The following is a 70,677-nucleotide window of genomic DNA, read 5'->3' as shown; positions in this document are numbered from 1 at the left end:
AGCCATTGAAATCGATTACCTGCTGGTCAAACAATACATACGAGTTTGATCAGTCCGGATTGAGACTGGATAGAAAATGACACGCCAATGCTTGTCGTTATCGACCGAACAACCTTTAAAATGTGAGGGCATGGAATGAGACAAGCGCGAGAGTGAAGGGTTAAGCACCAAAGTGTAAGTGTAGCTATAAACAAAGCGCAGTGTAGTAAAACAGTTCATTTTATTTTACGATTTCTTTAATGTTCATGGTGAAAAAAGTTAGGCTAACGATCCTTTAAGGGGGGGGTAGGGTCACAAAATCGAAATTTTGTTTCTTCACTCATCTTATAGTAAATCATTTCAAGAATGTTGTGTCAAAATTTTAAGTGGATCGGAGCAGAACTCTCAAAGTTATAGCCTTTGTAGGCACTCTACCTCGAATGCGGAGCATAGATAATTTTTCAGAGTCATTTTTTCAAACGCGTTTTTCCCGAAACGACTTCTTAAAAGTCGGTGCCAATCACAACTCCGAAACTATTCAACCGATTCTTTTCAAATTTGGCACACGTTTTCTAAATCAAAAATACCTCCCCCCCCCACACTGTTTTTTTTTTTTATTTTTTTTTTTATTTTTTTTCTTTAAGGTTGTTTTTCACTTACAAATATGGCGAAATTTTTCGCCAAAAATGCTCGTTTTACGTTTTTTTGCCACCAAAACTACAAAAATGAAAAAAAAAAAATTATTAATGGGGGGGGGGGGGGGGGGGGGGGGGAGCATTACGTCATACTTTAACTGAAAAATTCGACTTTTTTGGTTTCAGATGATTCTACGACGAATGCCGATTGGCACCGCAGAGCACCTCTCGAAAAACATATATCCAAAAAAACTCTGTCATGGGCTTATTTGTCAATATTTTATTATTAATATTTTTTAAAAACTTATTGAAATGATGTACAATAACATGCAACTGATTTTATTAAAGTATCTTAAGCCATATTTCTGTAAAAAATTAAAAAAAAGTGTTTTTTTTTTAGCGCTAAACCCTACCACCCCCTTAAGCGCAGTATTTATAGTATAAATTTTACATTTTCTAAAAGTGTTAATGACAGTCTACGACAAACTTCCGGAAAATGTGGCACTTTTAAAATGAGGCAAACTGGAAATTCTTTCACACTTCTTCAGCTTCTTCAGCAGGCCTAACATAAAAAAGTATTTGCTCCACTTCTACTCCAGAAGCTAATTGATCGGTGCTGGGCTGGCGTTCAGTGCTTAATCTATGGCTGAGATCTACGGACCCAGTTAGTGTGTTGATGAATTCGCGCTCTGTCTGCCTGTCTGTCTATGTTATTAGAGATAGTTAATAAAAAGTGGCCACGGTAGTCTAGCGTAATTGCACACTAGCCTGCCATCCCAGAGGTTGTGGGTTCGAATCCCACGTAAAGCACGATCCTCGCAAATTTCCAAATTTACCTACTTTCCTTGTTTTTACAAAACTGAAAACAAAATCTCTTTCCTCAACCCCAACATCTTATCCTTTCCATCCTTACTCCCGCACATTAGTCAGTGCATTATTTGCATTGTGGCTGCTAAAACAAGCCAAAACAAATAAAAACACACAGTTACACATTGCATGAGTAGCGCCAGCAAGAGGAAGCGGGCAACCGCGGTAATAGCACAGACACACCAAATTTAGCGAAGTCCTCGACCATCTGTGCGATCCTTCTGCCAGAAAAATTTGAAACACAGGTGGCGCTCTAAGTAGTAAGAAGGCGTTGTTCCTAAGCAACGACAGATGGGCATTTCCACCACTTAGGACTGGTAGCGGCCTAATCACCTAACCTGTCAGAAATCAAAATAGATTAACGAAACCAACGCAAGACTGAGTCTTGTTGAGGCTCTATGCTCCCGAGAGGATTGAACTCGGAAAAAAATTAAAAAAATAAAGTGTATAATTTCTCTGATTTTCCGTCTATTAACAGGAATTCCCCACTACAGGTGTAAACTATCGGAAAGAGTTGGTTATGCAAATGGCTAGCTTCAAATGACAAAACCTAGGAGGTGACGTTTCATTGAAGCACTCTCTCTCTCTCTATTTAAGGGGGGGGTAAGGGATAAACGCTAAAAAAAAATACATTTTGCAGTAGTCAGCATATCTCAGCGTAGAATCATCTGAAATCAAAAAAATTGAATAATTTAGTTAAAGTATGAGTTAAACTTCCCCCCAACGTTTATTTTGACGATTTATTTTCATTTTCAGCCATTTGGTAGTCGTTTGAAGTAAAAAGTGATTTTTGACGAAAAAATGCCGCCATTTTGTAGGTGTAAAACCACCTTAATATAAAAAAAATGGCGAAAAAAAACGTTGGGGGGAGGTTTTTTATATGTAAAATATGTGTGCAAAATTTCAAAAGGATCGGTTGAGTAGTTTTCAAATGCCAATGACTACGCACTTTAAAAAAAAAAGTTCGAGAAAACCGCGTTTAAAGTTTGTAACGGACTACGCGCGCAACTGCTGCGTCTTGGCAGATGTTTGAGGCGGCTCGGCTTTATGCTCTATAACTTAAAAAGTTTTGCTCGGATTGACTTAAAATTTTAACACGGTATTTTTGAAATGTTTTACTACAATAACATGCAAAAAAAATCGATTTTTATCGATTTTTTTAGAGGGTCTTAGCTAATAAATGCTGAGTTGAGAAGCCTAGGAGCAAACTAAACTCATGCGCTTTTTGTGGATTCTCTTTCGTAGGTATGACTTAAAACGTTTGAGTAGAGCCACTTTATGGTTGTCCATAGGTTACCTTTCCGGATTGTGTTCGCAGCAGCACTAACCGTTTCTGTTCATCTAAATATGGTACTTAATTTTGTGAATCTTTTTTAGCCAAGTGTAAGAGTGGTTAGGCACGAGACCTTCAAGTTCAGCACGCCGCCATTTTTCAAAGAGTCCGGTTATTATTTTGGCTATGGCGTCTTTCTTAACTCACGAGATAATGCTGAAGCAATGTAGAATTCTTTGGATTACTCGGTAGGCTTTATTTAGTTTCCAGGTCACCGAAATATCTCCGAAAATGAAGTCGTCGATCAGTCAACAGAGGCAGTGCCTTAATTACTTGAAGCGCGATTTGTATTCCAGCCAAATATGTTAGCGAGATCTGTCGTTGCGAGTCTCATTAATGTTCTTTAATGGTCTACTTGCACCCACGCCTGAAGGCTGTATGTTCATACAAGTTGGTTGAGGTTATACAATTTTTTGTCCACAAAAACTATCAAGTACTCTCACAGTACACCGCGACATGCCAACAAATCTGTTGCAACAACATTCAATGCCGTTTCTCGATCACCCCGCTTATCGTTCGCCAAGATCTCTTAACTTTCGCAGAAGACGACGAACTGCTCACGCACAGCATCGCGCAACACGACCAAGTAATAGCAACAGCTGCTGGCAACATGGTCATGTTGCTACAATTATTATAGCGTTCGTCGGCGTTGTTCGTTGTTACTGTTGTTGTCGGCATATTTGCTGCAGTTAACGCTCCATTTGCGTCATGTGCGCCAGGCGTGTTGCCAATAAGCCAAGAGCTGTTGCAAGGAGCTGACACAAAACAACAAAGTAAAAAAAAAATATTGAAAAAATACAAAACCAAAAAACGGCAACGCAACCATTCCATAAGTGCCAAGTGGCAGAACGCGTTGATTGCGCTTATCTTTGCAACGCGATCGTGATCTGAACGCATGCAAGGCGGACCGACCGCGCAGCAGCCGCCAAGGCATGGACAGACAAACACAAGTGCAAAGTGAATGAAATGTGCGACAAACAGTATAAAATTGTGTTACACTATTTTAAGTTCTTCATTTGATTGGTTGGCTGTGTGGCATGCCGTAGACGACACCAACGTCATGTGGCGGTTGCAATTGCAACCGTCCGGTATGCGCGTGGCATGTTGATAAAGAGCGTTTCAATGCATCTTAGCTGCTGCAATTGTCTACTGTTGTGCATCGTGCCGTTCGAGTGTTGCACGTGTGCACTGCAACTTTCAAGTGCGTGCTTTTCGTGCTGGCTTGCTGTTGCGTGCGACGGTATCGGGAGTGTGGCACACCGGGCAGATGACACACCGGGCGAACTATTGGTCAGTGCCGATCAAAATACTCACTTTGCAAAGTATAGTTCGAGTAAAAGAGATTTGAATTGAATAACTTCATCATCATCATCAGGTAGCGATTACAGCTCAGTGTGAGCTTTAGCTTCATCTACAATCCTCTTCCAATCTGCACGGTTTATAGCAACAGATCCCCAGCTCCTAACTCGTAGCTTTTTCAGGTCAGCTATGGCTTGGTCAAGCCAGGTTAACCTAGGACGTCCTCGGGCTCGGGTCATTAGACAATTCGTTGATAAAAAGATTTTTGGGGGCGGCTGTCTATTGAATAACTTACATACACATACAATGCTGGTCTTAGGTTAGACGCACGTTTAGTTGCATACAACTTTGCTTCATATTTATTTATTAAAGGACGATAGAAAAGAAGTTGATATGCAAAAACATTTCTTATTTAATGATACTTTAAATATAATATTCAAATGATTATACATATTTAACAAAATTGTGTTTTTCAAACATTTTCTTAAAGCTACTCAAAATAAGGTGAATTTTTCTTGGTCATTAGAATAGACGCTCTTTGGCTTTTTAATTTGTATAAGAAAAGTATTTGGATTTTAACTTAAATTACTATTTCAATAGTGAGTACTGCCTCCTTTGTTAGTAATAAATTCATAAATCCGGTCCTTCATAGAATGATACAAGGAATCTATGTAGTTCAAGAAAATCTCGCTCCAAGCCCGTTTAATATCTGCAGTTAATGTTTCCTTATCTTCGTATTGCTTTCCTCCTTCGTATACCTTCCGTGTTAGCCAGCCCCAAACATTTTCAATTACGTTAAGTTCTGGAGAATATGGTGGCCAGGTCATGATATTAACGTTTTGACTCGAAATGAAAGATTTTACTACTCGAGAGTTATGAATAGGAGCATTGTCTTGTTAAAAAATCCAAGGAATTGGTCCAAAGAGATCTTTTAATTTTGGAAATACGGACTCCAACAATGTTTTGAAGCGATCGCCGTTCATCTTTTGATCGATAAAAATCAAGTCAATTGTTCCATAAAACGTGATAGCACCCCACACCATTATTCCCCCTTCTCGGCTATGGTGGCGACTTAAATATAGCTCATATTTCCGCAAATCGTGATAATAATATTAAAATCCATCAGTGCCAACGCCAATCATTTAGTCGAGTGTCAGATTGGACAGTCCACGTCATGTATTCTTTCGCGAATTGAAGCCGGTTTTCTTTGCGCATTGCATTCAAAGGGGGTTTTTTCCTGATTTTTAGACGCTTCAGGTGTTCTGCATTTCTGATCGTACGCTGAACAGTTGATAGGCTTGCTTTAACTCCGGCCAACTCCTTGATCTTAGCAGCAGATTTAGTCGAATTCGAAGCAATTCTAACAATTTGGCGTACTGCTTGTTTTGATAGTGCCTTTTTCCCCTTTGAAGTTATTTCCATATGCCTCTGGATCCTTCAAATATCTGTCAACAGTTCTGGAGCTGCGATTTATTTGTTTGGCAATGTTCCGATTGGACAGTCCTTGCGAGTAAAGAAATTCTACTTTTGGACGTTCCAATAAGCTCATAACCGCAGTTTTTCCCATTTTTTTCTTCAAATGAAGCTCGAAAACACTTTCTTTGTTTATTTTTCATATTTTTTCAATACGAAAGTTTACACTTGTCCACGCAATACGAAGAAATTTAAGCTGCGTCTAATTCAATGACCAACCGAAAACACGTGTGATTGCCATAGAAATTTCTATAATCTCCGAATGTACAGTTATTTTTTCGCAAATCAACCAGCTGTCAGCATTTTTTTTTTTCGAACAAGATTCGCACTTTGATAAAAAAAGCATTTTGGACAATTAGAACAAGCATGATAATAAATAATTGATTTTGTTTAAAAAAAACGATGGTGTGTCTAACCTCAGACCAACAGTGTACATTAATATTTGTAGATGTAATAGTTGACAAAGCCTCTCCCCTCAACTTATAGTATGTAGACAGAAACCTCCGGAATGAGCGAATTGCCATTCTGTGTGACAGTCAAGCAGCACTTAAGGGGGGAAACCAGTTAGACTTATCAAGAAACCGACTTCTTTTATTGCATAAATTGTTAGTATAACTACTCAAGAATATGTGGTAAAAATTTGAAAGCGAAATTCGCATTATTCCCGATTCTATGAGCACTTAAGTGACTGCCCGTCGATTCCCGTCGTAGCGCGCGTTATTTAGAACGACGTTTTTCTCGAAACTACTTTTTTTCAACTGGTGGGCACTCTAGCTCAAAAAGTTATCGACCAATCGTTATAAATTTTTTTCGGAGTATTCTTTATTCAATCCTAATTATAGGAATATAGGAACCTAATTCTGGGATTATATTATCATTAAAAATATTTTTTTAAGCAAAATAGATGCAAAAATATGGTATGAAAAAATTACATTGTGTTCAAGCGCCTCAAAGATATGCAATTTTCAATATTTTTTTATCAAAATTAGGTTAATATTCTTGTTGTTAACGAAAAAAAAAAATTTTTGTTGTTGCTTACGGAGAAAAATTGCAACTTCAGGAATGCTCACCAGCAAGATACTCGAATGGCGATCGTCCATGGACAACACGCTCTAACGCAACTATTTCCGGCGGAAATGGCTTGAAAGAATTTTGAAGTGTACTTAAAAATATGAGTAAAATACCCTCCAAGTTTCTGATTATTCCTTCCTTGTTCAAAAAATTCACGAAGAACACCAAAATTGCACCCTCCTAAACCAGTTTCCTCTCATAAGGCTCTGGCAACCTTTGAGGCTAAGTCCTCCTCGTGCATTGAGATGCTAAATTTGGTGGGAATGCACAATCGCATCCAGCGCATATGGGCCCTAAAACACAGAGATATAACTGGGAGCGAAGTAGCGGACGAATTGGCTAGATCTCGTTGTTAATAGAATGTGAAATTATGGAACAACACACCATCAAGGAAAAGCTTAGAAGTAAAGAGACGTGAACTGGCACCAAACAATGAGGGTGAAGTCCTCACTCGGAGAGATATATTCAAAAGAGGTTTAGGCAATTCATAACGCGCCCTAATGACAAACTGAGAATGCTCACGGGCATTCTCACAGGTCACTGCAGATTGCGTAGTCATCTGCAAGGTATTGTAATACGATTTATTGACTGATGTCATTTCTGCGACCGGTCCGCGGAGATTTCAGCAGACTTCAGCAGACCTTATTATCGAATGTGACGTTATAGCGCGAAAAATGTTGAGACTTCTCGGTCGAATGCGAATGTTGAACTTAAAAACAAAACTATTGGATATTTACTCAAAAATGATTTTATTTGCACTTAACTTTGTATAATGTGAGTACACATATCATAGTTGAAAATTTTTCAATGTAACCTCCATCTCGTGCAATTACCTGCTCCAGCCGGGACCTGAAGTGCCCACATGCGCGAGCTACCTCCTCTTTGTCCATTGTGGTCATCACTTTCTCGATGGTTGTCTTCAGAGCGTCCTTAGTGTTATGAGGCTTTGCGTTAACTTTTGCTTCAACTGTGCCCCACACGTAATAATCAAGAGAATTGCAGTCTGGGCTTGAAGGTGGCCAAAAATCTGGTGACCAGTGGTAGGGTAGGTTGTTCTGGAGCCAAGCCTGAGTCTTCTTTGCCTTGTGAGCAGGTGCGGAGTCCTGCTGAAACACGTATTCTCTTCCAGCAGCCACGCGGTCCATCCAGGGAATTATCTCTTTAGGGCTTTTTCCGGCGCGAAGTGACTCTAGTATTGCAGCTCTTCTGTCCTGTTCTCGACTCATCGTTTCACTAGCACATACTCCGGCACTCCAATGCCAATCAGGAAACAATACACTAAAAATATGTCCCTTTATCAGCGGTTTTAGACTTAACGCCACTGCTCCAGAGCTTTCGAAATGTTTTCCGGATTTACCTCGACGGCCCTATACAATTGGTTAGTAAAAAATAAGGCGACTGTGAGAATGCCCGCTTTTCGGACTCCACTGAGAGTTCATCCGGTCTTTGCCCATGTGCAAAACAAAAATCTCGGCCATACAAAATGGCCTACAAGTGACCTCTTTGTACATACTATAGATTACTGAAAGCTAAGTAAAATTCGGTAACACTATACAAAAATTCTTAGATCTATACAGATCCTCATTGACATACATGTTTTCGTGACAATTTTTGGCAGTTTAATAGCCAAAAAAAAAATTCTTGCAAAACTTCAATTGAAAAGACCCTAGATAGATAAGCAAATCGATACCTACCACCATCTCGTCGACTTCAAGATTTGGTAACTCTGCAAAAATGAAAATTAACTGAATTGCGCAATCATAATATTCACAGATAAGTCCTTCTCTTGGGCGACAATTTAAAAAACTGTTTAGGGCGGAGTTAGTAAACTGACAGAAATTGTGTTTATTTAAAAAAAAAATCCATCGTTTTAACGTTAGAAAAATTCAACGAAGCAAAGCCGGACATACCAGTTAAGAACCTTTCAAAATTTATTTCATCAAAAAAAAGTTAGCTGCTGCTCCCGTCGATGTTGTAGGTTGTGAAATAGATGTACAGTGTGATACAGTTTCAAAAAATTGTAAATTTCCTACTCTACTATATTCACAGGAAAAGTGCATGGAGGCTTGCGAAGTAAGTTTCCAAGAACTGTCAAGGGAAGCGTTAGCGGGTAGGAACAAAATATAGCAGATGACTCTTAGCTTTGGCCGTGATGGCCGGAGGATGTGGGCACGTGAGAGGGGCTGAAACTTAAGAACAGACTTTAACCTCCATTTGTTCACTGGGCCCTGCCAGTTCGGTATAGTCACTGATCGTCATCGCCTAGCTCATCTAAAGGTAGACCTAGGCCCAACTTGATGTTTCGATAGCTTTGGTCCTGAAGGTTGGGTTTAAGAGGGCATGTGAATAGCGGTTAGTATTGTGCCGAGTGCATTCACATGCCGGATATACATAGGTATGTCGAGAATATGGTTGTCGATTCTAGGTAGGTAGAAATTAACCTGCTACAATACAATATCCAGACCGCAATTGAGCCAAATTGACCATCACGTCACAGTTTTGGAAAAATTGAGATAAAAACCATAAAAAAATGATTTCTGGGCTTTTTACTTCTAGATATAATAACAATAATAATAATAACAATTAGCGCTTACACCCTTTGCCGGGTATTTGGCCGAGTTTTTCCAAAAATGTAGAAACTTAGAGTTTCTGCCGCCTCCGAATGGCAGATGGTTTTTTATGAGGAGCCTTTTCAGCCGAAAGGCGGCCACAATTAGAAACAAATTTTTCTATCACTGGTGTTTCATTCCTGGCGATTCGAACCCGGGCACTTCCAATTGGTAGTCACACACCAACACATTTCACTTCGGCGGCTTTTCGCTTCTACTTTTCTCAAATTCAAGCTAGAATCCTACACTTCAATAACCACATTTGGAAATTAGAAAAATCCCAAAAATAAAAAACCGAGAAATCGCACTTCGAGCGATCCGGTCGCTCGTATACAAGTACCTGCTCGACGCTTGCTCACGATTTCTTCTGTAACTCTGAAAATACTTTGAATTTGCTTCTGAAATTTTGAGGACACATTCTTGGATAGTTTAGGAAGACATTTATGCAAAAAAAGCAAAAATCGATTTTTTGAAGCCTCTAACCCTTTCAATACGGATTTTTTTAAGGGGAAAAAATATTTAACCATGAAAAGTTATTACTAGTGATCTAAATAGTATGTCCCCTTGTATAAATAAAGAAATTATTTCTAGGAATTGAGAAAATGTCCTGGGGAAAACATGGTCCCACCCGTAATGAACACTCAGTAGATCTATAATTGTCGTTTTCCCCCTTACTGACCTAGCACGTGCTACGATTTAACTACGACTGCAAAACATGTGTAGAGAAAAATACAAAGTATAACGGGCCATACGGAGCATAATTGATGGTATATCTCTTAAAAAACTGATGGGAAGAAAATACACAGCGATGCAAAGAAATATTTGGCATTTAGTAAAACGAAAACACTCATTGGGACGTATGTGTCCCGTTAATATTGAAAGGGCTAAAGCAGGTTCCCCTCTTAACACGTTGGCTGCCAAAGCCTTTTTAGAATTTTGATCGTTCAGTAGCAGTGTCATTTAACAATTTTGGTCACCTGAGGCCAACAACTTATTTATGTTCTGTTTTGTTTCTTAGTGCCTAAAAATAAGTTTTGACTACTCGCGACTTTATTTTGGTCGCGAATTTTGCAGTTATAATGGTTTTTTTGTGTCGCACATTTTCGTGCGACATGGCCTAGGAGATCATAAAACATGTTGTGGGGCCACGTTGCACGAAAATGTGCGACAGTAATTTTTTGTAGTTTTTGAGTTTCATTTGATATTTTTGGTTTATTTTACTTAGTTTTCCACCAGGAAGCGAAGGCAACGAGCTTTTGAAAAACATCTTGCTGTTATTGATTACAACAAAGCCAAATTAGGTGTTGATATATCCGATCAAATGACCGCCTACACCACCACTCTCAGAAGAGGTGTTAAGTGGTACCGCAAAGTGGCTTTTGAACTGCTACTAGGAATGTCTGTCGTAAATGCCTTTATAATATATAAAAAGGCTACAAACAAACAAATTTCAATAACCAAGTTTCGGCAGGAGACTTCAAATGCTTTGTTGGACTTCATGTCTCCAGAACCCATAACAAAAGGAAAACATTTTATAGAAAAAAGAAAGGACGACAACGGAAAAACAATAAGGCGTGCTTGTGTATTGTGTTATGCCATGTCAAAAAAATCAGCCAGAAAGAGCTTGAAAAGGACCACCACCTACTGCCCAATAAACCGCAACTATGTGTAGAATGTTTTCCTAAATATTCCCACCAGAAAAATTAATTTTTGCCCTGATCTCCATTAAAATATTGAATTTTTAATTTTAAGTTTATTGTTTTTTTACTGATTTCCATTTGAATTTACATACATATATATTTTTATATTAATTTATTTTTTAATTAATTTTTAAAAGAATTAATAAAAAGACAAATTTTAATTTACAACTTTTTTATTATACAAAAAAATACCATTAAAAATACACAACGGCCATGGGAAATACACCAAAATGTTCACCACAGGCCATATAATAGTTCTTCAGCCATCTAGCAGCTTCCAAAATGTCGATTTGATGTTGCCTACGTAGCATTCTATATTCAAAACAATAAAACCCGAGAAGTCGATTGCTTGCAGCTGCTGCTAGCTATTTGATCTCGAACGCTCCAGAGCGCCTTAGCGCCCTTTGTTAATTGTTGAATAACTCGAAAAGTATTTGTCGGATTCACTTCAAATGTTCACAAAATATTTTTAAGATATTATATTTTAAGATAATTCAAAAAAAAATCAATTGTTTGAAAATTCTGACTACCCCTTGAAAACTATAGCCTCCGGATTGTACCGTTTTGAATTTTAAGATGGTGAAACACGCCTCTATCCACCTCTACCTCTTTTTTTTCAAAGCGTGTTATATACTAAAGATTTCCCAAATTTTGGTGCCCGGCTGCCAAAAATTAGAAAATTACCATAAAAATTTTGAGGTAAAACCACTTTCTATAATGGTCGTCAGCGCACAAGCGGATCAATGCAATTCACATCAATTAGAAGTGAGTGCCTTCAGTTTAAGGTACAAGCAAACAATCAGATAATAATTTTTACATATTTTAATTATAACTTTAATCTGGTATCACTGATTAATAATTACAAAATGTATACGGTCCGGTATCACTAATAAACAGCTGACTCTGCAATGTAAATAAGAGTTCAGCTGTTCTCCAAAGATAAACTATTGGGACCTGGAGTTTCGTTCAACGAACTCTAAAAGAAACAAGAAAGCGTGTTGATATAAAACTGGTAAAATAGGCAAATGGAGTTTTGGGCAAATATCCGTGAATTTTTGCCAAGATATGATGAAATTAAAAAAATATTACGAAATGAACCAGAAGCGGATAGTATTTTGCGCATGGCCATTGCGGACGTTGAGGACACAAATACAACGCCTGGGTTTAACGAGGAAGTGTCCTACCTTGTCAGCAGCCTAGCGGACAAATATTGGGAGCGCATACACACAGGTCACTTTAGTGCTGTACCACTTGAAGTGCGTAAAATCTATGCTTTATCCAATTATTTCAAAGTAAGTTAAGATACATCAGTATTTAAAATCTACTATTGCAAATCCTGAAAAGATTTTTTACCTACTTAGCGAAAGTGTTTCCCAAGCGCAACTAATGCGATGCTCTGAAGTACTTGATGAGGCTATACTTATTGGATGCACTCACGGGTTATATGGGAGTAGTGATGATTTTCAAGCCCAACTGACAAGCCATATTAGCAAATACTTAGGTAAGCAACAATTACGTAAATGCTAAATTTAAAAAATATAATTTTTCCTTTCAGGCGATTATCCAAGCAGTGATCTTCCCATTATAGAAGAGCTAAAACGTGAACAATGCAAGTGTGATATACCAGTTTTAGATTGCCCTTCCGTTGAAGATTTTCGCACAAAATGCTTTATGACGGAACAGCCCGCATTGCTGCTCAACACAATCGCCCATTGGCCAGCTATGCAGAAATGGCGCAATCTCAACTATCTACATAAATTAGCCGGCAACCGAACAGTTCCTATTGAAATTGGTGCCATTTACACGGCAGATGAGTGGTCTCAGCAGCTAGTAAAAATACAAGATTTTCTACGCCGCCAGTTCAGTCAAAATAGTAGTAAAGAAATAGAATATTTGGCACAGCATGAGCTCTTCGACCAAATACCCGCACTTAAAGCAGATATTCGTGTACCAGATTATTGTACTTTGCGTTCCAATAAGAATTGTACAAACGTAGAGAATGTGTCAATTAAAGCTTGGTTGGGCCCTAAAAATACCATATCACCGCTGCATTATGATCCTGAACACAATTTACTATGTCAAGTTTTTGGCAGAAAGCAAATTATTTTGGCAGCACCGACTGATACTCCAAAATTGTATGCACATGATTCGGAGATGCTTTGTAATACCTCGCAATTAGATGCAGCTCGTCTAGACTTTGATCGCTTTCCGCTTGCAGCACAAGTATCCTTTTATAATGTTACTTTGCAAGCAGGCGATTGCCTCTACATACCACCGAAATGGTGGCATTACGTACGTGCTGAGAGCGAGAGCTTTTCTGTTAGTTTCTGGTGGTCATAATTGTGTACACACAAGCATAGAAATAAAATATGTTTATTGTGGGAAACTTACATTTGGATCTGATTACAGCAACAAATATAAAATAATGCATATTTGTTCCTTAGATATCTGCTACAAATTATTCGCTAATGATTCGAAATTTTGTGATAGTATTTTAGCGTTATCAATACACAAAATATTTCGGTTGCAAACAAAGAAATTAATTCAATTTTGCCAACGAAAATGTGGAGATTCAAAATACTGAAGCACTTAAGGAGTTATATACAGTTAGAATTGTCAAAAAATAGTTTTTTTTTTTATTTTTTTTTTTTCTCTTAATGTACGGGTTGGCCATATTAAACTGACCCATGTGATTATTAAAAAAATATGGAAAAAGAAACATTTTTTTGTGTTTCATTGTGAAAAACATTTAATTTAGTTCAAGGAGATTCGTTTACATCACTTTTTGAATATGATATCGCGCAAGTGGTCGCCCTTAGCACGTATTTGGATATGTACAGGGTTAGCCATCTTAAACTGACCCATGTGATTATTAAAAAAATATGGAAAAAGAAACATTTTTTTGTGTTTCATTGTGAAAAACATTTAATTTAGTTCAAGGAGATTCGTTTACATCACTTTTTGAATATGATATCGCGCAAGTGGTCGCCCTTAGCTCGTATAGCGTAATGTGCCCGTTTTTCGGCGTTTTCCATAGTTTTGGCCAGCGTCTCGGCCGATATGGCGGCTATTTCCCGTCGGATATTGGCCTTAAGTGCGCCTAGTGTCTTTGGCTTGTTGACGTAAACCTTAGATTTCAAATTACAGTAAAAAGTTATAGGGTTACTCAATGGGTCAGTTTAATATGGCCAACCCTGTACATATATTTAAGAATACACACAGAAAATTTAATATCGTTCCGGTGAATATTTTCGAAGTTACATGCAAATTTAAAAAGGTGTTTCAGTGCAAGGCAAACTTTAAACGCGTTTTTCTCAGCGATTTTCAGCCGATTAGTCTCAAATTTTAACACGAGCATCCTAAATATATATTTTAGTAATTAATCAAAGATTTTTTCTCACCGATAAAAATATATTTTTTTATAAACAATTTAAGGCCTAAATTTTGGTCAAAATTCCATTTTTTTTTTTTTTTTTTTTTGAGAAAGCGCTTTTTTGTCAAAAAAAAAATGTATGTTGATTATTACTTCAATTAATTACTAGATTTAACATTACTTTCACGAAATCTGTTTGGTTTTTTAATTTCAGAGAATCCAGTTCAGAGATATAGTGGTCACCGCAAAACGTCTTTTTTGCGACGAAATCACAGAGATCAGCTCTAGCTCCTTTCCAAATAAATATTTTTACCAAATCTTAGTATTAAAATACAGTTAAAAGATAACATATTAGGTGCACAAATTTTTAAATCAATAAATTTAAAAGTTTTCTCAGAAAAAATTGTGGAAAATTCGCTATTGCTCGGCCTTCTAACTGTATATAACCCCTTAAAATATATAAAATGTAAAGTTATGCATAGGCATGAAAAAACGTATTTGTTCTTCAGTAGACATTACTTAACTGTTTCATGCATACATATATAATGTCTTTAAAAATTGGCTGATGTGTACTAAACAGTGAATCATCACCGCACAAAATGTTTTATCTGGCAGCAAAATAAAGGCAGCTGGTTTTATATGCATAAGTGCAAGGGTTGATTACTAGTGTATGTTACTCATCAAAAATTGTGGCAAACTTTTAAGTTATAATATATATATTATGATCAAATTGTGGCGTTCTATTTGCCATGAAGAATGAAGTGTATTCGGAATTACTCGAAGACAAAACACATTTGAATATTATGAAATGTTGGTACACCAATTGAAACATATACACATAATTGTATTTATAATTCAAAATTTATTTATATAAAAAGAAAGTATAAGTTATTATGTAAGAAAGTGTTAACCAACACGCTAAAGATAAACTCTTAACACAACTACAAAACAATTGGAAACAATTTTGATCTTTTAGAATACGCTTTTTTTTAATATATATAAAAATATATGTGCAGATTATATAGTTATAAGTTAGTACCACAAATTATTCGCTTTCCGTCTCGTAAAATTTTTAATTCAAGTCCATTTATAATGTTTTTATCCAAGTCTCCTTTTTTTCCAAATGTTAAACGGCATATGACAAAGAGCTTCGTTGCAGCTGCTACTATAATTGGGTAAGTGGTGTTGCATGAAGTGAAGATTTATATTACGTTTTATTAGTTTTTTCTTAAATGGATTAATATGTTGGCGCTATTTGCTTTTCTAATCATCTTTCTCGCCTCCTTTGCCGCCACTAATGTCGCTGATGGTGATCTTTTTCTGCAATTTGCTGTACTCATCAGTCAATCTGTCGTATTCCTTGTTCAAACTTTCAGCTTGTGACTTCACAGCTTCCTTATCTTTCTTTTCACGATTCAAGTCGGCGGTGAGTTCTTGCACCTTTTTGCGCAACTCATTAAGCTGAAAGTGATATAAATTTTATAGCGATTCTTTTTTATTTTTTATTTGAAGATATAACCGACATTTTGAATGCCTGTGTTATGGAATTTCTAAAGTTCCTTTAAATATACTGTTACATGTAGTTCAAGAAATCAACCTTGATCTTTAGCTGAGGCTGGCACAGAGTCCTTGTACACGTCTCCGCAATTTTAATATCTGTGCAAGATACCCCGAAGGAGTAAACGAAGAAAGGAGTAGACGAAATAATTAGATTCGGAAGGTAGAACTATGTTTGCGAGGGCAATTTTACAGGCGCCAGAAGCATTAAGAAACCTTATTGTATTACATATCCGAAAATCCGTTTAGACGATCCAATTTCTTAAATCTTTTAACAAAAAGTTGTATATACGGGTATGTGCTGCAAGTCACGCGCCTACATTCCGAAACGGAATTTGCAAATCTCACTTTGAAGCCTGCGAATACACTGTACCAAAACGATAACGTTTGGAAAAACGGAATATGAAGCGCGCCAGTGTACTCGTAATTTACATTTTTAAAACAATTTCAGGATACCTGAAGTGATAGGCTGCATTGACGAGACCCACATAAAATGAGCGAAACAGCGCGACATTTACATATATTTAAATGGGAAACGGTGTTGTAGCGTCAATGCAATAATGGTAAGCAGGACAAGATTCTGTTTAAAATGTATTCACTATAAAACGAAGCGGGGTCTGTTATAATTATGCATTACAATCATTTATCGCGAGTAATTTGATGGAATATCGCCATATACATTTAATTTTTCGAATGAAGAATAATTAGAGTGTTCATAAATTGTCAAAAATGCTCCCACACTTTTTTCTACTTTGTATACCCCTAAAGAGCCGTTAAAACTACTGACGTATGCTAAGCAGTTGTTGTTGGCAAACCTGCTGAAAATAAAAGCATTTTCCCAACTGCAGTGACGAATATCTGGAACGATTCAATTTCCAGTGTTTTTTGTAATTTTTCACTAATTTTGCGTAACCACTGCTTCGCAATTTCAAAATGGAGAGAATGAGCTATTTCAATTTCTGGCCCATGCCAAATCATTGCAATTTAATGTCGGCTCGTTCTCGGTGACAACTTCATGCGAAATCGAATTACAGCACATGCCCGACATATATATACTTTACAGCATAAACTTATTCTTATATTCAGGGGGCAGGTATTGGTTAATGTATTTGAGCAAGCGATTTCCAAAATATATGTAAAGCATCATTGAGTACATGTACATAGTATGTATGTAAAAAATTCAAAAAGTACATTACTCGCCAAAAATTTTCGTAAACAATGTGAATCCACAACTTTCGGTACAAGAACTCATATTTATACAGCCACAAGTCAAAACAGAAAACAAAATAATGTAACCAAAAGCTAGAACATTGTAGTATTCCACTCACCTCAGTCAATGTGCTGTCCTCAGTGGCTTCCTTCGCCTTCTCAGTGCTCTTTTCAGCCATTAAGGTACGAGCTGCTGCTGTGGCACTTTGCGCTTGCTTCATTGAAGCCTCACTCTGTGCCAACAAGTTCGCCTGCGCTGAAATCAACGTCACCAGACGACGTATGACCAATACAAGGAATATAGCAAAACCAGAAATGTAGAAGTTGCGTTGTGCACGGAAAAGTCGCATACTGTGCTGCATTTCGACATTCAAATGTTCGTGTCCGCCGGCCTCATGGGTCGAGTACTTCCGCATTTCACGAATGGCATCCAATAGGAATAAAATTAAAACACCCATGATAAGGAAGAAATAAAGATGCGCCTGTTGGGCCAGCATTGCAAGGAACTTGGATTTGAATAGGCGGTTCCATTTGTGAGGACTTGCTATGGGCAAAACCAACAGCAAAACTACCACAATTTCTGCATACAGAAAAGTGGCAATCAAAGTCCAGACGAGACTCATTTTTGCTGGTGATTGGTTATTTTATAGGCTTCTGGAACACTTTCTCTTTCAGTTGCTGAGCTGTAAAACAGGTGCTGACAAAAATAAAACAGTTTTTTTATAAATTCCCTGTACGGTGTGCAGGCACGAATTACTTTTCTTTAGTACTATTTTTAGCTTATTGCCCTAGTAATGTAAATTTCTTACTTTTTATAGATTAATATTTGTGAAAATTTAGAACTGCGCTGCTTCTTTTTTCGCTGCTTCGATTGAAGTTCAGTCGATGATGTGTATTTTCTTCAGGCAAATTCAACATATAAATAACTGCCTCGCTTTCTCAGCAAATTAAAAAGACCGTACAATTAGTCTGAGTGAGACAAGTATATGTTTGCCGGCAAATATTTGCATTTCATCTTTGTATTGGTCAGGGTTGTATGTAGGTGAAGCAATAGTAACCCGTTTTTGTAACTATTCTCGAAAAAATATCGATTGAAATAGTCGATTTCACCCAAACAAGAATAAGCCGAATTGATCGATAACCGTAGAACACAACTGACGTGTTCGATTACAGTAAAAAATTCGTGATAGGTCTGTAACCATATGATGTAATATATAATCGATCTTTATTCTCACTTGGTTTGAAGATTCTGACATCATACATTCGTTTCTTATATATTATATGTGATTACTTCAAAACAAGTGCTAACAAAAAGTTGTATAAAACCATTTGCCCAATATCACCTTGATTGAAAATCCTGCGGTTTTTATTTCCGTGAGTTAGTGCTCCTATATTAGCTATAATAAAGCTGATTTGCTCTGCTTGGCGGAATTCACGAAAGACACTTTCGCCGCTCTTACTATTCCTACTGATGTACGTGTAGGTGGCTCACTTCATTCCTGCTGAATGGCTCTGGAATATACATTCTAATGTCCTGCAACTTCACCTCTTGTAGCCCTAGTCCTCGTAAGGTCCTTGTCGTTCCCAACCAAGCATAATTACAAGGCAATTTATTTTGAATCCTTCAGTCGACAGTTCCAGGCAGATTATCTCGCCCGTCTTTCTCGCTTTTTCATTGAGAGGAAAATCCTCGGCGACCTATTTACCATGAGAAGTGGTGACCTACAATATTTACGAAGGAGTTCAAACTGCAGCTAAAGGTTAAAGTCAACGTCACATATAAATTTCTTTCATATAAATCCGGATCGTTCCGGCAACATAGTACCGGCTGTTGTCGGTAGATCAAAATCTTTTCACAATGACATTATACTAAACAGAGGAATTGTAGAGACGATTTCTTTGGAGAAAATCCTAACCATACTTTGCCTAAAATTGTTCACGCTTAACTTATAAAAACAATCGTAGACATATGGCAACATTCAAAAATATCAACAAAACATGCGCCGATAAAAACGTCCATCGATCAAATAATTTTAAAATATCAAATTGCTGGGAAGTCGTCAAGGTAATCGAATATATTTTGCCCACATTTTAAAGGGGTTTATTGCACAAGCCCTTAGAAGCTGACATGCATAGAGTTCAACATGTCCTACGAAACTTGGCTTAACTACTTACGAAGCGCTGAAAAGCATTCTATGATTAGCGGTCGCTGTCGGAAGGTTTTCTATAAATTCCCTGATGGCCAGCAAATGTCTGAGGAATACAGCATGGATACAGGCATTGTGCAGCGAAGAGCATGGCGAAAGTGTAAACAACTGATGGGAGAACCAGAATGGGAAATTGAATTGGGAGAAACGCCCCGCACAATTAACCAATGCATAGGTGACGGCGATGTAAACTCGGCTAATGACTTTACGCTTTCAGAAAGTAACTGCTCACCGATTTTAACAAAACGCATCACAAAGAAAAACATAGAGTGGCGAATACGTAATTTACCATATCCCATTGAAGTGTACCAAGTTAGTGCAGATCCGGAAAAAGGCTCAATCGTTGTGCGGACCACTAATAAAAAGTACTACAAAGTGATCCCTGTGCCTGAGCTGGGCCGATGTAAACTGCTTCCATCTCAAGCAAATATTTCCACTCACCATCAGTACAATACACTAATTATAACATATAGCAAACCGCCGTTATTAAATGAAATGGAGGCGCAGGTTTTGCTATTATTAAAGGACGTCAAAACAGAAACGGATATGGAGGATTTACTGCAGGGGCTTTTAGCGAAATAAAAATACTTCAGTTTTTTTAATACTTATATGATATTTATGTATGTACTATTTATAATGTATTTGAAACATCTATTGCAGGTAATAAATTTTCTGCTGACGTTAGAGATCTAATTGTTATACCGAAAGGGCAAATTTATTTTTTATGTAAATTCGCGGTTAAATCGGTTAATGCTGGTGTGGAAGCAGTAAAGGATTGGTATTCGAAAGAAGGTAGCTCAAGCGGTGTTAAAGATGGTATCTCATCGTTGTCGTTGAAATAAAAAGCTGGTTTGTCCCCCGCACTCCTAGCCCGTATATTTTGTGGCTGCGCAATTGGCGTAGTCGTAACATTCATATGTGCCTTGGCGGAAGCTGCTCTTTCAATACTAGCATTCGAATTTGGTCTTAAATCGTTAGCTTCTTTACTGTTCGTGTGCTTCATTGGTGATAGGTTAAGTTTAACATCAAATTCTCGTACTGTTCTGTCAATGGATTTGCCTACTGACTGTGCGTTAAGATTGCTATCAGTTCTCAATAACATAACTGGCGGAGCAGCCAGTGGTACAATTTCCCTGTGCTTCAAACGCTCGTGTTGTTGTTTGTGCATTTGTATTTGGCATAATTTTCGCTGATATTCCCATTTTTGCGTATTTAGCAACTCCACAGATTTTGGCATTAATGCCGATTTAAATGCATCTTGCAGATATATTAAAGAAGTTTCTACAGCCTTGTAAGCGTCGTCATATCGATGTCGCCGGAGAAAGCGATTAGCCCGCCGTTCATGAAAATGCGCCTGGAAGCCACTTTTATGTTAAAAATATGCAGGTATATGGAAACAATTTCTTTATTCTCACCAAATTTAAAGGAGCGTAGTCCATAGCTTCTGCTTTTAAATAAATTGTCTAAGAATTCTGTTTATTAATTAAACGAATGTGATAACTACAACTATTTACGCAGTGTAAAAAATTTGTATAAATATCTGAATCCTGCCAGGGTTGTATTGGGATTTACGCAAGTATGTACAAACACGGTTGCAACATTTGGGCCAAAACTGTTCCCGTAATTTTTCGTTGGCCTCCCGGACTGGATCTTATTAAATATCTAATGTATTCAATTTATTTTTGCAGAGTTCTTAATTAAATTTACATTGTATTCATAGTTTTTGAGGTGTAAGAGTATTATTTGTACATACATATACTTATATAATATGTACAGAAAGGTAAAGAAGTATTATTTTTATATGTATTTTATTTTAAATAAAATATTTATTTTTCAGCCATAACTAGTGAAAAGGTAGCAAGATCTAAGTTGATAAGGAAATTTATTTGTTATAGAGAAAAATTGGCATTTTGAATCAGCTAAATACTGGTAAGAAATCAACATAAATGTTAAATGAATACTCCTACAACGCGGAACCAATCGCCAGTGTTATGGGGGATTACTATATTTATTTGTTCATGTTGGGCTTTAGGTGCTCAGACTGGCCAAACTCAAGATTCATAGAAAACAAGATTGCGCTTTTCGATTTTGTTATGACATCATCTCTTCAAATAAACAAACAAAAGAAAGATGAAGAGTAAGGGAAGCATGAAAGATGTTGTTTTCGGAGGGCGCCACCTTCAATATTCTGTACACCGAGACATAACAATTCATTTAGATTTAAAAAAATAAGTTTCAAAAGTAATTACCATGCAATTTTTATAAATATTCCCACCTACCTTAGGGTACCCATCTCTTTTTCTGAAAATTACAATTTTTATATGAGTTTCTGTATATTTGTTGGCCGACTAAAGTCTGCAGTGTGCACAGATAGAGGAGCGCATCGCTGATCGAGCAGTCGTTCGGTAGTTGCCAGACTTTTCAGTTTGATATCAGTTGACGTAGTGTGCGCACCTTCCAAGGCGGATTTATTATAGGTGACAGCATTCACCCAGCTGAATTTTTCGCCGTAGGTATGGTTTACGTCAAAATGATATGCTTTGTTTGTATGTATTGGTATGTTTACATTCGTATGTTTACATTTGATTACTGATTTTGACGTGATGCTTGGACCAAACGCAACAACAAATACATGTAGGGTTTTACTTATATGCGGTTGCTGTCACCTATAATAAATCCTTCTTGGCACCTTCATATCTTTTCAAAAGAGATCCACTAAATAGTCGGCTGAAAAATTTTGCACTGCGTATGTGAATTTCGTTTTTAATGCAACACTAAATGTGCATTTATCCATACAGAATTCTATACCTAAATGCAACTAAATGCTAAGTATTTTTGCATCACGATTTATTCATTTTATTAATTTGAACAATTCACGGATTAACTTCGCAAATAGAACTTTTTATTATACCAATTTAGTATGTAAAAAAACAAGCCTCCTGTTCCGCACCACATGTCACCGAACTTTTAAGTAATTACATGCTTTTCAAATTATCCCGCCTGAAATTATGCATTAGAAAATTATAATACAGCCTTAGTGTTTGTTTTACACGATATATTATATGTGGACTTCACTATGAATATTTTCCCTGCCACAAATTAGGAACTTCAAAGACAATTTTAATAAAAAATTACGCTATTAATTTAATAACTTTTAGTAGAATTTTTGCTCAAAATGATTTCATCCGAGCTTTTTTACTAGTTATTTATAAAGCGTACAACAGCTAGCGTATGCCGGCTATGTCTAATCGAAAATAATGCCAGCCTTGAAAGTAGAGCAAGATGTCCTTTAAGTTGCAAATATCAATTGTAGAAGGATTTGGATTCACTTGGGCCCGTTAACATGAGGAAGAAACGACTTCATTCCCATCACAACCGGTTTTATGCACCGAAATGATAAGGGGTTTTCTCGACCAAGGACTGCTGCCCCAGTTAACAGCGAAGATGAGGTGAATTTTACTCCTCGTTTTCGCTACTGAAGAAATTACAGTGAGTCACTGTCAAAGTGAGCCACCAATTCCTTGAAGATATTTGTTTAAACAACTTTTGTAAATACTTTCAAACACCCATTATTTTTTGTCAACTTTATCAAGTGAGCATGCTTGTGTAATCTTACTGTATTTTTTCTGTTTGTTTGCTGCCGAAGTAAGAGTAATAATGAAGAGCAAAAACAAACGCACATACTAACGTCACACTCAAAGCAAGGTGGATTTAATAAGGTGACAGCATTCACCCAGCTGAATTTTTCGCCGTAGGTATGGCTTACGTCAAAATGATATGCTTTGTTTGAATGTATTGGTATGTTTACATTCGTATGTTTACATTTGCTTGCTGATTTTGACGTGATGCTTGCACCAAACGCAACAACAAATACATGTAGGGTTTTACTTATATGTGTTTGCTGTCACCTGTAATAAATTCACCTTGACTCAAAGTGAGCCACCTAACATTGTTTCTTTTAAAATAACGGGATATGTATTTTTGGATATTAATTTTCGCTTGCATCTTATTCTTAGTGTTTTAGTTGTTTATTATCAAGCGGCTTATAAAGATGGGTCGACAAACAAGTGTTGAAATTAGACAGTTAGTAATTGGTCTTTTTAAAAAAGGAAAATCCCAACGAAAAATTGCAGAATATGTGAATAAAAGTCGAGGAACTGTCCAGCACATCATACATCGCTTTACTAGAGGAGGAAGAGTAGGAAACAAGCAGAAAGAAAGCAAAAAAAAGGCGTTTTCAGAAAGGGACGAGGCATTTATTTTGCGGGAAGTGAAGAAAAATCCTCATCTTAGTGCTCCAAAATTGACGAAGATGGTTGAGGAGCAGCTAAATATCCACGTTAACCCCGAAACTGTAAGAAGAGTTCTCAGAAAGCATGGTTATAATGGTCGTACGGCCAGAAACAAGCCATTTATTAGCAGCAAAAATCGAAAAAAAGGTTGGAGTTTGCGCTGAAATATGTCTACAAGGATATGAGTTTCTGGCAAAAGGTTCATAACGGTATAATGCACCGTAGAGGCTATAATAATATTTTTGTGGGTTCTCTTTACAGACGAAAGTAAATTTAACTTATTTGGCTCTGACGGTAAGAAGATGGTATGGCGACAAAAAAACACTGACTTTCAGCCGAAAAACCTAACTCCCAGTATGAAGTACGGCGGTGGCTCCGTCATGGTTTAGGGCTGCATGGCAGGTGGTGGAACTGGAAATCTTCAACATATTCCAGGCATAATGGATAAATACGTTTATATAGACGTTTTGAAGCAAAATCTTAAGCCAAGTGTCGAAAAACTAGGGATCGAAGGCGACTTCTATTTTTACTAGGACAATGATCCTAAGCACAAGTCGTTTGTTGCGCGGGAATATCTATTATATAACTGCCACCACGTATTGGAAGTACCACCGCAGTCTCCAGATATAAATATAATTGAAAACTTATGGTTCCGTCTTGACCAAAACCTGCGGAAACATAGCATTTCTTCAAAACAAAGTCTTTTAGATGCCTTACAACACGAGTGGCGTGCAATTCTTTCCACATATACCTGTAAGTTATTAGAATCAATGCCCCGACGTCTAAAAGCCGTTATTTCCGCCAAAGATGGTCCAACAAAGTATTAATTTGTTATTTAAGTTCATTTCAGCTAAGGTGGCTCACTTTCACTGTGAGAGAGATTTGTGAATTATTTTAGTTTTTGTTCATTTTTTTATAATAAACAAAGAAAGTTCTTCATGTAAGCGATAAATTATTGAAGCTAATATTCAAACAATAAAAACACATAAATCTTTTTTCCAATCTGTGGTATTTTTAAACAAATTTCTACTAAATCTGATGACTAGGAAGTGTGGCTCACTTTGACTGTGACTCACTGTATATGTAGCTAGGTTACTCCAAACATTTCTGATCAGTGCTGGCATCGAGACTAACCCTGGACCTGAAGTATATTTCTCTTGCGTTTGCCAAAGAAAGTTTCACTCGAACTCAAAATTGGTTAAATGAAATCAGAGCAACGTGTGGTGTCCTATTAAGACTTGTTCAGGCTATTAAGATTCATAGGAAGTGGACCAATCGGTTTGTAAGCATATGTTGTGGTAGCTATAAAGCGCCCACAGCCTTCTCTAAGTACCTCATTTGAAATCTCCACGGTTCCCCGAAGCTCACCACTGCAGCATAAATCCACCTCTCGATACATGTATAACTCCCCACCTTATCTTTTCTATTTAGATAGATTTATTATTGAGATCGTATAAAACCACGCTCACTTTTTATATGTTTGTAATAAATTCCCGTCCGTTAATCTGATGTTTCAAGCTACAACATGAGAAAAGTTTAAATATTTTTCAAATTTCGCCAAGGCACCTGCTGCTTACTGTAAAATGAAGTAAAATTGCTAAATGATGAACCCAATAACTGAAATACGGCGATAAAAAATTGATTCACATTTCACGGTGGTAATAGTTTACTAGATATTCGGCGAAGTCATAATAATGTTGGCGAGCATTTCACATCAAACACTTTCTAGTAAATTGTTGTTAAATCTCCAAATTGCATCGGCACAGTATTAGCATTGATATAACCCACAAAGAAAGGTTTCATGTTCAATTGCTGTATCATCTCTTTGAATTCTCTACCGGCTAACTCTTCTGTATCACAAGTGTTAGATAGAAGAGATTGACGATTGGCGAGATTGAATGTTATTCTGCTGAGTTCAGATGAGTGATTTCGACTTAATTCCTACATTAGTGCGTCGTCAGAAGGTGTTGCGTTGATTAACGGATCTTTACTTTGAATCGTGGCTGACTGTATACTCGTTGCCTCGCTTTGAATATCATCATCGTCTTGATTACAGAAATTTGAGCTTGTTGTTTTTCTTGTTTCATCATACAATACATAACTTGTAAATCTCTTTTAGCGGAACACTTCTGCGAATATTGTGTTCATCTTACTAATGCTATGTTCACAAAAAAAAAAAAAAAAAAAAAAATTACAGCATCAGATTCCGAAAGTTTATTTTCCCTTCTAAATGCAGATTGAATTTAATTATTTTAGAAAGGTAGATCGCCACACATACATGGGGATCTATTTGATAATTCAAGGGGCATTCTCGCCTTTCTGCTATACATATAGACTGCAATTTCTACGTCGGTCGGTTCTACATTACCGGAACGAAACGGATTTATATCCGACCAAGGACTTATATGTATGAAAATTAAACACATTCTTCTCACTTTTACTTTTTGTTTATATTAATTTAATAAATAAGTTAATTTTATGTTTTGTTCAGTCGATTCTAACCTATTACATTTTTAGAAAATACTAAATATTGTAATAATAAATGCTCAACTAATTATAGCGAGCGAGGCTTATCATCTAAGAACTATTATTTAGACTAAGATTATTTATCTTGAGATGGGCAGTTATGAGTGGTTGTTTTTTCAATAAAAATTTACAAAATTCTTTTGAGATCTGCAAAGAGTTCAAGAAAATTAAAAATCATTAGTTGATTCAAAAAAATTAAAATTTGTTTTCTTCAAATACAATTATCAGAGAAAAATTGTAATCAAATAAATTCATAAGTCTAACATATTTCGGAAATCATCATAATATTTAAACAAAATAATTAGAGTTCACGAATATTACTATTTGTTGTATTTGCTCTATTTTGATAATGTATTAGGAGAGTAAAGCCAACAATAAAATAGAACAAATACGGCAACAAATAGCACATGTGGGCTCCATAAAAATATTTAAAAAATTATTACCTTTTGATGATCTCAGCCGATTCCTTAGATGTACTTTACATTAAAGCCGATTAAGAAACTGCAAGAAAATGAAAATTTCATTGTTAAAATTATAAATATTTCAATTAAAGTATACATCATATCAAATACAGAATCAGTTAAAAAGTTTACACTAATCAAATATTTTCATAGGTGTCCCAAGGTAAATCGTTGCTCATCATAGATTTAAACCGATTCAAATGAGATGTGTATGCACGTATGTGTTTATACTAACCTAATAAACGCCAATCGAAGTATGCATGGATGATGAATTCTGCGAAGGGTAGTAACTTAACTGCAAAAAAAAATAATAATAATAATTTAAATAAATGCCGAGTTTATCCAGTATTTTATCAAAATATTACTATATATTACACTAATCAGTAAAAAATATTTACACTAATCACAGACTTCATAGGTGTCCCAAGGTAAAACTCTAATCATCACTAAAAATTAAATTTGACATCACAGAGAAGTACTTTTTTCCAGTATGCCCAGTTTAATTGAAGATTCAAAGAACAAACAAAATTAATTATATCATTGACTTACGTCTATCTGAATTTATAAATGTCTTTCTGGATCTGCACGTTGAGTCATCAAACCAACCAGTATTTGAAATGCCTGCAAAATAAGAAAAGTGTTTATGAGTACTTTGAAAGAAGTAAACTACATGCATGCGCACAACCGATTGGTACTTAAATGAAAAATCAGTTATAAGTTCGGATTTGCTGTAATCATTAGATTTCAGGTTCTAACATATGTGTCTAAGAACTATGGTCATCACGTCAATAATAAAGAATTTGTAAGCCGTAGCGGAAATTAATTATTTTTCTATAAACCCACCTTAAAAAGCGTAGCGCGTGCGTATATCCTCCAGTTTTTTGCATATCTGATTCGGAGTTCGGAACATATCGCTGGCAATGCTCTTCTGTTTGGCCGGGTCAATAGACAAATACTGTTCGCATAAATCGCCATCTAGCACATTTTTCACGGTATAGTATGAACTTCTGTAACTCAAATGATCGCGACCACATAGTGGCGGATTTTCATTGCGCATATGCATCTCCAAATGTTGGAAGAAGTCGAAGTCCTCGCGACTGGTAAATGGTACAAAAGCACCGACGGTACCGCTAAGTGTCGCATATATTAATGCTTCGGAGCCACCAGGTATTAAAGTAGCTTTCTGCAAGGACATTATGATTTCACCCACATGAAAAGAGGAAATATTCTCCGATTTTTGTGACGCTCCAGATAGCAATCCGCGGTCCCACAGCGATTTAGTGCCTGTTGGATCCTCATCAACATCATCCGTTACAGAGTGTGGCAATCGCTGCACACTCATATTGCCGAATTTATCAGCGATGGCAATTGTATCGTAGTCCAATAAGGTGGTAGCAGTTACCCAACGTGGATGTGTGTCATCTGCGAAAATAATGAGTTGATTTTCTGCTCTCTTATATCGTACAAAGAAAACTGATTCTTGTACATCCGACACATAGACGCGGTGTCCCATTGCCTGTATATTGACAATTTGATATGGAATGTGTTTATTTTCACACTTGCGAAGCAACTTCTTTTTTCCCAAGTCATAAATTCGTAATATCCGACCACAACCTGCCAATAATCGTCCCTGGAAACTGGCCAATGCACCCGGTACTTCATCGATTTCGGTGCGATGCATAAATTCTACATTCGAGCAGGTGGGATCAATTTTGTAAATGTCAATACAACCACCATTCGTTATGCGCGGGTTTAGCTGCAATTCTTTAGCCACACCAAGTGCCAAGTAATATCGACCATCGGCAGCAATGTTGAACTTGAGAATGCACATGGACATGATTGCTTCATTTTGCACCAATGGTATTTTAAAAAATGTATGCCCATGTATAGGGTCCAGTCCACGTATTTGCGAAGCCCACAAACCCAAACCAGCTTTAGGTGACGAGAAAGTTTCCTCAGGTAAAACTTCGCTAATAAATGCATTCGCCATTTCATTGGCCAACTCGCGTTCCTCATCGCCTGCAGCCATTCGCATTTCTTCTGCCATTTGCTGTTTACGTGCGTTTTTTGTCTCATCTGTGTATGCATTGTGATCAGTTTCCGCAATAATCATACGACCCGTATCTGGATGAATAGCAAAGGCGCGTGGTGTGTATTCAAGAGGAAAAGAAACCTGGTTAAACACTGCGCCCAATTTTTCCAAAGCCAAAATGCGCAGCGTATTGGTCGAGATGGCAACTACACCTTCGCTACACTGTTCACTAGAGAATCCCGAAGCATATTCAAGGGTTTCATAAGATAATGGTGTTAGGTGGAATCGATTTTGATGATAGTATGAGAGCCAAGTGCGACTAGACATAGCAAGTACAGCTTCCGAGCCTTGCATCCGTATTCGAAAGAGCTTTACTGGTCGAGAGCCAAGATAACGAGTACGCGTGTCAGCCAAGTCGCCAGATACCGGGTCTAATACAGTACGCAATAGCACACCATTACTCAGACCAATATTGAGATAAATTGTGCCCTTTGTAGAAGTGTTGGTAGTACGTTCACCGGGTTCATCATTTGCACCACTTGTAGTACTTTCTGTATGCCCCATTTCGACTATGCAAAGCGACTCGGCAGGTGATGGCAAAGCTTGCATAGAGCAGGGTGAAAGACAATCATTTGGATCTAAAGAGATGATGCGTACAGTGTTGTCGGCCAAACCAACAGCTAAAAACCACGAGCGTTGTTCGCCCTCCGGTACTTGACCGAGAGCCATACACATGATTTCATTAGGCATTTCCGAACGCTCAGTATATTCGTTCAGTTCGCCAGTCTGTAAAAAAGGAAATTTACATGAAAGGATTTTTTCGGGAAAAGCAAATGCAAATTTTATTATTGGTTGGGTGTATTCAGCACTGCAGGACACAAAGTGTCTCAACATGATTGTTCTTTATCGTGTTTTTGTCATCATTATGAATGTTTTATGTTTTTCATCAGTATAAATTTAGAATATATATTTACTTACGGCATCCATTTCGAAGTAAACTAGCTCTCTTCCTGACAGCGTGATAACCACTTGACGCTGATTTACGGCACATTTTGTAATTGATTTCTTTCCAGGAGCTTTCCATTCATTCACGCGCTTATCAGAACGTATATGACGTATACCATCGGGATACACTTGAACCAGAGCATCATCACCCAAAGAAGAACAACTCAAAGTGGGAGTGGTTCCTAGGAAACCACTGTCTGTTACTTCTTCAACGGTCTCACCAATGCTTAAAACCAGCGTAGCATTCACAAATGACACTATTATATAAGCGTCGAACTCGTCTGCAAAACATAAATTAAAATAATAGGAATGTATCGAGTAATACGAGAATTTACTGTTAAATTATATATCTGTCGACAATGAATAGTCAGATAACCTTAGTTTAATCAAATAAAATCAGTTGAAACACGGATATGTAACATCATATATATTCATTGCCAACAATTTCTAATCGCTTTGTTTAGTATTTGTATTTTTACGATATCAGCTTAAATCCTACACTGATAAAAATCAGTGATTTTAAATAATGTTGCCTTACCTATAATTGTGGTGCTATTTAATACAATTTAACTTATCGTACACATGCACAGTTCTATATCAGATGTGTATGTGTATATAATTAAATCATTTCAGTTTAATTTTATGCAAAACTCGACAGTCACGTCGACCGGCACAAAACAATGCATGAGTTAACCGCCTGAAATAAAAAAGAACTGGTGTTTGATTTTTACGTTTTTCTAACTTGATTCCTTTGCATTTAGGATTAAAATTTTGTGTTCTTGAAATGATATAATGGAGCAGGATGGGTGAATAGGGTGAGGAGATGGTACTTTTTATACATAAGCATCAAATACACCAGCTTACATTAAAAATAATGACAACTATAGGCTTAATACAAACAATCCACACAACGCAAAGGCATTCAAACAATGTCTTTTACGGTGAGCACGATATATAATGAAGATAAAAAAGATGTCAATGTAAACTAATTAGTATTTAGTTGAAGCATTAAGTTAAATATATACTAATAAAAAACTTCGATTTTAGGTGATGGCCTAAAATTTTTATTAAATAAAAGCCTTCGATTAGGTACTAAAAAAATTGTGCTCAAATTTGAATGTTTAGCTTAGCACTATACACGAAATCATGCTCACCGATTTTAAATGTAGTTTTGAAAGACTAATTCAATATTTCAAAATTACTTTATACATACTCCGATATGTGGTCAAACTTTTGAGCACATTCGTCGGATTGAGAGGAAATTTTCTTTGCATATATTTTACACTTACATAAACATACGCACATAAATTTAAAAATGACCTATCTTGCATTTTCGTTTTGAATTTCTTATACCAGGGGCATTATAATATAAAAACGAATTCATACTAACCATCAATTCGCTTCTTAACCGTCCATACAGCGTTTGGATTTCCGGGTAGTTCTGATACAGCCATTTCACTAACTTCTAAGCCATGTCGCAGGACACGCATTGAAGAACGAGGTCCTCTGCCGCACAACACATAAAGTTGAGGGGTGTCTTCGTTGGCCAAATCAGCAACTTGTGACGAGACTATAGGTGCAAAAGAAGGCATTTCGTCAACCATAACGAGATTTTTTAATGGTCGCGGCGCAAAAAAGAACGTCTCGCCTTCTTCGAGTGGCATAGCTGAGCTGAATTCAGGTTCATCGTCGTCGTCTCCAAGATGAGCAATTTGATAGAGATAACTACAATTAAATGTCATTTAATATTGACTTCTTAATGTTCTATATATGTTTTTTTTATTCCTTACTGGTTGCAAAATTCACAAGCTACAAACAGGAAACCAGTCTTCAATACACACATGGCAATAGCTGGCGGTACAGTATCGAAATATTTGAGTTTGATCTCAGATACAACATCATCATCTGTTTCAAGAGTTACTTTGAATATATCACCCTGTTCGGTCTGCACCAAAAAGAAGTACATGCTCTTTGTACGATGCGTAGCCGAACAAATGAATATCATCCCACGATCGGGATCATCCAAATCATTTCGCCGACGTGGTATAGGACAGCGAATATCATGCTGATCCCCCAAATTTTTATATGTAAGATAATTTTCTGAACAAATCAGTACTCCGGATGGGCCATCATTGCCACCCGGTACAGATATTAAGAAGTTTGCGTGTTCCTCAAGTGGTTCAGAGTACTTGCGTACAACATGATTAAGACCCAGATCCAATTCATAGAACGTCAAAGTCTGCTGCGTGCGCTGTGCAGCTTCGCCTAAAATTAAAAAGTGATTTTCAACATAACTCAAAGCTTCTCAATGATTTGTACGATTTTACTATAAACGCGTATAGACCAGAGGTTAATAGTTTTAAGGAAGAGTTGATTATTTGTACTGAATTCTTTAAGTTGTCTTACAATAAATTAACTAAAATATTCACTATAGACATTTAAAAATTATTCAAATGAATATGTGCTCAACTATTTGCTTTATTTACAACATAACAGTTAAATATTTGCAAGATTATAATATAAACACTAAAAGAGCGTCATTACAGCAGCATTCTCCAAATACAGGGAATGTTTACGCTGTTACAACAATATTTTAGCTCTTTGACAAACCAAATGAGATGTACTCAATGTTCTCAACTGTCATATCTTGAAAAAACGAAAATTCACTCTGGATTATATATGCTAGCTATTACTATTGTCGGCAACGTATCAGTGAAGTATTTGCAAAATAAATTAACACAAATACCAATGGTTCAGAAGCCATTATTACTATTGCACTTTGCCAAGCCAAATGAGATGTGTATAATCCTCTCAACTGGCATGTCGTAAAAGTGCAGCTCTTTGACAAACCAAATGGGATGCGCTCAATGTTCTCAACTGTCATGTCTTAAAAACGTAGTCCCTCTGGATTATATGCTAGCTATTACTTTTGTCGGCAACGTATCAGTGAAGTATTTGCAAAATAGTTTAATACAAATACCAATGGTTCAGAAGCCATTATTATAGCACTTTGCCAAGCCAAATGAGATGTATTAATCTTCTCAACTGGCATGTCTTTAAAAGTGCAAAATGAAGAAAAATATGTATTACCAAAATTATATCATACAAACCTGTAGGATCATTATCTGCTTCTTCGTAGTCGATTTCTAAGCATGCAAATAATGGATTATCAAAACCGACATCCACTCCTACCATATGATAGGTGAGCGTATTCGATTTATGTGCTTCCAAAGGCGAGGATATTGTAAGACGAGCTTGCGTATCACGATTGAGAATGTAAGCCAATTTCTGTTTCTCCACTGCACCTATCATAACAGCACGTCCTTTAGGATCTATAGCAAAATATTGTCCTGGCACGATACGCCGACAACCAGATTTGCCGAAAGTTTCTTGATGCACTTTGTCTAGAGAATTCTTGGTAGGATTATACTCAAGAATAACAATTCGTCCAGAATCGGAGCCAACGACAATGTAATCTATTAAGAAAAATAATCTGTTAGGAATATAATATAGCAAAAACAGCGATTTTGTTTCTCAGAGTTTCAGTTCAATATGCTACAAAGCCATATCAAATGCGACGCCGAGCTATTTGCTATAGCACATAGACGTTTATATGTTAGTCTTATTGAAGGATTCAATAGAATATGAAGCTTCAATAGGGATTCGTGCACATTTATATTAATAAATCGTTTGCGATTAAAGCTCACCTTTAGTTCCTCCTGTCAGTCTGAAAGACATCAAGGCACGTATACACCCAAAAACTTCTACAGACAAGACCGTGTGTACTTTTCCCGTATTCGAATCTGGGCGTACCAACTCCAAGGATTTCCCACGAGAGAGAATCACCTCCTGCTGTTTTCCACCAGAGAAGTTCCCATGCACGGCATGTGTAATGCCAGTGCCTTTTTGTAAGGTTAGATTGTATAGATACATATTTTACAACTTCCCCTAAAAACGAAGAAAAATCAAGGTTATAATTTCATTTTCATTTTTTTTTCTTCTTAGACAGATTTTTCAGTTGTGCTATTCGGGAATACCATGGTTACAGTAAGAAAATTCGGTGTAACCTAACGATGCAAGTGAATAGCGAACTTTTTCATTTAGCACGTTAAAAATGCGACCAAAGCGCGGACAATTCCGCGTCTCTGGAGATACATCGTGCAAAAATTATTCCCCGTCTTCCTTGTTAACAAATAACGATTTCTCCAGATATATTTGACATTTAACTATTACCTTCCGTCCTTTTTTTCAAAGGATTTGTTCATTTGCATATGGATGCTACTCGATTTAATTAGCGTACAGCCACCAAATCTCCATGTTCTTAAAATTAAACACAGAAATATCCACCAAAGCCATGAGATAGTACTAAACACCTCAAAGAACGGAATCGAAATGGACGGAAACGAAGCAAAATGAAGCGGGGAAAGCAAAGCGAACACCGGCGAATTAATAAAAGGTGATTAAGGCCAAGGCGAATTGAGTACCTTAGGTGGCGTCTTCTCAAAATGTTGCTTTATTTTTCGCGATTTTGACAAGTCTGACATCAGTTCTCTTTCCAATATAAAACAAACGAACAAAACAAACAAAATAATGACAAATTACATCTTTGTGAAAATTCAGTAAATGGCTTGGTAGTTTTGTGATTTTTAAACTAATAAAACTAATGAAACGAAGTTCTGTGTGTTAAATTGTTAGAGCATAAAATAATATAATGCTTCCAAACGCAGTTTTTCTGCGTTTTTGAGCGGATGACATCGTAGCAAGGAAGTGTGCGTGTATGTGTATAATTTCTTGTGTTTGGTTGGATTCTAGTACCTAAGAATTTTAAACGTTTAATAGCATGATTCAATTGAATCATGCTTTGTTTGTATGTATTGGTATGTGTACATTCGTATGTTTACATTTGCTTGCTGATTTTGGGATAAACGCTAAAAAAACACTTTTTCATGAATTTATTGTATCGAAACGGTTCAAGTCAGTTTATTAAAAGTTGTTGCATATTATAAAGTAACATTTCAAGAATATTTGATACAATTTTCATGTAAAAATATTGCAAAATGAGCGAATTTATTTTATTTATTTATTATTATTAAAGTCAAAACATACAACCATAGGTTATTTTTACAATGATTGACCTTAAGAATAGTTTACATAAAAGGATTAACAGTAAAATAAAAATTAAAATTAAAATTAAAAGTAGTAGTAAAGAAGTATAAGTTGGAGAAAGTATTAAAAGGAAAGTAAGGTAAAAATAGTAGTAGCAGGAGTAGGGATTAATGGGAAGAGATTTAAAGTACATTCAGCAATTTTCGGCAAGATAGCGAAGCAATTTATTTTTGAAACACGAGCTTTCTTTTATACGTTTAATTTTGTAAGGTAAGGTATTCCAAAGACGGACAGAGAACACAAAGTATTGACGTTCAGTCACCAAACAACTGTATTTCATCGGGACTAAGTTTAACGAACGGCAGGACTTTGAAGGCATAAGTCGATCTTTGAGGTATCTGGGTTTCTGAGTGTTTATGATCTTGTGGAGTAAAACTAAACATTTAAACCTAAGTAAGTCGTTAAAGGATACGGAAGCAATTTTTTTCACAAATACTGAAATATGGTCATAACGTTTTTTACAGTACACGTATCTAGCAATGTTGTTATACAAAACATTAAGCTTACTACGACACACACTATCACAAGGAGTATATAACTCGCAACCATACAGTAACGTTGGTAACAAATACGTTTTAGCTAGTAGCAGTCGAGTGTTTACTGGTGTAAAATATTGAGTTGTCCATAAATTTCGGAGCATACCATAAACTTTGCCTATGACAGTAAAGATGTGGTTGCTCCATGTCAAAGTTCTATTAAATGTAATCCCTAGATTTTTAACATTGTCCACATATTTAATCACAGCGCCATTTAGTTTGACTTGTGTATAGCCATCGAGCTTGATATGTTTTTTGTAAATAACGATGCATTGGGACTTATCAGGATTGAGAATTAACCCATTTTCAGAAGCCCACTTGCTTGTGAGGCTCAAGTCAGAATTCATATTACTTATGCAAATATCAATGCAGCTAATGGGACAACTAACATATAATTGAACGTCATCAGCATATACATGGACATCACTATATTTAATCACACCGAACAAATCGTTAATGTACAAGACAAATAAAAGAGGGCCAAGGATAGAGCCTTGAGGTACACCTCTGGTTACAGGGAGAAAGTTTGACATGGTATTATCACTACATACGGCTTGTAATCGGTCACTAAGATACGTTTCTATAAGAGTCAAGGCCGACGTTTAAAAGCTAAATAAGTTTTTAAGCTTCAGAATTAAGAGCTTATGGTCTACGGAGTCAAATGCCTTTGAATGGTCAAGTAGAGTTAGAAAGGTCACATGCTTTTTGTCAATGTTGAGCCTTATGTCATCAGACACTTTTAGGAGTGCTGTGGTGCAGCTCCTACTACATCTAAACCCCGACTGCAATGTGTTCACCAAGGCGTTGCTATTCAAAAACGTGTTTATTTGGCGATGCATAATACGCTCAAGAACTTTGGATAAGAACGGCAGTATTGCAATCGGGCGGTAGTCTCCATTCGCTTTCTTAATAGGTATGATTTTGGCTTTCTTCCAAGAGTTGGGAAAGATTGACGTGGTTAAGACGGTATTCAGAGCATAGATAAGATATTTTAAGATCTTTGGTAACAGGAATTTTATAAATTTTGGATGAATTCCATCCAGACCGGCCGCATTCGACTTGACACTAAGTATGGACTGTACTACCTCACAATCATCGACACATTCAAAACAAAAAATGGACATCACAACGTTAAGATTAGAATTGTAATTGTCAGAACATATATTATTAACAGAGCCGGGCAAGCACACAAAATTCTCATTTAGTACATTTACATTAACATCACCTAAATCTAGCATAGGTTGATTTTTGTTCCCAATCCCGATCGCACGAATTTTGTTCCACGTCTGCTTCGAACCCACTGCAGTACTGAACTGCTGCTCATAGTATTTTAGTTTACTCAATCTAATTGATTTGTTAACATCTCGTCTGCAAGCCTTAACGATGTTATAAGTTTCTGAGGTTCTGAAGCTCTTCCATTTGCGATACGCTTTGTTGCGTTTGCAAATCAAGTGTTTAATATGGTTGCTGAACCATGGCCGGTTTTTATCAATTACTGGTTTGTGTATAAGTGGTACGAAGCGGTGAAAGAGCGAGCTAATGTTTTCTTCAATGAAGCTAATTTGCTCATTACTAGATATTAAGTTATGAATACATTCCCAGTCAATTTCCTCCACAGCCCCTTCAAGAAGCTCATAATCTATGCGTAGAAAATCACGGTATGAATAGTATTTAGTGTCATGGGTCAGTTGGAAGTTAAATGTCATGAAAATTAGATCGTGCTTAGAAAAACCTGGCACAGAAAGCTGGTCAAATAGGAGAATTTTAGCGGTATCGTTAACAAAAAAATATATGTAACAAAGAGCTGCTAGTTTGCGTGAAATGTGTAGGCATAGAGCCGTTAACGGGGAACAAACCCAAGCTCCGCATGGCTAACACGAACTCATTTTCACATAGCAGGTCGCTGTTAAAATCTCCTGCTACAACGATATTATTATAATTAAGAGACAAATTTTCGATGAAATCAACAAATGATGCGTAGGCGATGCATTTGTTAGGTCTATATACACAGCCAATGAGGAGTTTGTCATACTTAGTTTTAATTTCAAGGAAAATATATTCTATTAGGTTCGTATTTTCCGAGATGCACTTGAGGGGAGCAAGACAGACTATTTTTAACAAACACTGCAACACCGCCACCACGCTTGGCTCTATCTAAACGGAAAGTTTTATAGCCATTAACACAAAACGAATCGCCATTATGCCACGTAGAGAACCATGTTTCAGATACACACACAACATCTACATCAGATGACTCAAAGATATATCGAAATTCATCAATTTTAGATGGCAAACTCTGAGCGTTGAGATGACATATTTTCAGTCCAGACTTTAGCCTACTTAGTACGCGAATCATATTAAAAGTGGTATCTCTGCCCGTGTGAAGCTGTTTATCCTTACCTATCATTGGCGAGGGAAGTAAAGAAGAGAACATTGCATATAAGACCCTTTGAAACCCGAATATTACCGAATATGACAGGAAGTATAGTTAAAACAGGAGTTAAGAGAAAGTTTAAGTAGCGGAAATAGAGAATATGAGAGGAAGAGATAAATAAACGGAGAAGGACACAATTTATTTTTATTGAACTAAGTAATAAGATGTTATTATAAGAACTGCGCAGTTGCTTTGGTTGCTAATAGCTAATATTCTTTCGCCTTATTTCAACTTTGTTGAGGTATACCGGGCATCTCTTGCTCTGAGTTGAATGATTTACGTCTACGCCAAGATGTAACTTCTCATTAGGTCGTATGCAGTTTATACATTTCTGAATACTAGCTTTATTACAATCCTTTGATCTGTGTTGCTCGAGGCACTTATAACATACTTCTTTGTTTTTGCATTCGACAGCTTTATGGTTATACCCCTGACATTTAAAGCATCTCAAGATTTCTACGCCATCAAATACCTTACAGCGCTCCCATCCAATATTAACTTTTTCGCAGTTTAAAACATAGGGGAAAGTTTCGGGATCAATTTCCAAAATAGCGTTGTAAAGAAGTCTACTCTCCTTTCTAACTTCATACATTTTTACTAATTTGATTTCACTATTTTCTAGAACTTTGTTTTGCTTCTTTAGATTCTCTACTAATGACTTTTCATCATTCTTATAGCCCATTAGTGATACCATAAATCTTGGTCTTACTGATTTCGGTATTTGAATATCGTAGCTTTCACCAATGTTTTCTTCAATCGTTTTTTTAATTTTTTCCCTTTCGTTTGCATTTTCAGCTCCAATCACTATAACTCCGTTTCTTCTGGATTCAATATTTGAGATTTTCAAGTTTCCTGGATCAACTTTTGCAGTCAAGTCTAATTTTGTTTTTTCACTTTTTTGCTTCGATTTCGGTTTAATCACTAATGGTGCATCTTTCTTTAAGTCCGGCATCACTGTTTTGAGAGCAATGTTGTTTTTTAACACTGCTGCATACGGTACTTGGCCGTTATCATTTGCTATGTTTGCCTTTTTCGTTTCTTTGATTTCGTTGTATATCTTCGAATTTTCCTCTCTCGTTTTCTGCAGTTCCTTGCATATTTTGCAAGGTGGATTTAATAAGGTGACAGCATTCACCCAGCTGAATTTTTCGCCGCAGGGATGGCTTACGTCAAAATGATATGCTTTGTTTGTATGTATTGGTATGTTTACATTCGTATGTTTACATTTGCTTGCTGATTTTGACATGATGCTTGCACCAAACGCAACAACAAATACATGTAGGGTTTTACTTATATGTGTTTGCTGTCACCTGTAATAAATTCGCCTTGATATTTTGCCACTTTGTTCATTGAAGCTTGCAGTTATTTCTCGAATTTTGTGCATTTCACGCACACCTCGCTCGCATACTTCTTGCGCTTTTTGCATACCACTTATTCTTTCGCTGAACTTTTTCTCTATAATCTCAAGTAAGCTGTTTATTTCTTTTTCGTGAGTTTTGAGTGCACTTTCAAATTAATACTTGTAATCAAGGAACCGGGAACCGTTCTTCTCGACTACATTGTGAACCTCCTTAATTGCGAGGTCAACGTTGCTGATATACACCACACATTCATCGCACATGTAGCGAAGTTTGGGAAATTCGTCTAATTTTCCTAAAGTATATTGGTCTATTCCCGAGCATTTATATTGCGAATGATACGTTTTGCCACATACACCCGCACACCTTATTCCCGTCTCTCCACGTATTTGTAGTTTGCACCTTTTGCAATCCATGGATTGCGTATATTGTTTGGATACAGTTAATATTTAATCTTATTTTAACTCTTCCTTATGGAAAAATGGGAGAGAAAAGGGCAGAAAACTTCAAAAATCCACTTCACCACTGATATAGAGTCACTGTCTCAATAGGAACATCAATTGTGTCCTGATTTGAATATTTGAAAACAATTTTTGAAGAGCTCAAACGCGAATTTAAAAATTTTCCACATTTTGACTTGCGCTAAAACATCGGGCCTCATTTGCCTACAGTTAGTTTAATTCCCCAAAATGTAGTAACTGACAAAATGGAAAAGGAATTTATGTTCTTAAAAAATATTAAAAAAACATTACGACGATTAAACAAATAAAATATTTTAATAACTTCTTTTTTATTTCAATTAAGTTCAATTCAACTATAAATGATTTCCATAAAATATTTTATTACAATAAATTTATCGGAACCATAAATTCTGTCTTAGTTTACGTGTACACGTAACCCGTAAACTTTATGAACGTGAACACACTGTGTTTGAAATGAAAAAAATGAGACGTCTTTTCAAAAATACATTTTGCAGCAGCCAGCATATCTCAGCGTAGAATCATCTGAAATCAAAAAAATCGAATAATTTAGTTAAAGTATGAGTTAAACTTCCCCCCCAACGTTTATTTTGACGATTTATTTTCATTTTCAGCCATTTGGTAGTCGTTTGAAGTAAAAAGTGATTTTTGACGAAAAAATGCCGCCATTTTGTAGGTGTAAAACCACCTTAATATAAAAAAAAAATGGCGGAAAAAAACGTTGGGAGGGTTTTTACATGTAAAATATGTGTGCAAAATTTCAAAAGGATCGGTTGAGTAGTTTTCAAATGCCAATGACTACGCACTTTAAAAATAAGGTTCGAGAAAACCGCGTTTAAAGTTTGTAACGGACTACGCGCGCAACTGCTGCGTCTCGGCAGATGTTTGAGGCGGCTCGGCTTTATGCTCTATAACTTAAAAAGTTTTGCTCGGATTGACTTAAAATTTTAACACGGTATTTTTGAAATGTTTTACTACAATAACATGCAAAAAAAAAATCGATTTTTATCCCTTACCCTCCCCTTAACACAAATACCAATGGTTCAGAAGCCATTATTGTAGCACTTTGCCAAGCCAAATGAGATGTATTAATCTTCTCAACTGGCATGTCTTTAAAAGTGCAAAATGAAGAAAAATATGTATTACCAAAATTATATCATACAAACCTGTAGGATCGTTATCTGCTTCTTCGTAGTCGATCGTCTTCGTATCACGATTGAGAATGTAAGCCAATTTCTGTTTCTCCACTGCACCTATCAAAACAGCACGTCCTTTAGTATCTATAGCAAAATATTGACCTGGCACGATACGCCGACAACCAGATTTGCCAAAAGTTTCTTGATGCACCTTGTCTAGAGAATTCTTGGTAGGATTATACTCAAGAATAACAATTCGTCCAGAATCGGAGCCAACGACAATGTAATCTATTAAGAAAAATTATCTGTTAGGAATATAATATAGCAAAAACAGCGATCTTGTTTCTCAGAGTTTCAGTTCAATATGCTACAAAGCCATGTCAAATGCGACGCCGAGCTATTTTCTATAGCACATAGACGTTTATATGTTAGTCTTATTGAAGGATTCAATAGAATATGAAGCTTCAATAGGGATTCGTGCACCATTTACATTAATAAATTGTTTGCGATTAAAGCTCACCTTTAGTTCCTCCCGTCAGTCTGAAAGACATCAAGGCACGTATACACCCAAAAACTTCTACAGACAAAACCGTGTGTACTTTTCCCGTATTCGAATCTGGGCGTACCAATTCCAAGGATTTCCCACGAGAGAGAATCACCTCCTGTTGTTTTCCACCAGAGAAGTTCCCATGCACGGCATGTGTAATGCCAGTGCCTTTTTGTAAGGTTAAATTGTATAGATACATATTTTACAACTTCCCCTAAAAACGAAGAAAAATTAAGGTTATAATTTCATTTTCATTTTTTTTTTTTTCTTCTTAGACAGATTTTTCGGTTGTACTATTCGGGAATACCATGGTTACAGTAAGAAATTTCGGTGTAACCTAACGATGCAAGTGAATAGCGAACTTTTTCATTTAGCACGTTAAAAATGCGACCAAAGCGCGGACAATTCCACGTCTCTGGAGATACATCGTGCAAAAAATTATTCCCCTCTTCCTTGTTAACAAATAAATATTTCTCCAGATATATTTGACATTAAACTATTACCTTCCGTCCTTTTTTTCAAAGGATTTGTTCATTTGCATATGGATGCTACTCGATTTAATTAGCGTACAGCCACCAAATCTCCATGTTCTTAAAATTAAACACAGAAATAGTGAGGTGATTAAGGCCAAGGCGAATTGAGTACCTTAGGTGGCGTCTTCTCAAAATGTTGCTTTATTTTTCGCGATTTTGACAAGTCTGACATCAGTTCTCTTTCCAATATAAAACAAACGAACAAAACAAACAAAATAATGACAAATTACATCTTTGTGAAAATTCAGTAAATGGCTTGGTAGTTTTGTGATTTTAAAACTAATAAAACTAATGAAACGAAGTTCTGTGTGTTAAATTGTTAGAGCATAAAATAATATAATGCTTCCAAACGCAGTTTTTCTGCGTTTTTGAGCGGATGACATCGTAGCAAGGAAGTGTGCGTGTATGTGTATAATTTCTTGTGTTTGGTTGGATTCTAGTACCTAAGAATTTTAGACGTTTAATAGTACCTTTTTCCGAATGAGTTTTTCCTTTGATTGGACAGTTTCAATGCGGCAATGACCCAAAACATACTTTACGTCTTGTAAAAACGTGGTTGGAGAGTAAAGAAATCGATATAATGATTTGACCGACCCACCCTTCTTATTTAAATCTGATCGAGGGATTGTGGAAGTTTGTTAAAGGAAATCTAGAATCCCTTACATCGAGAAATAGGGAAGAAAATTGGGAAAAGACACAAATTGAGTCTGTGTGGCCCTAGTTGAATCTAGGCCGAAAAGCAAATACAAGTTTTGCAACCAATTTGTAATAGTCGTGTAAACATATTTAATTTTTGAGTTTTATTTCTATGATTATATTTTATTGTCAATTGAGTTTCACCATTATTTCCCTTAAAATCTTTTTAGGCCTTTACCAAATGAAATATAATATTTATACAGTTTTACTCTACTAATATGTAAAATTAAAAAATATGTTTTAATACTTTTTTAAAGGTATAGGGGTGTATGAAGCCCTATCCCCATCATCCCCACTGAACTGATATACTTTATTTTTTACATTTTATATATTGAAATATTTTGAATACATGTGTAAAACAAGTAATAACACATGTTTGACTGCATATTTTATGAATTGAAGTGAAGTTTAGAGCAAGGCGAATTTATTACAGGTGACAGCAAATACATATAAGTAAAACCCTACATGTATTTGTTGTTGCGTTTGGTGCAAGCATCATGTCAAAATCAGCAAGCAAATGTAAACATACGAATGTAAACATACCAATACATACAAACAAAGCATATCATTTTGACGTAAGCCATACTTACGGCGAAAAATTCAGCTGGGTGAATGCTGTCACCTTATTAAATCCACCTTGGTTTAGAGGAAGTTTGCCTATTAAGGATTAATTTTGCTGCAAAAAAAAACAATGACTTATGGTGTTCATACTCACGATCGTAAACGTACACCCGTATCAGCTGATACAATGAAACACCGATCTACGATACTAAGGAACGGAACGGTGGTGAGAATTCATTAACATGAGGTTCTCATTACTTTCATTGTGTGAGCTGATACAAGCGTACGTTTACGTTGATGAGTGAAAGCACCATTAGGACCATCGCCCACGGTTCGTATCGCCATCGTAGCGTTGCGCACATATGTTAAACTAGTGAATTGCACACGGACTGATTTTCATGTATTTTTTTAATGATGTAAAATTGTTATTCAAAAGGTCTAAAATAGTTTGGTCTGCAATTAAAAATTTATTGTATGAACTTTATTAAAAAATTTTGTAATTTACAGAAAATTTGAAATTCTTCTTAATAATTATCTACAGATAGTAATGTTTAAAAAAAAAAAGTTTCCCTAGTGATCTATAAACGAGTTGTAAGGATGAGACACTGCTTTTTCGCTGCAAGTATTGTGGAGAAATCCACCTCTCACCTTCTTGTACTCCGTCCACTACACAAACATCTCAAAAAGAATAATACTTCCCTCAGCGTAATCATAATCCTTTCCTCCTGACCAATACCTTCGCGCATATTAGTATTTTGTTTTTGAATGGTTGGCTTCACAAATTGCCCAAGTGGCTTAAAAGCATTTTTAGACTTTTTATAAAATGTCTGAAAATTGTCATCATCCGCTTATAACTCCATCCTGGCAATGAACAATCTGCTGCTTGGGTTATTCCTAATGTCTCTCCGATGGAGAAGATAATAGAAAAATATAAATTCCTATTCATAGCTCGACATATTGACAACTCGTACTTTGACGATAGCTAGTTGCATTGTGCGCGAACAAGCAAGCAAATCGTTATCGTTGCTACATTAAAAGATTTTGTTGTGCCAATGACGAAACGACCCGTGTGTGAAGGCCCCTAATAAGATTGCCGTTAGTCAAGGCGAATCTATATCTTTGCCTTGCCGTTAGAACTTAACGCCGTATATAACATTAACATATGTTGTTTCGTTCACATTGGTTCAAGTTTGCATTGGTTTGAGTTTGCTAATAAATATAAACGAAAAATGAGTGGACCTCCAGTGAAGAAACGAAAATTCGGTCAAAGAAAGCAAAACAAATTGTTTAGTGCAACTCGTGGCAAATTCCTAGAAGCAGGACAGCGTGGTTTCTTGGCTACATGCAACTTCCGCGAGAAAGATTGCATTCGAGAGGCTTTTAATGTCCTGAACCACTATGCAGATGAACTATATGGCTCAGACGAAAATGAAGCAACTAAGCCGGTAGTGGACAAGGAAGTGGAATCAGACGATATATTAGATGACTTACAAAAAGAAATTGATGCCTTGAAAGCAAAACTCCAAAGTCGGAAGGGTCCTTCTAAGCAGCGTTTTTTCGCAGTGGACACTGGAGCAACAAATTGTGTATTCATTCGTACTACACTGCTAAACCCAGTCGAATTAGGTACTGCAATTGTCAAAGATGTGGCAATCACACGCGAGCAAAAATCACGCTTTTTATTACGCCTGGTGCCAGTGGAAGTGGTGTGTCATGCTAATTTGAAAGATATTACCGACGCAGGTAGTCTACTTTTTGATAAGTATTTTCTCAAAAAAGGGACTACCTTTGCAATTGTATTCAATAAGCGTTATAACAATGCTGTACATCGCGATGATGTTATCCATGAACTAGCGGCGTTGGTGCAATTGAAAAATATGGATAATCGGGTGGACTTAAAAAACGCGGAAAAAACTATAGTAGTTGAGGTTATTAAAGGATTATGCTGTCTTTCTGTGGTAGATGGATATTTGAAATATAAAAAATATAATCTGATCGAGTTAGCAAATGCCAAAGAAACTAATGAAACGGATACGAAGGCCGCAAAAGAAAAGAAGGAAGAGATAGTCTCAATTGAACTTTCTAAGGACACTCAACAAGCTGAGGACAACAAAAAAGATGAGTTAGAAAATGCCAAAGAAACTAATGAAACGGATACGAAGGCTGGAGAAGAAAAGAAAGAAGAGATAGTTTCAACTGAACTTTCTAAGGACTCTCAGGTAGCTGAGGACAATAAAAAGGATGAGCCCGATATTTTGGACGTCAAATCTCAGACAGACGAAAATCACTCAAATGTATAGCTTTTTTAAAACATACCTTTCAAACGTAGCTAATATAATAAAATATTTCCAAAAAAAACTTATATTCTTGTAGTTTTTCTAATTACGAAATTCATAAAACTTCTATTTCAGCCTTATGATATTATTAAATATTTCCATCTGCTGAACTGCTTGATACAAGACTGCCGCTCGTTATAGCCACCACTACCCGTGGACAGAATTGTGTTATATGGATTTTCTAAAATTTGGTGTCGACTTCAGAGGCCCTGCCGGCAGCTATGCTACCGCCGGCATAGCTCTCGGGATCATTGCACTTACTGAATCTCCTCATCACAAAAAAATGACACCCTCGAGAAGGACCTACATTGGCAGTTCAAACATGGCGGAACCTTTTTTGGTCCGATCAAACTAAAATGGTTTTATTTGATTCCAAAACTCACACGACAATTTGTACAAAGGCTAACTATGTCAGGACAATACAGTGCGGATGTTCCAAAATCAACATATATGTAGTTCTGCTTCTACTACGATACTGGTCCAGTATATTGGATACAAGAAACCATGGATGGCAAGTTGTACCTGGAAATAATAAAGTCAACTATGCTATCACATGCGGAGTGGAAAATGCCTCTAAAATTAGTGTACTCGTATATGTAAGGTAATGAGGTCATGGGCTAGCCGGCTAATATTGAAGTGTTTGTATTTTATAATGAATTAATTCTATCAAGTTTTGTTTTTCTATCATACGCTGACTAGTGCCATTTTCAATCAAAATCAAAATGTTTCTTTTTATACATTTATATTTTTATAAAAATTGAGTTCTGTATTTTTCGTTCATAACACTATTTCTTATAAGCTTTAACATCAGAAAATAAAATAAACAAAAAAATGAAATCTCGTTTTTTCTTTGGTAGTAATTTTGACTATATACCACTGCAATTATTTCCAACAGAGTATTTACATTCGTTTTTAAATCCAAGAAATTATATTATTTAACACTTAAAACCAGTTTAATTTAAATATACATATATATGTATATCAATCCTACCCCATAGAAAATTTATAAATTAGGCAAGTGTACAATCTATTTGTGCGCAGCAGCCGACGATGTTTTTAACAAAACACCAACAGTAGCTGCAACCTTCTCATATACCATAAACATGAGGGCAGCAGTTAGCACTGTTTGCAGTATTTTCGCTTCCAAGCCGCGGAAAAGCCCCTTAAAACCATTATGCTGTAGTATGCTCAGCATTATTTCAATCATACTAGCACCGTCGTTTGAATATTGTTCCGCGGCGGATGACTTCCTTGTGTGATGGCGTTGTTTTGTTTGAATCAATTGCAGTGGATACGTCAGTAAAGTAGCAAATGCTTTAGCAAGGGCACCTATGACAAAGAAACCTAAACTCGATAGCTCTTTTCCTCTGAATTTCGAGATATTGCGTTTCAGTAGTTCGTACATCATAAATTGCAAAGCCGGATTAGTGACAAGAATTAGCGATGCTACTGTGCCAGACCACAAACCACGAATTCCTTCAGTTTTGGCGACATACAAAAGTCCACTGACCAAGTTTTTATAGTATTTATTAACATCGTCTGATGTACCAGCTACATTACGCATCCGCACACGCGTATTAACAACCCAAAAAGGAGTGGTGCATAGAACATTTATAATGCCGGCAACTGAGCCCAAGAAAAGATCTTTTAAAGCAGACTGCTGTTTATCATCAGAAACTATAGCTTTTAAACTGTAAGTATGTAGAAAGTAGGTGGAATAATAATAATAAAAAATGATAGCAAACCAACCTGTGAAATGTGTAGAAATATACAAAATTAGAAATGCACAGGCTTTGCAGTACTGGTCCTAAGCCGCGATACAAAGCCTGAAAGCCTTCACCAAATATTATATCTTTGATAACTTTTGTGGTGCTTCGGGCTTCGCCAATTTTATCCGGATCTTCAACTGCAGTATTTTAAAAGAGAGATTTAATATATTTTAAAATATATGCAATGACTATAAATAAAAAATTAAAATTTTTGCAGTAAATCTGGAACATTTTAACTTACGTTGTAATCTTGAACGCACTGTGTCAAGTGGATAGAATGCGCTCATCGCAATGCATCCGCCCTAAGAAGAGATATATGTATGTATATATAAAGAACCATATTTATTGTATTTCGAGACAACAAAAAATTAAGAAAATGAAAACACTAACACACCTACCGCTGCACCTGACACGGCATGCACCCAAGATTGATAACTAAAGACTTGGCTTAGTTTAGATTGTACAACCATTTTGTTCCAAAAATGCTATATTTTCCTCGATTGGACTTTAGGCTATGTTAAAGTTCGTTTTTACACTATAATATGTTGATTATGTAGAGCAATTTGAAATTGTACGTTTACATACACGTCCAGGTGCTCGACTCGACACTTAGTCCGGTTAAACCATTTCGCTATCTGCAAACAAAGTTGACACTTAATCGTATTATACCGACTTTGATTAGATTTGCATTGCGATATAAAACTTCTATTGCGTCTGGAGAAATCTCTCTTTTCGTTCTGGGCAATTAATACTGAAAATCACAGCGGCAATATTTGATGAATGAATAGCTCATTTTATTTATTCGAAAGAGGCAGAGAGGTAATACTAAAATTTACATTAACGCAAGAACAAATTTCTATGCATTTAGCGTCTCACTCAAGGCGAATCTGTTAAATTCGCCGTGGTCTCATTGGACATGACAGCAAAATTATTCTCATTTAACCCAAGGCGATTTGAGTCTCTATTAATACGTTCACATGTGAGTAGATTATCTACTTTTCGTGCTTAATTCCCAATTCGTAATTAAAAAGAGAGATTACCCATACAAAATTTCTCTCCCGAAATCTGAGATTATAAAATAATCCTGTATTTTCTGTGATAATAAATAATTGTTTTTACGATCGTAAAGAGAAACATCCAAATAAAAACTAAATAAAAGGGTTGCTAAAACACAATACTACCAGGCCATTTACTGAATTTTTACAAATTCACACAATGTAATTTCTCCTTATTTTGTTTGTTTTGTATTGCGAAGGAGATGACCTCAGACTTGTCAAAATCGCGAAAAATAAATTAACTGTTTTTTAATGGCGCCACCTTAAATACTCAATACACTTTGCTATCATTTTTACAAGGCGAATTGTTCACCATAGATGGCGCCTTCTCAAAACATTACTTAATTCGCGATTTTTTGCTACCTATTTGAAGAAGCTGTTGAGAAACCGTAGACATTTTTACAAAATAGATCTTGGAAGCATTTGGGCAAGAAAAAGCAATCGAAACATTAGCCATATTTAAAATAAGACAGTTTTTATTTATTTTATTGAATTTAAGCACATTTGAAACAAGCCTTTGGACTTAGTTTGTTTTGAAAGCAAAGTCATTTGACTTAAGCAATTTTGAAGTGCAAAGGGTTAGCAGAGTTGACAGAGCATTGTTTCCCATAAGATTAATTGGGACTCTGAAAATATTATACCAAACCTCTCTAAATAGACCGAAATTATGTGGATTCCAGGACACATGGGACTTATCCCCGGGGTATATCGGGGACTTTTTACCCCGGGCCCGGAGTTCTCAGAGGGGCCCGGACTACGTATTTATATGAATTAGACATAGGGCCCGCATTTGCAATTTTCCCCCGGGGCCCGGATATGCTCTCTACGGTTCTGAATATTCCATATACCTTTCATCGTTATCTAACTAAACAACATTTTCTCAATGTATCCATATTTTGTTGGGAAACAGCCAACATCATCAGCAAAAGAATTGTCAAAAATGAACGCGATTTGCCTAAGGTTCGAAACTTGTATTCATATTGTTTTTATAGGAGAACTAAATATATTTTCATACAAAAACTACTAAAATTAAATTTTAAGTTATATTCGACAGCGCGGAAAAAACGTATTTCGAGAAAAACGCGATTAAAATTTTCGTTCTTATTCATCTTTCGTTCGACGGTCATCACTTCACTGATTTCATATGGACTTGCTGTTAACCTGAAAATATTGAAAAGATATTCTTAAGATAACAAATGAGTTTTTGAAGCAAAAAAAAAAGAAGAAAAATTTGTGCAAGTTTATCACAAAATAAGCGCTATAAGCAAAAAAAAAAAAATAATAATAATTAGAGAATTATATAAAAAAAAGTATTTTGAAATGTTTGGGTTCAGTGCTCATTTTGAATAAAAATAGTGAGACCTGAAAGAATATAAATTTGTTAATGTTTTATTTTAAATCAATATATAGACGTGTCTTTTAAAATACCTTTTAAATATGTATTGTATATTGAAGTCTCTTTTTATAATTTTTTTTTATAAAATTTCAGTGTGTAAAATATTCACTGCATATAAAATTTCTTTATTTGTTACGTGGGATAGAGCTACAAATAATTATCACTATCTTCTATCTATCCGAAGTAAACGCAGAAAACATTAAAAGTTTTATTCACTTTCACATTCGAGAATTTGAGTCATCGATTGGCCTCCGGGAGGCAGCACCCGCCACAGGTAATGGTTTGAGCCGCTGTAACCGCAGATGGGCGCTCTCCAATCGTTTTCATCGAGCCTGTCGTTAAGGTAAATGCGAAATATTGTCGGGAAAGTATTCTGAAGGTTGTTTTGAAGCCGTGGGCAGGCAAACATTTCGGTGGCAGACCATGGACGTTTCAACAGGATTCGGCGCAGTCTCACAAAGCTCGAGCGAACCAAGAATGGCTAAAACACAACCTTCCGAACTTCATAAGGTCCACACAATGGCTCTCAAATTCACCAGACGCGAATCCGATGGGTTAATCTTTTTGGGCCATTTTAGAGAGCAAGGTCTGAACTAAAAGATTCACCAGTCTCGAGGCGCTGAAAAAAAGCCATTGTCCGCTAGTGGGCCAAAATACCTGCAAATCACATTCGGGCAGCTTGCGATTCGTTGCTGTTCCGTCTCAAGTGCATATTCAAGGCAAAAGGTGGTCATATCGAGCAAAAGTAAATTGATTCTTAATTTTGTATTATTTTTACACATTTTTACTTGGACTTGAATAGAAGTAAATTTCCAAACTAAATTGATGGCCTTTTTAATTGGTTACACTTCAAGTGCCGGACCCTGTACAGTATATAAGTATGTATATATGTATATATATATAAGTACATTATATATTTAAGCACGCATTGGGTACAGAGTGTAGGGCATGAACGCGTGCCTAATTGTAAAAAATCAGCCGAGGGCAATGAACTGGCTAACGTTAATTACTTTTCATTTTAGTTACATTTGCAGCTAATGCGTCCCAATGTCTTGTCTGCCTTTGTTAGCACTTACGACATGAATTGCACATACATACATATATCTTTACTTATAAGTACATACATACATACATATATGCTGAGCATCATATAAAGCTCAAATGCATAAAATAACAAGTAAGATAGTGCTAAATTCGGCCCGAACCGAATATTACATACCCGCGCACATTTAAATACAATTTAATTTGGGTAGACTGCTCATTTTTGGAATCAAACAAACCCACCCGTATTCATGACAGTTATAGTTTGTAAAATCAGGTAGATGGACGAAAGTTTAGTCTTAAGATATAAACAATTTGGCGTGATTTTGATCTGATCGCAATAATATTTATGTCGAATCTAAATGAGGTACGCCAAGTTTGGGGGTTTGGTTGGTTGGTGTAGGTGTTGTCTGAGCGACACAGCGCAGACCTAATGAGTGCAAAAGATGCCACTTTGATATACCACTGCTTTTTATTAGTCGAACCATCTTGATTTGACTATAAATCTGCCTATGTCGTCAATTTTCTTTTCTGCAATTTCTTTCTGAATTTGGTATCCCCGCAAAGATGACGTAGCTCAACACCAGCAGCGTCGTCAGAATTGGAAAGGACCTCTCCGAGCCGTTTGATACCAAACGAGGTTCCAGACAGGGTGACTCGCTGTCGTGTGCCTTCTTTAACCTGATGTTGGAGAGCATCGTACGACCCGCAGAACTTAATCGCTCAGGCACAATTTTTTATAAGAGCGTACAATTGCTGGCGTATGCCGATGATATTGACATCACCGGCCTTAACAATCCCGCTGTTAGTTCTGCCTTCTCCAAACTGGATAAAGAGGCAAAGCGAATGGGTTTGGTGGTGAACGAGGACAAAACGAAGTACCTCCTGTCTTCAAACAAACAGTCGGCGCACTCGCGTATCGGCACCCACGTCACTGTTGGCAGTTATAATTTTGAGGTTGTAAAAGACTTCGTGTATTTAGGAACCAGCATTAACACCGATAACAATGTCAGCCTTGAAATCCAACGTAGAATCTCTCTTGCCAACAAGTGCTACTTTGGACTAAGTAGGCAATTGAGCAGTAAAGTCCTTTCTCGTCGAACAAAACTAACACTCTACAAGACTCTCATCATGCCCGTCCTAACGTATGGCGCAGAAGCTTGGACGATGACAACATCCGATGAAGCGACGCTTGGAGTGTTCGAGAGAAAGATTCTGCGTAAGATTTTTCGACCTTTGCACGTTGGCAACGGCGAATATCGTAGACGATGGAACGATGAGCTGTATGAGCTTTACGACGACATAGACATAGCGCAGCGAATAAAGATCCAGCAGCTTCGTTGGCTGGGTCATGTCGTCCGAATGGATACAAACGCTCCGAATACTTCGATGCGGTACCAGCTGGTGGTAGCAGAGGAAGAGGAAGGCCTCCTCTGCGTTGGAAAGATCAGGTGGAGAAGGACTTGGCTTCACTTGGTGTGTCCAATTGGCGCCGGTTAGCACGAGAAAGAAACGACTGGCGCGCTTTGTTAATCTCGGCCAAAATCGCGTAAGCGGTTATCGCGCCAATTAAGAAGAAGAAGAATTTCTTTCATGTTAACCATCGAGAATTTTCCCAGCGTTCTATGTCGTAGAGCACCCAGCCTTGGGCACTCATATAGATAGTGAAAAACTGTTTCTCTAGATTCTTCTTGACTGCGGCTTCTACATTTATTGTTGCACGGCTACACTAGCTTCCTGGCATGGTCTCTAAAAGGCCAGTGGCCGGTTATTGTTGACGTAATTCTGAAAATGTCTGCTCGTGGCTTTCTTAACAACTCGTTAGTTCTGGATTTGTTGAAATTGGGCCACGTTTGTTTAGTTATTTTGCAGATATCCGTGTTAGTCCATCTGTCAAAGGCGTGCATCTGAAATAGCGAAATTGCGCACGCCTTGGGACAGCTTCGGACAAGTTCCACAGTTCATCAGCTTTCAGTGTGGGTGTTATTGAGGTAGACGTATTTACCCAAATATTTTGTTTTTCTTTAAGCGTATTTCTTTATCAATTTTACTAAATATCAAGTTTTTTGACGTGATAACGTCTTATAATTCGATTTAACAGGCTGCACGCACGAAAAAATGTGTCGTTACCTTGCTCATTAGTGGTACCTTGCTCATTGCCGTTACCTTGCTCATATGTCGTTACCTTGCTCATTAGTGTTACCTTGCTCATATGTAGTTACCTTGCTCATTAGTGTTACCTTGCTCTTTAGTGTTACCTTGCTCATTAGTGTTACCTTGCTCATATTAGTGTTACCTTGCTCATATGTCGTTACCTTGCTCATTGCATTGAATGAACTGCAAGCGAAAGCGCGGAAGGAACGACAAAGCAAACAAAGCAAACGAACGGCAACGTTCGACATCTTGCTCTCTCCTACTTAATTGAGCGTATATGTGTATGTATATGCGCATATGTACATATATAAATTCACGTATTTGTATTTGCATATGCCTTCTTATTGATTATTATTAATTTGATTTACTTGAAGAATTTAAAATAAAACCGAGTTTGTTAATAATACCTGTTGTTTTAATGTTATTATTATTTTTTGACGTGATAACGTCTTATAATTCTATGTAGCCGGCTGCACGCACCAAAAAATGCGTCGTTATCTTACTCATGCATCGTTACCCTGCTTGAACAGCATGTTATGTTATGTTATGTTATGTTATGTTATGTTATGTTATGTTATGTTATGTTATGTTATGTTATGTTATGTTATGTTATGTTATGTTATGTTATGTTATGTTATGTTATGTTATGTTATGTTATGTTATGTTATGTTATGTTATGTTATGTTATGTTATGTTATGTTATGTTATGTTATGTTATGTTATGTTATGTTATGTTATGTTATGTTATGTTATGTTATGTTATGTTATGTTATGTTAAAGTATATTATGCTATGTTAATGTTACCTCATTCTCTATATCCATACAAAATATCTATCAAACAAATAAAATTAAAATTTTCTTTTGAAAAATGCAACCATTTAATCAGTATTTTCTTATGACGTTATCACGTTAAACTATCGTCAGTAAACCGACTTTACAGACAACCTCTTTTTTTTATGAAAATTATCATTATAAGGGGTGAGGCGTGGTTATTCCGCCCATTTTCATTTATGTTTGTTGTCAAGGTGACATTCACACTAAAAAAATGTTTTTGCTGTTTTTTTTTGTTCCATTCAGTAGTAAGTTACAGGGTGTTAACAATGGAAGCCAACAAAGAGAAAATTCGCTACATGTTACAGTTTTTCTTTAATAAAAACGACAATGCAAGCCAGGTCGCTGAAATTGTGAATGGTATTTATGGTGCCGATACAGTAACAGCTAATTTCGTGCAATTTTCGTTTCGCCGATTCCGTTCAGGCATTGAAGATCTTTTGATGTCAAAGAAAATGTCTATAATCTCGAAAACGTCGATGAAATCACAGAAATAATGGAATTTACCGGCATGTTAGTAGACGTAGCACCACCCAGGAACTATAGAACGACTATAACACAGTTTTAAAACATTTGCGCAAAAATTTTACACAAAAGTAATGGGTTTCCTTCTCCCCAACCTAATATCGCATACAACCGTTAAGTGAAGGAAATTATATTACCCCTATGTACATGTATGCACGGGTATAAAAATGAGATATGCGTCTGTCACAATACCCGTAATACCGTTTGAGGTGCAAAGCTGACGCAAACACGACTGCTGCAACAAAATCTCAAAAATGTAAATCTTAAGAGGCCTTATGACAGTGAAGGTGCACTTCGACTATAAAATAATAATAAAAAAGCAGCGACAAAAAAAAAAAGCTCACAAACAAACAAGCGTCATTAGTTTGTATTTAAGCAAGTGTGCAATAAATGCCATTGAGGTTAACGTCGAGCGGAGAGCAATTGAAATGGAGATACCAATCTGTTGACTAGGCTCCATCAGCTACATACATACTCGTATGTATGAAAATATAAGCCTGGCAGGCGTGCCAAAGCAAATACTCGTACACAACTTTCGCTTTCTTCGATGACGTAAACAAAAGAAAAATGGCTCAAGTCATCACGTTATCCAGACTTATTCATATGCACATACATATATATAAATATATATATATGTGTGTTTACATACTCTGTATGATTATTACTTTTAGATGTGTTGTAAGTTTACATACTATACACATTAGAGTGACCCTTAAGGGGGTGGTAGTGTTTAGCGCTACAAAAAAAAACACTTTTTTTTTTAATTTTTTACAGAAATATGGCTTAAGATACTTTAATAAAATCAGTTGCATGTTATTGTACATCTTTTCAATAAGTTTTTAAAAAATATTAATAATAAAATATTGACAAATAAGCCCATGACAGAGTTTTTTTGGAGATATGTTTTTCGAGAGGTGCTCTGCGGTGCCAATCGGCATTCGTCGTAGAATCATCTGAAACTAAAAAAGTCGAATTTTTCAGTTAAAGTATATATACATATATATACATATATATAAAAAAATTTCGATTTTGTGACCCTGCGTTCTTCTTTTTAAATTAAAAACAACAAATAAAATATGTAGTTACAAGCCACAGCGCAGTACTCATGCAACTTGTATGGAGAAGTTTGAATCGCAAGTCGGCGCGAGTTATCTATACTAATCTATACTAATATTATAAAGAGGAAAACTTTGTTTGTTTGTAATGAATAGGCTCAAAAACTACTGGACCGATTTTAAAAATTCTTTCACCATTCGAAAGCTACATCATCCACGAGTAACATGGATTTTTTTTTATTTTGGAAATAGGCTCGAGATATAGGTCAAAAAGTGGACCCGGGTAACCTTCGGATGTGTATGTACAATATGGGTATCAAATGAAAGCTGTTGGTGAATGCTTTAGTCCAGAGTATTTTTCATGCCGCTTCGTGACTAGGGTCTCGAGATAGAGACCAAAACGTGGACCCTAGAATGTGTTTGTACAATATGGATATCAAATTGAAGCTGTTGGTGAATGCTTTAGTACAGAGTATTTTTCATGCCGCTCCGTGACTGGGGTCTCGAGATATAGGTCAAAACGTGGACCCGGGTAACCTTTGGTTGTGTATGTACAATATGGGTATCAAATGAAAGCTGTTGATAAGTGCTTTAATACGGGGTAATTTTCATACCTATTGATGACTAGGGTCTCGAAATATATGCCAAAACGTGGACCCGCCGAGTCTTTGCACCGAATTAACCCTATACACATAACCTTCTAAGCTGCTCTTTTAAACATAACCATTCGTCATTTCGACGAGCTATTATTCGCGATATATAAAATCGGTAGAAAATATATATTTCTGAAAGTTTTAACACACAGTTTTATTAACCAAGTATATCTTAAGTAAAACACACAATAAATTTAATTTTTTGTTAGTATATTTTTTTATAATCTGTGTTTTTATAAAACGCTCTCTTTTGAGATCACAACGATATTTCTATCTTCTGTTCGACGATTCGACGAAGGTTATGCGTATAGGGTTAAACCAAACTTACGCACATTGTTAAGTAAGTATTGAAAATGGGTTTCGTAAAGTTTGGTTGTAATTCGAAGCACTGGCAACGGGTACAGCGTTCTTTTGAACCAGCCATAATGTCGCTTACTTTTTTAACGCTTGGGGCGGAACTCAACTGTCAAATTGACAGTGTGAGTTACAATGTGTCAATATTTCTTTCTGATTTGGATGCCATAAGGAAAAAAACGTAAGTGCAACATGTAAAAAATGTTTGTGAATTTTTTTGGAGTGGATTTTGGAACAGTGAATAATTTCTTACGAAATTTGAGAATTTAATGTGAAATCCGAATGAAATTATGTGTTCGTGGAAAAAAATTTTTTTTTCGTTTAATGGATAATGGTTAAAAAAGCTCCAATGCTTAATAAAACATATAAATTGAAACGAAAAATTCATGGATGATCAGGAAAAAAGACGATTGTTTATTCATATGCGTTGATTTGAAATTTAAAAACAATCTTCTTTTTTCCTGATTTTCAATTTATATTTTATATTTACTCAAAAACAAAAAGAAAAACAAAAAATATTGTTTATGCCAAAGCGCTTGAATAAAGAATAAAGAAATAAATAATATGAAAATCATATATTTTCTGTTCTAAACCATATCTATTCTATTTTAGTGTGCCCAGCGAAGGGGGCCGGGTTTGCTAGTCGTTTATAAATCGAGCTAATATTTTTTTCTGGACAAGCTAGGGTTATTACGAAACTTTTAAGGAGGTATGCGTAGAAAAACACTGAACTTGAAATTTAAGGGACACCCTAATATACATACATACTACACATATGCATGTATGCACACGTATATTACAAAAAAAAAAATAAATCTGTGTTGTTTTGCCATTCAAATTAATTTGTTGTGAAGCAAGAAAAATCGTTAGAGTTTGCTGTCTGTAATAGATGATTGATTAACTATGTATAAGCAAATAGGGTTATTCGAGATCACCACCTAATTAATGCCTACTTAACATAGTCTTAACAAAGGGCACCGCTTCTTTTTGAAAAACTTCAAATGCACGCAAATGCATGCAAGACAACGCAATATTCTGTTATGCGTGGAGTTGACAAATGACAAAAATTTGCCTGAACTGTTCAGAAAGCCAAATTCTGCTACTGATCACATAGCATGCCATGTCCTTCGTAGTCTAGGCTGTTAATTTTGAGAGCATCGCCATTAATTTTTTTTATACATATGTACATATGAACGTATATTTTAATATATTCGTTGTTCGGTTGATTATTTCGTGCTTATGTGCCAAGGGTATTATAAATTTGTTCATGTAACGCTTGCATGTAACAGCTTAAAGCAATCGAGGTAGTTATGGACAAATACTCGTATACTTGCCATAACCACTATTAAAGCGTACGCTTACGAGTTCTTCTTATATCTGGTGTACTCCGTTGGAAAATTATAAACACACTCTTATTTTTTTATAATATTAAAAATATATCTGATACTACAACAAAAACCATGTAACACAAAATTTTAAGGGTAGGGTCACAAAATCGAAATTTTTTTTCTTCACTCATCTTATAGTAAATCATTTCAAGAATGTTGTGTCAAAATTTTAAGTGGATCGGAGCAGAACTCTCAAAGTTATAGCCTTTGTAGGCACTCTACCTCGAATGCGGAGCATAGATAATTTTTCAGAGTCATTTTTTCAAACGCGTTTTTCCCGAAACGACTTCTTAAAAGTCGGTGCCAATCACAACTCCGAAACTATTCAACCGATTCTTTTCAAATTTGGCACACGTTTTCTAAATCAAAAATACCTCCCCCCTACACTGTTTTTTTTTTATTTTTTGTTTTTTAAGGTTGTTTTTCACTTACAAATATGGCGAAATTTTTCGCCAAAAATGCTCGTTTTACGTTTTTTTGCCACCAAAACTACAAAAATGAAAAAAAAAAAAATTTATTAATGTAGGGGGGAGCATACTTTAACTGAAAAATTCGACTTTTTTAGTTTCAGATGATTCTACGACGAATGCCGATTGGCACCGCAGAGCACCTCTCGAAAAATATATCTCCAAAAAAACTCTGTCATGGGCTTATTTGTCAATATTTTATTATTAATATTTTTTAAAAACTTATTGAAAAGATGTACAATAACATGTAACTGATTTTATTAAAGTATCTTAAGCCATATTTCTGTAAAAAATTCACAAAAAAAGTGTTTTTTTTAGCGCTAAACCCTACCTCCCCCTTAAACTATAAAACTTTTTTCGCATTTTGATTAAGACTTTCAACTTTTTAACCAGACTTTTAGAATTTTTTCCGGTTCTGCAGTTGTATAGCCCTTTGAATTTTAGTACAATAAAGTGTGAGTTTGAAGTGACCACAAAATATCGTTGGTTTTTGACAATTTTTTCGCTGAAGGGCCGCAACTTTTCTTTCGTACAAAGTATATACTCGATTTTGTTTTTATAATTTATATCTGTGTCCGCTTCGTCAACTCATTTAGTACGAGTATAGCTTAACATTCATTGCTACTTTGGAGGAAGTATTATTGAAAAAGAAAATTTCTTAAATTAAAGTTAAATTATTAGGTTGGGGAATAAGTTCGTAGTTTTTTTACTAAAGACTTTTATGTTAATCAATTATATATTCGCCGTTGCTGTTCACAACCTCTTCCCACCTCTCAACCAATTTGTTGATGCCATTCCGCCAAAAACCGCCTGGTCTGGTGTCAAAGAGGTTGTTGAGCCGATTACTAAGGACATCTTTGTTATCGAAGGTAACGCCCTTTCTATGGTTTGATAGGGAGCGGAAAAGATGATAATCGGTCGGTGCAAGGTCCGACTGAAGAACCACTCATTCGTGCTCTTGGATTGGGGCTTTGTTGACTCTTGCAACATAGGGCCTGGCGATGTCGTGAAGGAGTATGATTTGACCATGTCGACCAGGTCTTTTCAGTCGAATAGCCTCATTCACGCGATGTAGCTGGGTAATGCCGAGCTCCTTGTTAGCCGTGGCTTTCTTTTCCAGCATTTCCCAGTGCATCATGCCCTCCCAGTCTCACCAAAAACAGATCATGATCTTCTTTGGATGAAGATCCGCCTTGACTCTTGGCTTTCGCGTATCTCCCTGAGCCACTACTCTTTTCTTTGCTTCATATTGATGTACAGTAGGGCGGGTCGATTTAAAAATCGCTCATTGCTCTGTGAAAATCGTATTCTAGGGATCAAAATAAGAAACTTTGCCGAAGGAAGCATACCTCTAAAACGAATTCTGATGTCCCCCAATTTCAAAATATGACCATTTTTGGCCTTTACATAAAAAAATCAGCTAAATGGCTATGTTTTTTCTTTATTTGTATTTATTTATTTATAATAATATCTATTTTTTCTCTTAAGAAATTTATTTAGTCAGAACATATGTATTGTAAATGAAAAAATTAATTTAAGTGAGTTATAGAAAAGAAACTAAAAAGTTCGACCCAAATTGGGGGACATCAGAATTCGTTTTAGAGGTATGCTTCCTTCGGCAAAGTTTCTTATTTTGATCCCTAGAATATGATTTTCACAGAGCAATGAGCGATTTTTTTGCCTCGCCACAAATCGACCCGGCCTAATGTACAGGCACCATTTCTCATCTCTCGTGACGATTCGGTACAAAAAGCGCTGTTTATGACCGCGTGTTGCTCGTTGGCGGGCGAGATGCTGAGAAGCAATTTGAAGGCGACTTTCTTTGTTGTTTTCGTTGAGTTCGTGAGGCACCCAGACTCCCAATTTTTTGGTAAATCCCATTGAATGAAGGTGATTGAGAATCGTTTTATGATCGCACTCCATTTTTTTCGCCAATTCACGACTGGTTTGGCGACCGTTCTCCATCAAAAGTAATTTGAGACATTCTTCATCGAATTCAGAAGGCCTTCCGTTGTGGGACGTGTCATCGACGTCAAAGTCAGCGTTTTTGAACTTTAGAAACCATTTCCGTGCTGTAGACTCGCACTCACCTATGACATCTTCTCCATACACGTCGTAAATGTACTGGGCTGCTTCAGCAGCTTTTTAACCTCGATGAAAAGCAAAGAAGAGCAGGTGTCGAAAATGTTGATTTTTACCTCCTGGGTATTCCATTTCCAAGCCTCAAACCTAATAAAAAATTAAATAACTCAAAAATACAATTAACATAGTTTGTAGATCAGCAAGAGTTCTATCGTATGAATACTTACCCTTTGCTTTTGCTGTTTGGCAAATCGTTGTAAAATAAAGGAAAATACAAAAACACTCTGAACTTATTCCCAAACCCATTCGTGAAGGGTAAGATTTGAAGGAAAAGAAAGAATAATACTTATACGAGAGTTTAGAGAGGTAGAGTAGGGGCAACTGACGCGGATTAAATAGTAAAAAGTATCCTTTACTGTGTATAGTATTTAAGTAATGCTATTTTAAAGCGCAATGCAATGTTGTAATGGTGACGATTGAGTAATTTGAAGACGATTTTTGAAATGTGGTTGCTCGTCAGATACTATGATTTTGTGAAGCATTATAGGATACTTGAGCTTCAACCTATCGTCGAGTGAAAGCGAAGTCATCTGCTGAGCCCATAGAAAAATGGAATCATATTGTTTTCTGCTACGCATACCTGGCGATCTTACAATATTATAAATCATATTGAAATTTTTTATTGCATTGACTATCAGACTATTAGCATAGAGTTCACAGTCGTACAACAACATTGGTGAAGATAATATATTTTGCTGCAAGATTTATTACATTAGCCACACGCAGAATACAAACCCGATTTTTGGAATATTATATGCATTTGTAATATTTTATGATATTTGAAATACATATATTATAAAATTTTTATTTCATTTGTATTTACAGGTATCCCTCGTATAACGCGATAGTTACGTTCCAGAAGAATTGCGCGTTATGTAATTCCGCGTTATCTAAACCATAGTTTTCATATAAATTTGGGGGTTATGTTCCAATAGGTTTTTTTTTAAATAAAATACATACAAAATAACAGATGCACATATATTTCAACTCAATACTAAAGTTCAGACTTTCTTATACAATTAAAAACACAAGATATGAATAATAATACATATGTACATACATATTTCAAAATTCAAAAAACAAAATTTAAATAATTATGTGCACATTAAAAAATTTAAAAACAAACTAAAACAAATTAAAGGTTTATTAAAAACTTTATTGTTATTCTTCAAACTTCATATGGTAATTAATCTGTTTCACTGTCTTCAAAGATCTTTGCACGTGGGCGTTTTGGGGGAGCAATAGCTTCATCAGAAGATATTTCTTCAACATAGTCTTCGCTATTGGATAAGAAACTAGTTGTGGGACCTTGTGGTTCTTCTACTGGTTTTATAATTGCAAAATCTGTTATCAGTTTTTGGTGGGTGGTTTTTTTAAGCTCCTTTTCAATTTCGTAATAAGGTGCTAGATTAATATCTATTCTATCTATCTAAGGCAAAAAAGGGTAATTCCCGGCTTACATTAAAAATACGTTACATATTATAAACATGTGGTACGAAAATTAGTGTTACCAGATTTTATAATTATGTATTTTCCCCTTCGCGTTATATAAGCCTAAATTTCGCGTTGTACTGAAACCTAATTTTTCCAAATCGCGTTATATCGAAACCGCGTTGTATAAGACCGCGTTATACAAGGGATACCTGTATTTGTATGTGCAACTGACGTAAAGTTCATTACTTTTCATATTATCTGAATGGAAAGTGCAAAGAGTATGAGATGGTATTTTTTGAATGCCAATAATTAAAATGCCACGTATTAAAAATTAAAAAAAAATATACAATATATATTTGTTTGTGAATGAATTACTTAATTACGAAGACAATGGATGCAATTTCACATTTCATTGCTATGTTTGGTAGCGAGATTTTTATGTTAGTAATTTGGGTTGTCATAAAGGACTGCGAAATGTTATTGAACATCCAATCTCACACACACTCTCACATATTGAATATGAACAATTAAAACTTCAAAGTGCCATTCACTTCACACACTCTCATTTTCATTTTCATTTTCCATTTTTCGTTTTTAATACTTGCACAACATCTGCATTGGAAATAAATGCCTGCCAAATCATGCAAATTCACGAATTTCTGTAGTCGGGCCATTGTATATCGTTAAAGGTCTTACGACGTGAGTAGGTACGATGGAACATTAAGGTGATCCAGTTGTCGCCATAAATAATGCAGCTTCCATTATCCCATTTATTAGGAATTTAATTTTCTTTTCACTAAAACTTAATAATAGTGCAAGTTTAGTTTGCTTATGCCTGGTTAGTTACAATATAGAAAATTATAGGGACATTTTTTTCTATTGTAATAATTTTTACTTTATATTGCCGGCAGTTAGAGTAGGCGATTGGATCTGCATATGTGTGATTACTATTCGGTTTTCCAGGTTCAAAATCGACAGTAAGCATGAAACATCAAATGATGGAATAAGTTTTCTACTAGCGATCCACCCTCGGGAGACATTCACCAACCGCTATGTGTACAAGTATTTCCGCCATGAAATAACGTCTCATAAAAAACATTTGCCGTTCGGCGTCGTAATTGTAGGACCCTCTATTTATAGGGCGTCTTGTTGCACATAAGTTCAAGTGCATTCCATCTTGTAATGGAGTTTCGTCTTAATATAAATTTCAGAACGCTCGCTTCTAGGGCCTTTAAAGCAGCTTGGACCGTGATTTTAAATGCTCACCACCCTTTGCTAATTATTCAGTCTGCTACTTTAAGTACTGCTAAATCTTCGGCTCCGAACTGGCAATGCTTCACAAAGGCGATATCAGCGATCCATTCACTACCAACGCAGGTGTAAGGCAAGGTTGTTCCCTGTCGCCTCTTCTCTTTGCCATCGTCTTTGATAACGTTATGAGCCTGCTAACTCTGCAAAAAAAGGCATCGTATGGAGTTTCACTAGACATCTTGAGGACCTGGACTTTGTCGATGACATCTGCTTCCTCTCTCACAAACTCTCTGAATTGTAAGGGAAGGCGGACAAACTGGCACGCAATGTCCGACTGGAGGTCAACATCGCCAAGACTAAAGCCATGAGAGTTAACCACAATAACGCATGGCAGATATTGGTTGATGCATGCCCGGTGGAATTCCTCGAAAGATTCTGCTACCTCGACTGCATCATCACGGCAGATGGTGAAGCAGATGAAGATGTCAACTGCAGGCTAAACAAAGCAAGGGCGGCATTCGGGCGAGTGCATACAGTATGGGAGAGTTCACAAATCTCCAGGCACACTAAACTACGAATATTCGGCTCATGCGTAAAGTCAGTTTTGTTGTACGGAAGTGAAACATGATTGGTCTCTAACACCATCGCACAGAGGCTACAATCCTTCATTAACAAATGCCTCCGCATCATCTGGATAATATTCTGGCCAAACACCATCAGTAACGACGCACTGTGGAGATAAACGAACGAGGAATCCATACTTAGACAAATCAAACGCAGAAAGTGACGATGAAAAGGTCACACATTGAGAAAACCACCAGATAGCATGACGAGAATGGCTCTGGACTGGAACCCGTAAGGGAGCAGAGGTCGCGGTCGACCAAAACACACTTGGAGAAGGTCGATGCTGCGCAAACGAGCAGATGCCGACATCTCATGGGACGGTGCAAAAACAACAGCACAGAACCGTGTACGATGGAAGAGTCTTGTCGAGGCCCTATGCTCCAAAGAAGAGTTAACACGGCAAAAAAACAAGCCTTCGGCCTTGACAGACCGTTGACATCATACATAAATTAGTCAACCATCTGAAGTTACTGTCCAAATACCAACCAGTTCCACTGCCGTTTTCAGCCTTAGAGCCGTCGGTGTGGAAAGTTTTTACTGAACTTACCAAAAGAGTATATGTACCTCTCCGCTGCTACCTTATAGAAAACCCAACAACATACTTTCTTTCTAAATAGATTCCAGATGCCAGTTTGTCATTAGATACCAAAAACAGAGGTTATTACTCTGACAACCAAATCCCTGTATTCGGAACTCCAATCGTCGTACCACAATCCATAAGAATTGAGTCGACACATCGGATCTATTATGAGAACGTGAATACAATCTTGAAAGTCTATGAATTGTCGTTAATAGTAAAGAAATGCTCGTAGCAGATGTTCAAAGGGGAGCAGTTGGGGAAAATTTGTATCGAAGGGGAAAAAAGGATTTATTTTTCATGATGCACCCCGGAGGTACTGGGAAATCCTTTATTTTGAGGCAGATATTAGTAGAGATTCGAAAGCGAAGCGAAATTCCGCTCGCTGGGAGTCGCAGAAACGGCACTCGATGGAGGACATTCAGTTTTTAAGCTGCCATTGAATTTAAATTGTACCGAAAGGGCTACTTGCAACTTAAGCAAACAATCTGGAATCACGACAGTATTGAACCCATGCAAGATTATCATACGCGATGAATGAACAATGACACATCACAAATAACTCGAATCACTTGTTTGCACTCTGAGAGATTTTATAGAAAATATACAAGCATCAGATGGAGTTCTTCTATTGTTGACGGGTTGCTTACCTCAGATTCGGCTTTAAAAGTTAGCTCTGCAATAATAGGCCCCTTCGATTCACCACTGTTCATCTCGCTATTTCCGGGCTCTGCTCACTTGACGAAAGAACAAAGTTTTTGAAGGAAGATCTTATAGTGCTGAAATACAAATCGTGCAAGCGCTTAATGTTGGAACGATTTCGTACGGTAAACATTTCTTGTAGTTATTTAAATGAAAATGTAAATATGGAAAATTGCCGTTTTTGTTGACTTAAGGAGGGCGGCTCCTCCAGCACTTTCAAATTTTCCATTTTTTGCTTTAAAAATTCATTTAAAATCTAAAGAATATATTTTCAATGTTTCAAGCTTAATAGTAAATCTAAAAAGTCTCGATAAAGTCAGTGAAGGGATGAGCGTCGAACGAAAGATGAGTAAGAACAAAAATTTTAATCACGTTTTTCTTGAAATACGTTTTTTCCGCGCTATCGAACATTACTCAAAAAGTAATCGAGATATCAACCTAACATTTTTCCGGGATATTCTTTAACATATTGGCCTCTGCATGTACCCCAAATTTTATATTAATTATCACTAAAAATATTGTTTTGATCAATTTGATTATCCAGAAGAAGTGTATTTTTTTCCTTTTTCACTTCAAATTTTATTTATTTTTGTTAAAAGTAGGTAAGTGCAAAGCAGAATACTTATTTTAGTGAAACATTTTTGTCTGGTTAATGTCAGTTGATTATAAGGGGCTGTACATTCTACGGCGCAAAGGAAAGAAGCCACGTTTGAGCAGCTGCAGTGCCGTAATTTTCTTTTTTCTTTATTTCAACAAAATTTTTGTATATTTTAAGTATGATTTATTTAAAAAAAAATAAACATTCTCAATTTTTCACAAAAAATTATTGAAAAACTCATTATCTGGAAGAGCTGACCCCCTTAAAGGACAAAACCTACTATTAAAATAGAAACAGCAACTCACAGTCCGGCAGTGAGGGTTTGGCGTCCATTGTCAAGCAGCGGAATGATTGGATCACATTTTTTTGAAAATTGTCGATGGAAAGCAATTTCTGTGGACAGTGGCTCTTACCACTGCCGAACGATTATTTTCTGCCAATATTGAGAGAACCTCCTTCTTTCATTATAAACACATCGTCTCAGCAAGATGGCGATGCCTCGAGATTTCTTTCGTATCAAACGAATAAGCCGTTTCGGTGACCCCTTGCGGCTCCTGACCACCCTATTTTTTGTCACAGGATAACTAAAAAAACAAATTCGTAGGGCAGTGTATACTCTCGCATTTCATACCCATTTTCCATAATTCTAGATTTAAGGAATTTTTTCAAATAACTATCCTTTTGGAAACTTTGAGGTCATTTAAAAAAGAATTCAGATGTTATGTGAAAAAAACTAAAAACGTAAATTTATTACATTTCAGCTTGATGCCTATAACGATTTACTCATGTGTGGTTTGGGTTGTCACATGGCGTAATTTATATGTATACTAGCTTTAACCAGCGGCTCCGCTCGCGTAGGAGTAGTTTTGAGGGATTTAGGATATGTATATATAAAAGAATTACAATACAAATTACAATAATTTCATAGAAAATAATTTTTTATTAATAACCACAATATTACAATACCCGACATCCGTTGCTATGCCTCGTTGAATAAAATCAAAACAACCAATCAGAAAAATATCAAGCAAAATTATTTTTATAAATTTTCTATCTCAAACCGTTTTTGAACTTTGCATTTGGGTCATAGTTGAACAGCTTATGCGGATTATGAAGTCTAGAGTGTGCTATAAATGGTGGGAAATAGGAAAAACTGGGGGCTGTGGGAAGGGAGTTTCATCATAAAAACATGCCTATAACCTTCATTGGGTGAAAATATGAATGTATAAAAATGTTTACGTTATTTGGTGTTGTCGTTCTTAGTGATGCGCGGACAACGTACAGACATTCACCTTTATAGTATACATACATATATAATTGGCGCGTATACCCTTTTTGCGTGTTTTGGCCGAGCTCCTTCTCCTATTTGTGGTGTGTGTCTTGATGTTGTTCCACAAATGGAGGAACCTACAGTTTCAAGCCGTTGCCGAACGGCAGATATTTTTATTACAATATTATTATTATTTTTTTATTTCTTCCATAAAATATTACACCTGTCGTTAGACAATAAGTAATTTGATTTACAAAAAGATGGAATGAGAGTGATATTGAAAGGCCAATGCCCCCAAGCTCATTTAGAAGAAATATATACATATTATTTAAAAACAAGTGGTTAACAAACAATGATATATACGATTAGTTGACAATTGATTACATGGATTTTGCAAGATCTGTTGGTGTTTGACGGTTAAGCCGACTTTGGGTAGATTTTTCTTTATTTGGTAGTCTTCTCATCATAGGATTTGTGTGCGTTAATAATCTATTTATGTGTCTTCTGCTAGCGCTTTGTATTGTTTCATCAATAGTATCGATGTCAAGGTCGCGATGAATATCTGCGTTAGGTATGTACCAAGGTGCATTAGTTAAGGTCCTAAGTATTTTAGACTGGACTCGTTGAAGTATACTTAGATTACTTTTTGCAGCAGTGCCCCAAATCTCAATTCCATATTTCCAGATCGGAGCAATTATCGTTCGATAAATAAGTACTTTATTTTGCAATGATAGATTGGACTGAGGTCCAAGTAGCCAGTACAATTTCTTAAAACGATTTTTAACTTCATTTCGCTTTTTCTTTATATGCTCCTGCCAGTTTAATTTCGAGTCGATCGTAATACCCAGGTATTTCGCTTTGGTGTCAATATGCACGTCAGAATTACCAACGCTAACTGGTTCAATGGTTTTTATGAGGAGCTTTTTCATGGCAGAAATACACTCGGCGGCTTGCCATTGCCTGCCGAGGGGCGACCGCTATTAGAAAAATAGTTTCCTTATTTTTGGTTTTTCACCGAGACTCGAACCAACGTGAATTCCGAATAGTAATTACGCACCAACCGATTCGGCTACGGCGGCCATGGCATAATAGGCAAATATTTTTAATTAACCAGTTAACTGTGGCGCTCCCATTTAAAAGTGCGCACAGTTTCGCCAGAATTGAGCTATGACGAGTATATTCGTCAATCACAGAGTATGGTAAGTTGCGCTGGTAAGATATTGGATGAAAAAGATGGGTTAATTTTATAAAATTAAAAATTTTATTTTTTTTACTTCTTTGGTTAACATAAGCATATATTACATACATATTAAATCAAAAACGCAATAAATTCAATTAAATACTATACATATAAAAGTAAGAATTCAAATTCTTGCTGTGGAGTGATATTTAGCGAAAGGGGGTATTATACATAATGGGACTTTGCAAATCGAACACCAGTAACGGGATTCCTTCCTGATCTTAATTTTGTAGCAATGCGAAAACCTTCGCGTAGGGTTGTTTTTTTTTCGATGTACCGGGTATATATTCTGGAACATGATTCCCGCCTAATACAAACAGTTATTTCTGTAACGTCTTGGTACTATTTCTTGCTGGCCAGGATTCCCAGAAAATTGAAAAGGTATTCTGTTACCTCCTGTGGTATTCCAGGTATTATCTGTATCCGGATTTTCATTCTCAATTTCGCAGTCCTCGGAGTCAGTTTCTTCAGATATGCTTTGGTCGGACTGAGTGTCAAGTTCGCTGTTTTCATCGCTGAAGTCCTCAGAAGACAATGAAAGTACTCGTAAACGCCTTCGCTTCATTGAAGGTGAAACAAAGTCGTCGTCGCTGTAATAGTTGCTCATTTTGGGGACAAATGAACTAAAGATAAAAAATATTTACGCACTTGAAATTCTTACGTTGCACTGTACTTAATATATTTGATAAGAACCACCGACATTTGGTAAGATATGCACTGACACACACGAGTTAGCTTTCTAGTTTATAAATCCACTTTTTGACTTTTGCCTTTTCCCCTTTTAGGTTAACATCTAAAAAACGTTATCATCGCACATAAATAAATTCATTATGCGCACTGGTGAGCTTTTTCAACCAGTGCACACGGGGAAGCATGACGTCATCTCAAACTGTTTATATTTTCTATTTGTTTTTTTTTTATTCTGGAATAGCCTCAAAATATTCTAAACATCTTGAAATTTGAGAATATGTGTTGTTTTTCTCAAAAATTGTAATTTAAATAGCCAATGGTCACTAATTTATACGCATGATGAGTATACTCGTCAATACACAAAATTTTGCCACTTCTCCATGACGAGTATACTCGTCAATCACAGTTAACTGGTTAAAAAGTTTTACTAAATGCATTACACAACTTCTGTTTACATATACATAATAATAATTAAATAATAATATAGGCCTCATTTAGCAAATTGTGTGGAAATTTGTGTAATAAAACATAAATAGAAAACTTTAAGGCGTAGGTAAACATTTTACTTATAATGACGTGAACTAATGAAATTCAAAGCATTGTCTCGCTTTCGACCTTTGGACTTTTTCTAAACCGCCTTACTCACTTTTATCCCGTAATAATAATCGCTTTTGTTGTTATATACGAGTGTTATGTACATAAGTACATATTTATGATTTTTTAATTTTTTTACAAATTGTTTCACTATTTCTGTCGCATGCAGTCAAGCACATCCCCGAGCACACCTAGTAATTTCGCAAACTTGCACTTCACCTAACTCTTCCTTATTTTTTGTTTGGCACTATTATAAAAATTATAAAATGCATGCTCAGCTCAGGCTTACCTTAAAAAGACGTCTATAGTTTAACGTCAATATTACCTTAACATGTGTAAGCGTGCAAATAACGGCACCAGCCTTTTGTGCAACTTATCATAAAGCTCTTCTATTACTACAGGCATTAATTACCTCCACAAATAGCAAAATAATGAAATGGTTATGCTTGTGGTTGAGTGCGCAAACCATCGAAAAGTGGAAAATTGGAAAATTGAATAAAATTGAAAGAAATGTATTTATAATTACAATATGTTATGCATATTTCCGCTTCCGGAAAAGAGAAGCGTTGATGGAGGGCTTCGTTACATGGTAGACACAATTAATTGCTATAATAAAGGGGTTTCCAATAAGAGGTGTTATTTTGATATTCAAAGGAAAAAGTTATTTTATAATATAAATGATCGGCTGTTTATTTCATTATAAAGAGGAAGGTATGCCGTTGATAGTGCAAAATAACATCAGGCAAATGACCACCACGACCATGCTTATAGGATCAAACCCTTTTCATGAAATTTTCCATAACCGAATTGCAAAGTGGCTGCCCTATATGCTCGATTGCCTCACGAATTCCATCTTTGAGGTATTGAATCGACTCTGGGCTGTTAGCATAGACCTTCTATTTCACGTGGCCCCAATGAAAAAAGTCACAAGGCGTTAAATCACAAGATCTCGGTGGCCAATTGTGATCACCTCTTCGAGAGATAACACGATCCGTAAAATTTCCCGAAAAAGATCAATGGTTTTGTGGGTTGTGTGGCACGTAGCGCCGTCTTGTTGAAAATAAACGTTGTCCAGATCAACACCATCCAATTCCGGGAATAAAAAATCGTGAATCATCTCTCGATAGCGCAATCCATTCACCTGTGATATCTGTTATTGGAAAACCCATTAGTTGAAATAAGTAGGGACGAGAAAAGGGCAGCGATTTGGAAAAAAAGTTATTGTAGTCTACTGTCGCATTTCACGCACTGGAACTTCTACATATCACGCATAGGTAGTAATAATCAGGGCTGTAGTCTTTTGCATTCGACCTGCAAAAGAACACTGGGAAATTTAGCGAATTACGTGGAAAGCCACAACATAAACTATGCTACCTCAGTTGATATAACGGGTTTGAGTAGAAAGCGCATAACTGTGTGCGACCTGATAATAGACTTGTAAAATATTGGGTTTCGGA

General features: G+C 36.3%; 8 protein-coding genes across 10 annotated transcripts; 3 read left to right on the top strand and 5 right to left on the bottom strand.

Moving 5' to 3' along the window:
• Positions 1–11,928: 11,928 nt before the first annotated feature.
• Positions 11,929–13,411, top strand: LOC129241029 (bifunctional peptidase and arginyl-hydroxylase JMJD5). The gene is made up of 3 exons (XM_054877154.1): positions 11,929–12,258; positions 12,311–12,467; positions 12,522–13,411. Exons 1-3 carry the CDS (start codon positions 11,992–11,994, stop codon positions 13,304–13,306), a joined length of 1,209 nt encoding a protein of 402 aa, XP_054733129.1. The 5' UTR covers positions 11,929–11,991; the 3' UTR covers positions 13,307–13,411.
• Positions 13,412–15,178: 1,767 nt separating this feature from the next.
• On the bottom strand, positions 15,179–18,039 carry LOC129241723 (B-cell receptor-associated protein 31). 2 transcript variants are annotated; one of them, XM_054878204.1, is made up of 3 exons: positions 17,915–18,039; positions 17,225–17,802; positions 15,179–15,800 (listed from the first exon to the last, which is right to left on the bottom strand). In XM_054878204.1, exons 2-3 carry the CDS (start codon positions 17,726–17,728, stop codon positions 15,603–15,605), a joined length of 702 nt encoding a protein of 233 aa, XP_054734179.1. In that variant the 5' UTR covers positions 17,729–17,802; positions 17,915–18,039; the 3' UTR covers positions 15,179–15,602. The 2 variants fall into 2 exon arrangements, with proteins under 2 accessions (XP_054734179.1, XP_054734180.1); XM_054878205.1 differs by having other exon boundaries at positions 17,225–17,788; positions 17,915–18,018.
• Positions 18,040–19,087: 1,048 nt separating this feature from the next.
• Positions 19,088–20,019, top strand: LOC129242475 (protein DPCD). The gene has a single exon (XM_054879129.1). The coding sequence runs from the start codon at positions 19,250–19,252 to the stop codon at positions 19,892–19,894; it is 645 nt and encodes a 214-aa protein (XP_054735104.1). The 5' UTR covers positions 19,088–19,249; the 3' UTR covers positions 19,895–20,019.
• On the bottom strand, positions 19,918–20,857 carry LOC129242474 (uncharacterized). Its single transcript, XM_054879128.1, has 2 exons — positions 20,728–20,857; positions 19,918–20,666 (listed from the first exon to the last, which is right to left on the bottom strand). Exons 1-2 carry the CDS (start codon positions 20,749–20,751, stop codon positions 20,028–20,030), a joined length of 663 nt encoding a protein of 220 aa, XP_054735103.1. The 5' UTR covers positions 20,752–20,857; the 3' UTR covers positions 19,918–20,027.
• A 5,182-nt stretch (positions 20,858–26,039) lies between these two features.
• Positions 26,040–34,034, bottom strand: LOC129240237 (splicing factor 3B subunit 3). Its single transcript, XM_054875909.1, has 11 exons — positions 33,862–34,034; positions 33,336–33,576; positions 32,739–33,104; positions 31,419–31,893; positions 31,019–31,353; positions 29,602–29,909; positions 27,435–29,409; positions 27,141–27,212; positions 26,827–26,886; positions 26,574–26,631; positions 26,040–26,277 (listed from the first exon to the last, which is right to left on the bottom strand). The coding sequence occupies exons 2-7, from the start codon at positions 33,559–33,561 to the stop codon at positions 27,436–27,438; spliced, it is 3,684 nt and encodes a 1,227-aa protein (XP_054731884.1). The 5' UTR covers positions 33,562–33,576; positions 33,862–34,034; the 3' UTR covers positions 26,040–26,277; positions 26,574–26,631; positions 26,827–26,886; positions 27,141–27,212; position 27,435.
• A 5,859-nt stretch (positions 34,035–39,893) lies between these two features.
• On the bottom strand, positions 39,894–41,896 carry LOC129241375 (splicing factor 3B subunit 3-like). Its single transcript, XM_054877649.1, has 4 exons — positions 41,788–41,896; positions 41,258–41,498; positions 40,768–41,025; positions 39,894–40,126 (listed from the first exon to the last, which is right to left on the bottom strand). Exons 2-4 carry the CDS (start codon positions 41,481–41,483, stop codon positions 40,080–40,082), a joined length of 531 nt encoding a protein of 176 aa, XP_054733624.1. The 5' UTR covers positions 41,484–41,498; positions 41,788–41,896; the 3' UTR covers positions 39,894–40,079.
• Positions 41,897–44,226: 2,330 nt separating this feature from the next.
• Positions 44,227–45,436, top strand: LOC129241114 (THUMP domain-containing protein 1 homolog). Its single transcript, XM_054877291.1, has one exon. It carries the CDS (start codon positions 44,304–44,306, stop codon positions 45,372–45,374), a length of 1,071 nt encoding a protein of 356 aa, XP_054733266.1. The 5' UTR covers positions 44,227–44,303; the 3' UTR covers positions 45,375–45,436.
• A 699-nt stretch (positions 45,437–46,135) lies between these two features.
• LOC129241115 (peroxisomal membrane protein PMP34) lies at positions 46,136–48,055 on the bottom strand. Of its 2 annotated transcripts, none has more exons than XM_054877293.1 (4): positions 47,574–48,055; positions 47,421–47,481; positions 47,160–47,316; positions 46,136–47,101 (listed from the first exon to the last, which is right to left on the bottom strand). In XM_054877293.1, the coding sequence occupies exons 2-4, from the start codon at positions 47,464–47,466 to the stop codon at positions 46,438–46,440; spliced, it is 867 nt and encodes a 288-aa protein (XP_054733268.1). In that variant the 5' UTR covers positions 47,467–47,481; positions 47,574–48,055; the 3' UTR covers positions 46,136–46,437. The 2 variants fall into 2 exon arrangements, with proteins under 2 accessions (XP_054733268.1, XP_054733267.1); XM_054877292.1 differs by having other exon boundaries at positions 47,578–48,055.
• Between the last annotated feature and the right edge of the window lie 22,622 nt (positions 48,056–70,677).

The sequence above is a fragment of the Anastrepha obliqua genome, chromosome 3 (genome assembly GCF_027943255.1).
Source record: "Anastrepha obliqua isolate idAnaObli1 chromosome 3, idAnaObli1_1.0, whole genome shotgun sequence".
In the NCBI taxonomy this organism is placed as follows: domain Eukaryota; kingdom Metazoa; phylum Arthropoda; class Insecta; order Diptera; family Tephritidae; genus Anastrepha; species Anastrepha obliqua.
The sequence above is the reverse complement of the archived record's forward strand: the minus strand, read 5'-3'. Positions and strand labels throughout refer to the sequence as shown.

Coding starts and splice junctions, on each gene's coding strand:
- LOC129241029 (XM_054877154.1), top strand. CDS start 11,992: ATGGAGTTTTGGGCAAATATCCGTGAATTTTTGCCAAGATATGATGAA. Junction 12,259..12,310: donor CTTTATCCAATTATTTCAAA/GTAAGTTAAGAT, acceptor AATCCTGAAAAG/ATTTTTTACCTACTTAGCGA. Junction 12,468..12,521: donor CCATATTAGCAAATACTTAG/GTAAGCAACAAT, acceptor TTTTCCTTTCAG/GCGATTATCCAAGCAGTGAT.
- LOC129241723 (XM_054878204.1), bottom strand. CDS start 17,728: ATGAGTCTCGTCTGGACTTTGATTGCCACTTTTCTGTATGCAGAAATT. Junction 15,801..17,224: donor AGGACAGCACATTGACTGAG/GTGAGTGGAATA, acceptor TATCACTTTCAG/CTTAATGAGTTGCGCAAAAA.
- LOC129242475 (XM_054879129.1), top strand. CDS start 19,250: ATGTCCTACGAAACTTGGCTTAACTACTTACGAAGCGCTGAAAAGCAT.
- LOC129242474 (XM_054879128.1), bottom strand. CDS start 20,751: ATGGACTACGCTCCTTTAAATTTG. Junction 20,667..20,727: donor ACTACGCTCCTTTAAATTTG/GTGAGAATAAAG, acceptor AGTGGCTTCCAG/GCGCATTTTCATGAACGGCG.
- LOC129240237 (XM_054875909.1), bottom strand. CDS start 33,561: ATGTATCTATACAATCTAACCTTACAAAAAGGCACTGGCATTACACAT. Junction 33,105..33,335: donor ACTGACAGGAGGAACTAAAG/GTGAGCTTTAAT, acceptor TTTTCTTAATAG/ATTACATTGTCGTTGGCTCC. Junction 31,894..32,738: donor AGCAGATAATGATCCTACAG/GTTTGTATGATA, acceptor TTTTAATTTTAG/GCGAAGCTGCACAGCGCACG.
- LOC129241375 (XM_054877649.1), bottom strand. CDS start 41,483: ATGTATCTATACAATTTAACCTTACAAAAAGGCACTGGCATTACACAT. Junction 41,026..41,257: donor ACTGACGGGAGGAACTAAAG/GTGAGCTTTAAT, acceptor TTTTCTTAATAG/ATTACATTGTCGTTGGCTCC. Junction 40,127..40,767: donor AGCAGATAACGATCCTACAG/GTTTGTATGATA, acceptor TTTTGATTTCAG/ATGATTCTACGCTGAGATAT.
- LOC129241114 (XM_054877291.1), top strand. CDS start 44,304: ATGAGTGGACCTCCAGTGAAGAAACGAAAATTCGGTCAAAGAAAGCAA.
- LOC129241115 (XM_054877292.1), bottom strand. CDS start 47,649: ATGGTTGTACAATCTAAACTAAGCCAAGTCTTTAGTTATCAATCTTGG. Junction 47,482..47,577: donor ATGCCGTGTCAGGTGCAGCG/GTAGGTGTGTTA, acceptor ATCTCTTCTTAG/GGCGGATGCATTGCGATGAG. Junction 47,317..47,420: donor AGTGCGTTCAAGATTACAAC/GTAAGTTAAAAT, acceptor AAAATACTGCAG/TTGAAGATCCGGATAAAATT.